The sequence below is a fragment of the Sarcophilus harrisii genome, chromosome 4 (assembly GCF_902635505.1).
Source record: "Sarcophilus harrisii chromosome 4, mSarHar1.11, whole genome shotgun sequence".
Classification (NCBI taxonomy): Eukaryota; Metazoa; Chordata; class Mammalia; order Dasyuromorphia; family Dasyuridae; genus Sarcophilus; species Sarcophilus harrisii.
Window position 1 is genome coordinate 290518300 of NC_045429.1, and position 70203 is coordinate 290588502.

Genomic DNA, 70203 nt, shown 5'->3' on the forward strand with positions numbered 1-70203 from the left:
AACATAAGCTCCCTGAAAGCAGAGCTTGGCTTTTTTTTTTTTGCAGATATTTGCATTCTCAGAGTTTGTTTGGCAGAATACTTAGCTCATAAACAATGTAATCAAGGATGGAGAATTATAATAGGCAATACTAATGAGAAGTAATGAGCGGTGGAGATTCATCCTCCCTAACTTAGGAAAAATCCAATTAATGGGGAGATAGGGCAGGCTCTGATGCTTTAGAATGGGAAGTAAAAGACTTCCCTTGCTGTGTCTACTAACCTAAGCACTCCTCTTGCAAGACTGTAAAATCAAATCTTTCCAGGATTCATCAATGAGTCAGTGAACTTCCTGTTAAGAGATTTTGGGTTTTTTACAACTAACTAGTTATCTGACCCCAGGCAAATCACTTAACCTCTGCTTGCCTCGGTTTCCCTCTCGATAAAATAGAGGATAAGAAATAACACCTTCAGAATGGCTGTGAGAATAAAAATGAGATATTCGCTCTTTGCAATCCCAAATCGCTGTATAAATGCTACACATGATTATGAAGCAGAGAAAAAGCATCCAGCGTAAGCAACAAGGGCCCAAAGCCTCCAGAGCTCCACGGGCAAGAGGGGAGAAGGGCGTGGGGGTAAGGGAGGGTTAGAGGGGGCGGGGTCAGGGGAACCTGTCGCGAGACACACAGGAAGATCGTTCCCGCCGTTCTTGAGTCCCGCCTCCCACCCAGAGTTTACGAGCAGCCGGCTTCTGCGTGGGCAAGCGCTGCCTCAACATTTGCCCAACTTCGTTCTGCGTGAGTAAAATTTCTTTGCCTTCCCCCTACCTCGCTTTACGCCTTTCCCCTCCTTCCCCCGCAGATCTCCGAGGCTTCCCCTGTCCGCGTTAAATTCTGGGTACTGGGCTTCGGACCCTCTTGCAAGGACGGAGAAGTCACGGGGAGCCGGTGCATTTGCGGTACCCCGCCGACTTTGCTTAGCCCCTCGGGCCCACGTACCGACCCGGATCGTTCCATTAAGTGCGCAGGCGCGGCAGGCCTTTGCCCCACGTGTTTGCCCTGCGGAATAGAAAGGGGCTGGCGAGCTGTTGCTGTCGGTCCAGATTTGAGCTCGGGGCCTGCTGACTTCACGGCTGCACCATTTAGCTGCCCCGGAGTGCTAGCTTTTAAAAGATAAGAAGGCATAAAGTTGGTGCTAAGAGATGATAAAATTATCTGCCTTCCTGGGATTGTTGGTGAAGTTACATGGGAGGTGGCATTCAGTAAAGCTTTTTGCAATACAAAAAACTTGTAAGTGCTAGCAATATATGTAGTAAAGAAACGCTGAAAACTTCTAAGTGGAAGAATGACGTGGTCTTTATAAAAGGGTCTTCTAGTGGACTCTGAAAAATAAGAAATGAACGTGTTGAAACAGCAAGATGATTCTTCTCAGGTACTCCCCAGCAGTGGATTGTATGTCCAATGTAGAGACAATAATCCCAGGACTAGTTTGATTGGAAGTTAGTTTCTCAGTAAATAAATTTTTTCAGGAGAGGAAGCATCTCTAATATAAGATAGATCTAGGTTAAAAGCATCTATTTTAGAGATTGTGGAGAGGGAGCATCTCTACTGTAAGATATAGGTTAAAAGCATCTTTTTTAGAGATTGTGGAATCCAATCCTTTCATTTTGCAGTGGACCACATTGATGGATTAAGTGTCTTGCCCAAGAAGACCCAGGTAAAAAACTATAGAACTAGGGATACAAATCCACATCTTCTCACTCCAGATCCAGTGTTATCACACTTCTTTCTATCTAGGATCTGTTATAGCGCTGAAGAAGCAATGGGTAATACAAAGTTAGAAGACAACGGTGTTTTTCTTTTTAAAATGTTGGTCTGTTGTTTAACATCACTGTCATTGTCATTACTTCCTTTCTTCTACCCTCTCCTCCCTCCATAACCAATTTTTATAAAAAGAGGAAAAACATGTTTGGAAAATTAACTGACTTGGCAGCCAGTTAAGCTGTCCCACACATCCACAGTCCCCTTGTTCTCTAAGAGCTTAGTTTCAAGTGAAGAAATGGAAAACTGAAAAATGATTACAGTGGAAAGAGCCCTTTCTGGTTTGGGATTTAAATCTTGACTTTGCCACTTTACTAGTAGGACTTAATGAAATTCTCATCATTAAAACAAGGGGGAATGGATCAGATAACCTCTAAAGTAGATCCTTTCTAGCCCAGAATCTGTGACTCTTATCATGTATAATTAGCCCCATAAGTGGTACAGGTATTTGGTATTATTTGAGTTCATAAAAGGAAGCTGCCACGATGACTGAGGTGATCAGCAGGTGGTGGTACTGAAACTGGGGCTTTGAAGGATGTGATAGGATTTGCTAGTTGGGGAGAAGGTAGCCTTCTAGGTGGGAGCAGCAATACAGAGGTATTAAAATCACAGCCTGATTGGAGCAGAGTGCTCACTTTGAAAAGGAGTGGGAAATAATAGGTAGAGGAGATTGGGAAGCTAGTGAAGAGGTCTTTTGAGTAAGAACTATTTCTGTGACAAGATATTAAGACTTAAAAACATAGAAGCATTACCCATGGAAGCTCTGTTTCTCAAATTTATTGTCTGTCCCTGACCTTTTTCCTTTCCCCCAAAGCATTTAATTCCATGTATTCAATTGGATGTGAGTGGACAAGGGACCCTTTCCCTCAAACCTTAAAATTCTGTCATGCCAGTACTGCTCATTCAATCTCTCTGCTTCTGAACCTTTTCCTTGAGGAACTTGAAGCCTAATTTTAAAAGAAGATATAACAAGGAGAAATCATCTTTATACAGTTCTTGCTTTGTTACAGATTTTCAAGTATATGTGTGCAGATGTCTCGGGTACTTCGCTTCTATGTCCGTTCTTCTGGTCATGAGGGAGCAGCTTCTGGGTACAACCAGAGGAAACTCAAGGGGAAGCTGACTGAGCTACTGGGAATAGAGACAGAACTGTGTTATAATGTGAACTGGACAGGTAATGGGTCTAGATACTTACATAGGTTGTCAGAGGAGAAAATCTGGGAAAATTCTAAAAGTCATTTAACTCTTTCGTGTTATGAATGAAGAAACTTCTGCTTGATCCCAGGGACTCAGATGGTTTAAAAAAAAGTTACCCTATGGGTGTCAGAAAGCATGCAATATATAAATTCTTGCTCAGTCAGAATTAAAAATAGATTCTAGGGCTTAAAAGAAATTTATTTTTACAAACTTTTATTATCTCTCCCTTCTTGTCCCTTCCTGTTGATCAACAATAGCAGCAACAATTCATTTGATAGAATAAAAGGTCAAATATCAAAGGAATTAATTTTAAAAAAATAGAAAGGGAGATTTCAAAGTACCAGATCTAAATTCTTTGGTAAAGCTTAGAAAAGTATTTCAGAGGACCATTAAACACAGTAGTAATACTAATTATAATAATCTTTCACAAATGTTAAAAATTTAAGCTTTTGAGATAAGAATTCACTATTTGGCAAAAATTGTTGGAAAGACTGAAAAGCAGCATGCACAAATGGTCTATAGGCCAATCTCTTACAACATTTACCAAATTAAAGTCAAAATATATACATGATCTGAATACAAATGGAGATATAAGTAAATTAGAAGAACATGGAATATATTGTCTATTAGATTTATGGATAGGCAAATAGTTTTTGAAGAAGTGAGGGTAGAGAGCATTGTCATATGTAAAATGGGTAATCTTGATTACATTAAACTAAAAAGATTTTGCACAAATAAAACCAAAGAAACAGGATTAGAAGCAAAGCAGAAAATTGTGGGGAGAGGGATTTCACAACTATCAGATTAGCTAAAAACGATAGAAGGAAAATGACAAATGTTGGAGGGGATGTGGTAAAGTTGAGACAATAACACATCGTTGATGGAACTGAATTTTTCCAATCATTTTGGAGAACAATCTGGAATCATGCCTGAAGAGTTATGAAACTGTATATTCTTTGACCTTGCAATACTACTATTAGATCTTTTCCCCAAGATAGGAAAATGGAAAAGAACCTATATGTTGTAATATATTTATAGGAGTTCACTTTGTTGAAGCAAAGAGGGGATGCCATCAGTTGGGAAATGCCCCAAAGGAAAACATGAAAATAATGAATGAGCAGTTTTTTTTTTTCCAAAAATGGCTACATCAATTATAGTTTCATCAGTTGAATCAATATACCTGATTTCTCATAGCTACACCATTTTTTTTTTCCTATTATCTTTGCTAGTCTGATGGCTTTTAGGTAGAATCTTAAAATATTTTAATTTGCATTTTTCTAATTATTAGTGATTTGGAGCATTGCTTCATACTGTTGTATATAGATTGGATTTCTTTCTTTGAAAATTGCCTGTTAAAAACATTAATGTTCATATTCATTTACCTATTGGGGAATGGTTCTTAGTCTTATAAATTTGAAGTATCTCCTGCATTTGAGATCTCTATTAGAGAAATTTGATGCCAAGATTTTTTTCCTTCTAATCTTGACTGCATTAGATTTGTTTGTGTAAAAACATTTTAATTTTAAATAATCAGAATTGGCTATTTAAACTTGAGATCCTCAGTCATTTGTTTAGTCATGAACTCTTGATAACCATATCATATTTCTATCCAAAGATCTGAAAGGTAATTAATTTATTGCTTGCTCTTTCGGTATGCTTATGACAAGACTTTTTATATCTAAGTCATTTATCCATGTGGAGATTATCTTTGTATATCATGTGAGATGTTGGTCTTTAACTAATTTCTGCCATGCTGCTCTTCAATTTTCCTAGCAGTTTTTGTTAGATAGTAAATATTTATCCCAGGTCAGTGACTTTATTTATTATTTTTTTTTTTTTTAGTTTTATTTGATTTTTCTGGCCAATTTCTACAAAAATGACATTCACTTTAAAAATATTTTCTGTAGAGCATTTTCATGAATTATTCACAATGTGAATTTCGTGTATTAACAGTTATTTCTAATAAATTAGTGGTATCATTTTGCAATACTAATTTGGTTTATGATTACAAATCCACATCATCTCCATTGTAACTGTCAGCTGTTTCCAGTGGTTTCTTAGAATGACAGACAATAAAAAAGCTATACAAACAAATATACAAAGCATGGAATTAATAGAATAAATAAAATGGGAACTGGACTTTCTTAGTCAAGTTATCCCAATTTCCATTTACAGTATGAATAGAAAGTTGGAATGGGGGATGACAGTTGAAAACTGTCTTTATAATTGTAGAATTGAGTAAACAAATATTTGACTTTGGCAATTGTCTCTCTTTGGGCCTGAGACTTATGGTCTAAAAGTGAGGCGCAGAGCTAACCTGTGTTGTTAGGTTTCTTCATTCTGGAGTTTCCTATGCCAATGAAATCATAAGTTTAATCCATTTTATTAATTTTAAAGGGCTATCTGAGAAGCTCATAAAAATGTTTTCCTAGTTTATATGGGAATAGGGGAGAGTTTATGTACTTAATTAAATCCATATATTTAATGACATTTCTTTCAACAACTTAAAACAAAGCTTGTTTTTAATATTTTATGTTTTAACATTTAACAACAAAATTCCAACTATTGAGATTTAATTAAACATAAAATTGGAAATTATAATCTTGCATGTATTAAGGCAGTACCAAGGACTAAGAGTCAGGATGCCTGCCTAAGGCCCTACCTTCTTTACTTTTTCCACAGCTGAGTCCCTTCCAAACTCCCAGGAGACAAAAAAGTTGGAATGGTTGTTTGGATGTCCTTTGGAGTCGGATGATGTGGCAAGAGAGTCCTGGCTTTTGCCAGGCCCCAATGACTTAATACTTGAGGTGGGACCCAGGTGAGTTTGATCCTTATATAAATGATCTCTTCTGCAAATTATTCTTCTACTAGCATTCACATTACCTTTGTTTCTGCTGTTTCTACTTCTTGGGATATTTTTTGGCTGTTTCTTTCTCCCCTTTTCTGCAGAGAATATATTCAAACATCCTATTCCTTTATGGTAGCATCAACAATTTCCTGGATTTTCAATAAAGAAACTGAGGAAGGAAGACTAATAAGAGCTCCATGAGCTCCCAGGGATGTTGGCTTCCATTGACTCTAGGCCAGAGGTCATCAATTTTCAGAAAAGGAGAGCCAGGAGCAGTTAGAGAATAATATTTTTAAAATGCTTGCTATATGCAAGTTATAGAAATAAACACAGAGTGTACAGATAAAAGTGAAACAAACTGCCTTCAAAAGGATGTTATTTTGCAGTTAAAATACTAACTTGTACCAAAATTGAAGGCTTCCATCAAGGTAATACTTCACATACATTTCCGATATTGACATCATCAGAAAATGTTTCCTGAAATTCAATATAACAAAATTGAACATAATAATAGCTGACATTTACATTGGTATTTTATGTTATATAAATTACTTTACCCTTATTAACTGACTCAGTTCTAATAAAAATGCCCACATTTTAGAGATGAGGAAATTGAGTCTCAGAGAAGTTAAATGACTGTTAACTAGTGTGTAGTGACTATAGGACTCAGGTTTATAATTGACATCTGATCAAAAGTCTCATTCTCAGAAATAACCCATCATCAGATATCAGTCAATGTGTTGCATCTCAGACTGAATGGCTTTTAAAGGGACTCCTGATGGGAATATTGATTTGTCAACAAGATCAAGTGTTTACTATTTACCAGAAACTGTGCTTAAGTTCTGGGGATATAATGACAAGAATAAAACAGCCTTCTATCCTTAAGAAATTTACATTTTATCTGGGGAAACGAGAGAGAAAGAGAGAGAGAGAGAGAGAGAGAGAGAGAGTGTGTGTGTGTGTGTGTGTGTGTGTGTGTGTGTGTGTGTGTGTCCGTCCCTATATATTTGTGTGGATAGTTATATACCAGACCCAGAGGCAAGAAGATCTGAGTTCAAATAGAGCCTCAGAGACTAGCTGTGTGACCCTGGGCAAGTCACTCAACTCAGTTTGCCTCAGTTTCCTATTTATAAAATGAGCTAGAAGGAAATCGCAAAGTTATTCAATTGTATACCTGTTCCAGGTAATGTTAAACAGAAGAGAAGTGGTCTATATGGAATCTAGAGTAGGGAAAGCCAAAGTAAGATATTAGCAGTAACCTTATAATCTGGTTATTCTAGTTCTAATGATGACTGAAGTTCTCAACAGAAACATTTTTAAGATTCCAGCATTGCTTGGTAGTCTTAGCTGTTAATAATATCCAACTCCCTTTGCTGTGAATTTTTGTTTACCGAACAGCCCTGTGATCTATGATTCTGAGTGACTTCTATCTGGAAGGAATATTTTGTACCATTATAATGAATGAATTAGCATTCCTGTTTATGTGAAGTTTTCTTATGACTTTGGTTAGTATGGGATTGGGTTAGTAAGGGATCATATGATCACTTCTTGTGGGCTAACAAAGTGTCTTACCTGAGAGGTTCAGACTAAACTAAAAGAATAATTTCTGTCAGTGAATTTTAGTTGGACAAAGGGGTGCAAAGTGAAATGTATGTGTTAAGTGGTAAGGACAAAGGCCAGAAAATTGTCATATTGAATTCCAGAGGCAATATCTTTCCTGGAAAGGTCCTAAATTCTTGGGAACCTAGAGATAACTTGCCCTCAGTAGTCCTTCATTGTCTTTTTTCAACTTCTCCCAGATTGAACTTTTCTAGCCCAACATCTACCAACATTGTGTCAGTGTGCTGGGCAGCTGGACTGGAAGCTGTGGATCGTGTGGAGATAACCCGGCGCTATCGACTTACTGTAAGAAAGTAAAGGCTTTGAACAGAGAATTAGTGGCAGGAAGTTTGGGGGAGGAAAATTATGAGGATAAGATAAAATTATCAAAATAATTTGGTGTAGTAGGAAGAGAGCCTGGGCTAAAGTAAGAGGGTGCAAATTGTACTATTTATTTCTATCTCAGTGTCTTGCTGTGTGTCTCTTTCTCTTGTGTGTGTGTGTGTGTGTGTGTGTGTGTGTGTGTGTTTTATTAGACTTAATTTTGGGGGCGTTACACTTTAAATTTTGAGCTGCCTCTCCACTCTTCGTTAACACATACATGTGTATGTATGTATATGTGTAAAACCATTCTATGCATACTTATATTTATCAATTTTTCTCTGGAAGTGGATAGATCTTACATGATAGATCCTTTATAGTTAATTGAAGCATTTATAATACTCAGAATAACTTATCTATTCATAGTTCATTGTTTGAACAATATTTCTGTTGTATCCAGTATTCTATAGGTTCTGCTCATTTCTTTTTTCATTATTTCATGCAAATATTTCCATGTTTTTATAAAATGTTCCTCATTTCTTATAGTACAGCTGTATTCTATCATATTCATATACCCAACTTATTTAGCCATTTCCCAATTAATAGGCATCCCCTCACTTTCTAGTTTTTTGCCACCACAAAGAGAGTACTCTAAATATTTTAGAACATACAGATTCATTTCCTTTTTCTCTGATCACTTATACAGACCTGTAGTGGTATTGCTGAGGCAAAAGCATAGACCTAGTTTTAAAACTCTTTGGGCATAATTCCCAATTGCTTTACAAAATAGTTGGATCACTTCAGTTCTACTAACATCCCTTCCATCATTTTAGTCAGTCTGATATATTTATGAAATGATACCTCAAAGTAGTTTTAATTTGCGTTTTTCTAATCGATAATATTTAGAGCTTTTTTCTACATATAACCTTGATTTCCTCATCGAAAAACTGTCTCTTCATATTCTTTAGCCACTTTTAAATTGAGGAATATTTATATTTTTATAAGTTTGACAAAGTTGTCTTATTTTTGAAACATGAGACCTTCATCTGAGAAACTGTCTATAAAATTTTTTCCCCAATTATCTATTTTGCTTCTATTTTTACAACATTGGTTTTATTTGTGTAATCAATCCAATTTACATCTCACAATGATTTATATTTTTTGTTTCTTCATAAATTCTTTTTCTAATCATGAATCTTATATGTTCCATAAAGTAATATGTTCCATATTCTTACTCTCATTGTTTATCTTGTTCTCTCCTTGGTTCTCCTTTTAGTTTACCTCTGCCCCATCAGCTGAGGAGAAAGCTATTGCTTTAGCAACTATCCATGATCAGATGACAGAGCAATGCTTCCCCAGACCTATTCAGAGCTTCTTTACAGAGAATCCCCCTGCCTCCTGCAATGGGCTCATTGACATCCTGGCTGAGGGAAGAATTGCTCTGGAGAAGGCCAATACAGAGCTAGGTTTGTATCCTGGGTGAGACCTAGGCATTAGGGAAACCCAAGGAGACCTGAGGAGAATCAGGGAGAGAGAGAAGGGAAATGAAGGTGGGCAGGAAGTTTTGGCCTCTAGGGGTTACAGCAGTCTGTGATCTGATCCTTAGGTTTGGCCATGGACTCCTGGGACCTGGACTTTTATACCCATTGCTTTCAGGAACTGAAACGTAATCCCAGCATAGTGGAGGCCTTTGACCTGGCTCAGTCTAATAGGTAAAATTAATCGGGACTCTTGTAGTTTGTAAGGGAAAGGTGAGGTTTGGTTTTTCACTTGCTTGGTTTTCCTCTTTGAGCTTTTGTGTCTAGCACTGCTGTTTCACTTCTGAGTTCTTGATGTTAAGAGGTTGGGCTCTAAGAGAGAAGCCTTCCTTTAAGAAAACCCCTCTTTGTACTAATGGTGTATCTGGGTGATAAGCCATTCAAGAATGGCATCCTCTAAAAAGGTGTGGATGAGCAGCTCTCTTCACAGTGAAGGGACAGCATTATAAAAATATATATTCTTCTATAATAAGCATTGAAGAAGTGTTAAATTGAGGTTGGGGGTGAGGTGGAAGAGATGATACGTATAATTGAAAATTAACAAAAAAACAAAACTAAAAAAACCATGTTTAGTGTTTTAACCCCTTTCTAAGTTGATTGGCTGATGGGATGTGTCAGATTTTATATTACAAAATAAGACCTTATCAAGGACTTGAATTGAAAAGGGTTGGAAAATTGTTCAGATTCCTCATTGTGTTGCCCACCTTCCTGACATAATTTCCTCTGTGTTATCTCCTGTAGTGAACATAGTCGTCACTGGTTCTTCAAGGGTCGACTTTGGGTTGATGGGCAAGAACTGGAGCACTCGTTGTTCGATGCCATAATGAGTACCCAGGCAACCTCTAACCCCAACAATGTCATTAAATTTTGTGACAACAGCAGGTAAGGGCTAAGACTAGGGCAAACCAGATGTTCCAACTTCAGTTCTTGAGACTGAAGTTTAGAGCAGGGGACCAAAAAGCAGGTAGTTTTTAACCATCAAATAAGAATAGTGCCTGATGCTTCCTATGTTGTCAGTGGTATCCAGGGGCGAGAAGTACAGTCCCTATGCCCTGAGGACCCTTCCAAGCCTAGCCGTTTTCAGGAGCAGATGGGGATAAGACATGTCATCTTCACAGCAGAGACTCACAATTTCCCCACTGGTGAGCCAAGAGTTGGGGGCAGAAAGTCTTGGGGACTTGGAGTTCTGAATCCTTGAGACAGAAGTAGAAGTTAGGGGAGAATTGTGGTTTGGGAGTAGATTATTTCCTAAAGGAAGTGAAAACTATAAGGAGAAGAGGAAACTGGATTCAGAATTCCTTAAAAGACTTTGGAAAGGTTTGTTTATTTCTGTCTTAGTCCTTGTGTCTCCCCTTTGTCTCTTCTATGCTCTAGGTGTTGCTCCTTTCAGTGGCGCTACTACAGGAACCGGTGGCCGTATCCGAGATGTACAGTGTACAGGCCGAGGGGCCCATGTCGTGGCTGGCACTGCTGGTTATTGCTTTGGCAATCTGCATGTCCCAGGTCTCTTCCAGATAAAAATCGTATTGTACTTAATAGATCCTCTGTTGTGGTAGAGACTGTTTCCTTTAGCTAAGGAAATGATTTGTCCCCTACCAGGCTACATGGAAAGTTCTTGAGCTGGTAGTCTTGATACTGGTGCTTATTCTGTAGTATCTTGTAGTTTGGTAATACAGGATATCCCAGAAGTCTAAGCTATCAAAGCTAATATGAAACTAATGTTTTATTATTAAAGTTTTAATTGCTTAAGATTGCACTAAGACTTTAGAAACACCCTGTATTACACTGATAGCCTGTGGCTCAAATCCATATTCTATTTGAAATAGGGAGTTTTTCATAATGAGAAAATCATGATTTCCTTTCCAATTGTACATTCTTAGTAAACAGTGCTCTGGAAAGATTGGGGTGAGGCATAGGGGTCAGCACTGTAGTTGCTATCCTTAAACCTCTCCTATTTTCTTCAGTCAGCCAGGCTCTCAAGATAGTTCATAGTGCCTACAAATGGTCTGAGTAATCTTGTTGAATCTTGCTGATCAAGCTGATTCTCATCCTGTTTCCATGTGCCAGGTAACCTCTGCCTAAGTCTCACAAGTATCCTTTCTTCCCTGTAAATTCCCAGGTTATAGTTTACCCTGGGAAGATCCAAACTTCCGTTATCCAAGGAATTTTGCTCATCCTCTTGAAGTTGCAATTGAAGCAAGCAATGGGGCCTCTGATTATGGAAACAAGTTTGGAGAACCAGTTCTGGCAGGTGAGGCTGATGGGCAGGGTCTTATCATCTGAGCCCTTCAGAAAAGTACAGGGTGAGATGAGAGATTTCTAGGTTCTGGAGGGGAAGAGACAAGAGTTGAGGACTGAATGCTCGATGTGGTCATAGCTAGAATTTATATGGCACTTTTAAGTTCACAGTATATATATATATATATATATATTTTTTTTTTTTTTTGCAGCCACCCCATAGCACAGATGCTACATGAATTATTATCCCCATTTTACAAATAAGTTAAGAGCCTTAGCAAGGCTGGTCCTTAAGCACATAGCTAATAAGTAGTTGGAGAAAGATATGAAGTCCCAGTCTTACTGTCTTGATGTACTAGTGTTGCTTCCATTGTACTGTGAACCATGTTATCTCCCTCAGAAGATTTAGGAGAGTTATCTTAGGAATGCTGAGGAGTAAAAGTCTTCATTCTCCTTTGCATGTCTCTTCCATCTAGGCTTTGCCCGATCTTTGGGGCTCTGTCTCCCAAATGGGCAGCGGCGGGAATGGATCAAGCCAATCATGTTTACTGGTGGTATTGGATCCATAAATGCTGAGCATGTGAATAAGGAAGTCCCAGAACAAGGTGAGGTCCTTCCATCCCACTAGTCAGTTTCCTATATCCTAACTGAACTCTGGTTTTTTTCAAAGTCTAAGAAACGGGGGATTATCTTCCCTTACCCATTGCTGTTCTATTCTTGTGGCAAGATACCACTTTGATTACATATTTCCTTCCTTCTTTGTAGTGGATAAGAGAACCAGTTGTGGAGGTAGAAAGAACTAGGTCCAAGAAGTATGACCATAGATCAGAGAAGGTCTTTGTGACCATAAATTGAAGAGATAATGCTAATCTGCATTGGTGGTGGAAGTGTCTTACTGGGAATTCCTTATGCTGATAAAATCACAGGCGTAGATACCCACCACCACAAAAAGAAAAAGTTAAAGTTTTTTAAAAATATAATATCTTTTTTCCAATTTAACCTCTTAATTATTATTATTTTTTTTTTTTACAATTTTGAGTTCTAAACTCCTACCCTCCTTGCCCTTCCCCCTTATTGAGAAGGCAAGCAGTTTGATGAAGGTTATACATAACCAGTCATACAAAACATGAAAAATTAATTTTTTAATAAACACTATTACTTGCTTGGTTCTTTCCTAGAATATAATCTTAATTTTCTTTTCTTGTGTTCTTGGGCTGGAGGAAGGACTTAATTTGGAGGACTCATCTTGATGGGCTCTTGTTCTATCTTTCCAATCTCTAACTCATCTTACTTTATTCTTCACAGGCATGGAGGTTGTGAAAGTTGGGGGCCCTGTCTATAGGATTGGGCTTGGGGGCGGAGCTGCTTCATCCATCCAAGTGAGTAGAAGAAAGAGAAAGCTGTGGGCTGGATACCAGAGTGCATAAGGAGTAAGATCTCTGACCTTGTTGGCCCCAAACAGGTTCAAGGAGACAATGCTAGTGAACTAGATTTTGGGGCAGTGCAACGAGGGGACCCTGAGATGGAACAGAAGATGAACCGGGTGATCCGAGCCTGTGTGGAGGCACCTGGAGGGAATCCTATCTGCAGCCTTCATGATCAAGGAGCTGGTGGTAATGGTGAGGAACTGAGATGGGATTTGGAACCCAGAACCATTTTTTCCCAACATGACCCCACTAGACAGGGTTAAGGAGGTATTTTTATGACCAGCCAACCATCTTCTCTCCACTGTCACACAACACTGGCTTTCCTCCTTTCCAGATAAAAATCCTAATTCACTAAAGGGAGTGGGAACTATGGTAGTTAGTGGAAAGGTAGGGAGAATGGAAATAAAATTGAAATTAAAGACTTCCTGTCCAGGCATTTCCCACCCCCAGAATAAGATTAGGTAAGTAAAATTAGATCTCATATTGTCACCCCTCAGTCTGAGTGGTCTGGCTCACCCCCATTTCACCCATTCTAGGGAATGTCCTGAAGGAACTAAGTGATCCAGCTGGAGCCAGGATCTACACCAGCTGCTTTCAAGTATGTCATTCCACACCCTGAAGTTCTATTGTGCCTTGAAGAAGTCCATGCCATACATATACTCCCTATAGTATATATGTATATAAGATATATATATATATATATATATATCTTATATACATATATATATATAAATATATATTTATATATATAAAAGGTATATATATATATATATATATCTATCTACCTCCAGGAATTGCAAGAAGTATGAGGGAGTCAAGAGAAGAAACAATGCTTATCTTTCTGACTTGAGATCATTCTGCTTTAGCTATCAAGAGCCATCTGACCATCTTTTATTTTTCTTCTGACCTTCTCCAATGTGTTTTTTCAGTTGGGAGACCCAACACTGAATGCCCTGGAAATTTGGGGAGCTGAGTACCAGGAATCAAATGCCCTGCTTACAAGATCTTCTCATAAGGATTTCATGAAACAAGTTTGCTCTCGAGAACGATGTCCAGTCTGCTTTGTTGGAACCATCACAGGAGATGGACGGGTGAGAAGTCCAGAAAACCAGGAATGGTGATGAACAGGAAGGAAGAATGGATCAGTCTTTTGATGGACAGGATGGACAGGACATTAGCAAGAGCAGCTAAGTAGTGCAGTGGACTTTGGACCTGAAGTCAGGAAGACTCATCTCCCTTAGTTCAAAGGAGGCCTCAGATAGCTGCTTACTAGCTGTGTTAAGTCCCATTTAACTCTATCTGCCTTAGTTTCCTCATCAGTAAAATGAGCTGGAGAAAGAAATGGTAAATCACTCCAGTATCTTTGCTAAGAAAACCACCAAAGGGATCACAAAGAATAGGACATGACTGAACAATAAGATGTAAAAGAAGCATAGTGACAATTGCAGAAGTTGGGGGTAGAGTAGATGTTGGACCTGAAATCATGAACACTCAAGTTCAGATCTTGTCTCAAGACACTAAATTAGCTGTGAGCCCCTAGGCAAGACACTTCACTTCTTAGCTTCAGTTTTCTTTCAGTAAAATACATACATGTATGTAATAATACATGTATGACTCTTTGCAAAACTTAAAGTGCTACATAAATATATGAGCATGTGAATAAGGAAATTCTTGATGGGAATGTGTTTGGGGAAACAGGTGAAATGTAGAGTTGTATGTAAGTATGTGGGTAGCAAAGAGTAAGAAGAGAGAATAGAATGGGTAATGGGAATAGAATATGGATTTAGTGAGTAGAAATCTGATCTCTTTGTGGAGTTTACTTATCTTCGTCTTTGTCTCTGTTTAGATTGTATTAGTAGAAGACCGGAAATGTTTTGTGGGCAAACAGGATCATGGGGACAGGTCTTCTGTTCTTCCCTCAACTCCTGTGGACTTGAAATTGGACTGGGTACTCGGGAAGATGCCTAGAAAGGTGCTGACAATGGAATGATTGAGGACTTATTCCCATGCCTCCCAACCTTTGTAACCTCAGATGCCTTTTCACCCTAAACTGATCCCACCTTGTGTCTTGAATCCATGCTTGGTTTCCTGACCTCAATCTTCACTATTCTGTATTTCTCTTTTAGGATTTCTTTCTTGAGAGAGTTCCCTGTGTCCTGCAGCCCCTGGTTCTGCCCCCTGCATTAAGTGTCCTTCAGGCTCTGGATCGGGTCCTGCGGCTGCCTGCTGTGGCCAGCAAGCGCTACTTAACTAACAAGGTACTCCTTCCTCCCCACCCCATTTCAAGGCCATCTTTGATACAGTTACAAGATAACTGAGCTTTGTCCAATTCTTCAAACTTGGTTACTTTCTCCAGCATAGGGGGAAGGAAAGGGACAGGATGAAGAAAGTTTAGGAGTTAGTGGTGGTATTTTATCAGAGGGACAGTCTTCACCATAGGTCCCAGATGCTAAGCATTATCTGAGGCTTCCAGCTCCAGGGACTTAGTTCTATCTGCCTGCTCCCTTTGAAGATGTCTCATATTCTTACTTTCTTAAGGACCACATAATTTTTCTTTATACTCCTCATGAATCACAACTCTCTCTTCCTAGATATGTCTGAACTGTTGTGTCTCAGTATCTGAACACTCATTTCACAGGTGGACCGGTCAGTGGGTGGACTGGTGGCTCAGCAGCAGTGTGTGGGGCCACTCCACACGCCTCTTGCTGATGTAGCAGTGGTGGCATTGAGTCACAGGGAACTAGTGGGAGCAGCCACAGCTCTAGGAGAACAGCCGATCAAAAGCCTGCTGGACCCAGGAGTGGCTGCTCGCCTGGCTGTGGCTGAAGCCCTCACCAACCTAGTGTTTGCACAGATCACTGATCTACGGGTGAGATTCTAGCTCTCTTCGCAATTCCCAAACTTTCCTGACTATCTCAGTCCCATTACCTTTCACTGCTGGATCCTCACCATGCCCTTTATTCCACTTTCCTTTTTCCCTCATCTGTTTACTCACTCTTCTATCCCCTTATTTCTCTGGCACTTTTAGCCATCTACTTGGTGCTTCTCTACAAATACCACCCTGGACCTTATATCCCTGTTTCACCTTACCTCCTTTTCACTCTTCTCTCATATATCAGGTTTCTCTGACCTTCATATGTCATTTCTTGTCTCACTCAGGATGTGAAGTGCAGTGGAAATTGGATGTGGCCAGCTAAGCTCCCTGGGGACGGAGTGACTCTAGTGGATGCCTGTGTGGCCATGGTAGATGTCATGCGTGCCCTGGGAGTGGCAGTGGATGGTGGCAAGGACTCACTCAGCATGGCTGCTCGTGTTGGAAATGAAACCGTGAGGGCTCCTGGTAAGAAGGGACTGCTTTAATGGGATAATAGAGGGATAGGAAAAGCTGGAAAGGCCAGCAAAGTCAAAGAAGGGGATATTATAATGAATGCCAGCTGAAAGACTGGGTTTGTGTGAGAAGTTGAACTCATCCATGTCTTTTCTTATACTAGGATCTCTAGTTATTTCAGCCTATGCTGTTTGCCCAGACATAATGGCCACTGTGACCCCAGACCTCAAGAACCCTGGAGGGCAAGGTATCACTCCCTTTCCTGGAAGATCAGAGATTAGGCAGGTCATCCTTCTTTAAGTGACCCTTGACTTACACATCTGGAAAATGGGGAAGGAAAACTGGTACATGCTGAGAGTTATGGTCTTTGAAGGATCTTCACGCGTGTCGGCAATATTTCATTAAAGATATACTATGTACAGGACATCATAACTCAGTAGATAGAGAGCTGACTTTGAAGCCATGAAGACCTGACATGTGGCTGTGAGACCCCGCTTCTCTGTTTTGGCAGTACTTTGCATGTTGCAGAAAAGATGTCAGTAAGAAAGGAAACATCCTTATTTAGGAGTTCTTTACACAAACGAAATCCCAAGTTTAGCTTCATGTCCCATTCCCTGTTTGGTTTTCTTTTGTTCCTTGCCGTCAAACTTCCTTAATTTTCCAGGACGTCTTTTATATGTGCCTCTGAGCCCCGGGCAACACCGACTGGGGGGCACAGCCCTGGCTCAGTGCTTCTCCCAACTTGGGACGGAGCCTCCCGACTTGGATGTTCCTGAGAATCTTGTTTGGGCCTTCAATGTTACCCAGGGGCTGCTGAAAGGTGAGCCATAGGGACCATAAGAATCAAGGATGTAGAAGTATGTATGGGCCTGGCCTATAGTATAATGAGGATGGACGCTTTTCTCTCCGGGGTCTGTTACCACTTTCTCACTCTCTCATTTAGATTGTTTTTTTGCCTGACTTTCATTGTGAAGGTGAAATGTAGAAAGAAACCAAAGGAGTCAGACTGATGAACTCTTACTCTTTCTTCCTTAGATCATCTCCTAAGTTCTGGCCATGATGTGAGTGATGGAGGTCTCATTACTTGCATCCTGGAGATGGCATTTGCTGGGAACTGTGGGATAGAAGTGGATTTGCCTTTTTCTGGGACTGATGGTGAGAGATGAATCTCAAATGTCTCAAAGTTTAGCCTCTAACTTTTCTCTTCCTATTTTTCTTTTCCATCACCTAAGACTGATTTTTCTCTCATTTCATAGAATTTGAGCATATAGATAGCCCAACCCCTGTTCCTTTTAGTTCTACTGATCCTCTGTTCCCTATTTCATGCCATTTCTCTTGACCCTCTCCCCCATTATGCTCTTGCTTCTTCCAGTGCTACCAGTGTTGTTTGCAGAAGAACTGGGCCTGGTACTTGAGGTGCAAGAGTTGGATGAGGCTCAGGTGCAGAAGTGCTATCAGGATGCTGGCCTAACCTGCCTTTCCATAGGCCGCACAACTGAGTATGGTCCTCATTCCAGGGTAAGAATTTGGGAAGGAACTGGGCAAGCTCGAATTCTCAGGATTTATAGCCAGGATGACTCTTATCCTTTCTATCTCTCTCATTCATTCTTCCTAGGTTCAGGTGGCAGTGAATGGAACAATTGTTTTAGAGGAGACAGTGGGGCAGTTACGAGCATTATGGGAGGAGACAAGTTTCCAGTTGGAGCGGTTGCAGGCTGAACCAAACTGTGTGAATGAGGAGGAAACTGGATTGAGAGAACGGAAAGGACCTTGCTACCGCTTACCACCTTTTCCTATTGAAACCTCTGTGCCCCATGAACCTGGTGAGATTAAGACCTGAATGCCCAGCTTCTTGGGGGAAGAAGAAAGATCAAAGAAATTTGGGAGATAAGGATTAGATGGTTGGCCTGCTAAATTCAGGGAGTTGGGGTGACGGTGGTGGAGGTGATAGTGGATAATCAGATTCCTTAATAACTCTTTGAGATTTTCTGCCTTTCTACTCAGGAGGCCCTGCCCCTCGAGTTGCCATACTGCGTGAGGAAGGAAGCAATGGAGATCGAGAGATGGCAGATGCTTTTCACATGGCTGGGTTTGAAGTAAGCAGAGAAACAAAAATACTTTGTTCTCATAGAATGAAACAGTTGAAAACTAGAGGTGCCAGTCCTAGGAGTGCAATTTTTAATGACTCTTACACTCACAACTTTAGGTTTGGGATGTGACAATGCAGGATCTTTGCTCTCAGGCCATTGGACTGGACACTTTTCAAGGTGTGGCCTTTGTTGGTGGCTTCAGCTATGCAGATGTTCTTGGCTCTGCAAAAGGTTGGTTTTTTTTATTCTAGCTTCCTTCTGCTAGGGACCACAGATTCCTCCTTGTCCTCATTTGAAGTTCCTTTAGCATAAAAGATCCTTTTTTTCTAGCCCTCGTCAGTTCTTAAAGGATCCAGTCTTCTTTGGAGTCAACTTTTCATTTGAGTAAAAGTGAAGTATAGTATATATTATATATTGGGCAGATAAACTCATGTCTTCTGCCTGCTTTCAGTAAGTTTTTTTATGTGAATTAAGGAATTAAATTATTATTTATAATATATATGTAAATTATACATTTACATATATAAATAAATTAAGGAATTTTTTTGGATAATATTTTTCCCCAAATACATATAAAAACCATTTTAAACATTTTAAAAACATTCCTTTTAAAATTTTGAGTTCCAAATTTTTCTCTCTCCTTTACCTCCCTTCCCTAAGATGCTAAGCAGTTTGGCCATTCATTTTCAGTCATATGTTAATCTTAGTTATGTTGTGAAAGAAGACAAATATCCACAGGGGGGAAAAATCCCATGGGAAGTGAAAAATAATAGGCTTCAATATACATTCAGATTCCACCAGTTCTTTTCCTGGAGGTGTGGAGTAGCATTGGAATTGTCTTTGATTACTGTATTGTGAAGAGTAGCTTAGTTAATTATTGTACAATATACATTATTGCTGTTACTGTGTACATTGTTTCCCTGGTTCAGCTAACTTCACTTTGCATCAGTTTGGGTAAGTCTTTCCAAGTTTTTCCAAAATCAGCTTGCTCATCATTTATTATAGAACAATACAGCAAGCATGAATATTTTCTTATACAAAGCTTTCATCTCCTTTCCCTAATGCTTCACTTTCTCAAACTCCATCTCCAGGCTGGGCAGCAGCTGTGACATTCAATGTCCATGCCAGTATGGAGTTGCAACGCTTTCGGAGGCGAACAGATACCTTCAGCCTGGGGGTGTGTAATGGCTGTCAGCTGTTAGCTCTCCTTGGCTGGGTTGGGAGAGACCCTAATGAAGATGAGAAAGACCCTACTCCAAATACTTCCCCCACCCAGCCTGGTCTTCTCCTCCGATCTAACATTTCTGGCCGATTTGAGTCAAGATGGGCTACAGTTCGTATAGGGTCTGGGCCAGCCCTGATGCTTCAAGGAATGGAAGGTGCAGTGCTACCAGTATGGAGTGCCCATGGAGAAGGTAAAAGTGATTATAGGATGGGTATATAAGAGACAATGAAGAATATGTGGAGAATGAAGATGTTAGGATAGATAAGATCCCAGGAAATAAGAATTGGGGCTGTTAGAAGAAATCTAGATAGATGGTAGGGAGGGAATATCGTCAAAGAAAAAAGACTTGGATAAAGAAATTGAAGTGTTTGTAGAAAGATGAGAACCATGGTAGAAGAGCTTATTAATATTAAGAAAGGGAGAGGGGGAGGTGGGAAGGGAGGCAGAGAAAAACTTGGAACACAAGTTTTTGCAAGGGTAAATGTTGAAAAGTATTTTTGCATATATTTTGTTTTTTGTTTTTTTAAATTTAATAGCCTTTTATTTACAGGTTATATGGTTATATGCATAGGTACTTTACAGCATTAACAATTTTTTGCATATATTTTGAAAAGAAAGCTATTTAAAAAATTATTACAAGTAAAAAAAAAACTTAATTAGAACTATACAAAAATGTGCTGCCTCATGAAGTGACACATTTCCCATCATTCCAATGATATTAGAATAAGCAAATTAAAACATGGAGGTGATTATTTGTGTAAGGAGCTGAACTAGGTGACTTTCTGGCTATAAGATTTCATGATTTTATATATATATACACACACACACACACACACACACACACACACACACACTTTGTTTACCTTAGAATCAGTAAAGAAATATCTGTATGTTCTCTTTAAAAAGGGGGGGGCAGGGAGGAGGCAGACTGGGGAAAGAATAGTGAGATCTAAGTCAGAATCAGTAGAATTGGGAAGGCAAATAACCAAGCATGGAGAAGTTCCAAAGGTGGAGCAGTGATGGATTGGACTCCTAGAATAACAATAAGCTTTTTGGAGCACAGAAGCATGCAACTTCCAAAATACGGAAGTTGATTTTAGTGCAGGGGAATCAGTGGATAGTAGTGCTCTATATTGATGCTTGTGCTCTGGTTTCTACAGGTTATATGGCTTTCTCATCCTCTGAACTCCAGGCTCAGTTGGAAGCAAAGGGCTTGATCCCACTCCATTGGGTAGATGATGATGGGAACCCTACTGATCACTACCCTTTGAATCCTAATGGATCTCCAGGTGGTGTGGCTGGTGTCTGCTCCCAGGATGGCCGTCATCTGGCACTCATGCCCCATCCTGAGAGAGCTGTGAGGCCCTGGCAGTGGGCATGGCGACCTCCCCCATTTGACAGTCTGTCTACTTCACCTTGGCTCCAACTTTTCACTAATGCTCGACGCTGGTGCCAAGAAGGCTGTTGAAGATCAAAGAAAGTTATTGTGTATTTCAAAAATGGAAGAACAAGAGATGGTCTTATCTCTCACATCTATGGAAAAAGAATTTATTGTTGAACTAGAGAACATGAATTACAAAATGGATAATTTTAATTGTTAAATTATGAAAATGAAACCATTGCAGCCAAGATTTGAACAGTTTTCAAATGAAGAAATCAAAGTCATTGGGGCAGCTAGATGGCTGAGAATAGAGTATCAGCCCTGAAGTCAGGAGGACCTGAATTCAAATCCAACCTCAGATACTTAATACTTACTAGCTATGTGAAGCTGAACAAGTTGCCTCAAAAAAAACCTAATAAAGCCATTTCTATCTAGCCATATGAAAAATGCTCTAGATCACTATTAGAAAAATGCAAATTAACACAACTCTGAGGTACCACTACACACCTGTCAGATTGGCTAAGATGACAGGAAAAGATAATGATGAATGTTGGAGGGGATGTGGGAAAACTGGGACACAAATTCATTGTTGGTAGAGTTGTGAATTGATCCAACCATTCTGGAGAGCAATTTGGAATTATGCTTGAAAAGTTGTCCATATTCTTTGATCTAGCAGTATCTCTACTGGGCCTATATCCCAAAGAGATAATGAATCAAAGAAGAATTCACAAGTGCAAAAATGTTTGTAGCAGTGCTTTTTGTAGTGGCAAGGAATTGGAAATCTAGTGGATGCCCATCAACTGGGGAATGGCTGAATATAGCATATAAATGTTATGGGACGATATTGTTCTATAAGAAATGATCATCAAGATGATTTCAGAAAGTTCTGGAGAGACGTATGTGAATTGATGCTAAGTGTACTAAATAGAACTAAGAGAACATTGTACATAAGATGTGATGATCCACTGTAATGGATGTAGCTTTTTTAACAATGAGGTGATTCAGGCCAATTCCAATAGACTTGTGATGGAGAGAACCAGCTACATCAAGAGAGGACTATGGGGACTGAAAGTAGAGCATAACATATTTTCACCTTTTTTATTATTTGCTTGATTTTTTTTTTCTTTGATCTGATTTTTCTTTTGCAGCATAGTAAATGCATATGTTTAACTCATATTGGATTACTTGCTATTTAGGTGAGGGAGAGGAGGAAGAAAAATTTGGAACACAAGATTTTACAAGGGTGAATGAAAAGCTATTAGAAAAGCAGACTGACATCAGTTCTCTCTGGAATTTTCAAAGATAGTTTTTAACATTCAGCCTTGGAAATTCTTGTGTTCCAAATTTTTCTCCCTTCTTACCACTTCCCCTAGATAGTAAGTAATCCAATATATATTAAACATGTGCAAATCTTCTATACATATTTCCACATTTATATGGATTACATTTTCCTAAGTCTTTTGGAATATACATGAATCATTGTATTGCTTGGGATAGCCAAGTCATTCCCACTTAAACATTGTAAATGTTACTGTTAAAATATGTTATAATGCATAGTGTTCTGGTCCTGCTCATTTCACTTTGCGTCAGTTATGAAATCATTCCCCTTGTTATTGTATAATATTCCAAAACTTGTTCAGTTATTCCCCAATTGATAGGCATCCTCGCCAATTTCCAATTCTTTGCTACTATAAAAAGAGCTGCTATATTTTGTCCAAATAGAGCCTTTTCCTTTTTTTTTTTTTAATCTCCATAGATCATCCTTGTAATGGTATTGTACAATTTTATAGCCCTTTTGGCTTAATTCTCAATTCTTTTCCAAAGTGGTCAGATCAGTTTACAATTCCATCAATAATGCATTAGAGCTGAATATCATGAATTTTGAGTTTCTTTCATCTGGGGGATCTTTGGCCTCAGAAACCACTTGTTCTCATTAGGATCCCTTCTCTTCCCTGAATTGTAACAGATTTAGATGCTTCAGAAGTCATTTAGTCCAATAATCCCCTCATTTTTCTAGCTTGGTGACTTGGCAATAGTCATCATTGTGCCAGATTTTTTTTTTTTTCTTTTCACTTCCTAGGAGAATCTGAGAATTCACAACTGAAAGTGGCTAGATTTTAGTTCAGAGAATGCATGTCATTATGAACATGGTGTGGATTTTTTTTTTCTGTATGATGTAACTCCTTCACAATAGGGACTTTCATGTTTTTGAATAACATTATGCTAGGGCAGCTAGGTAACAACATTAGGATTCTAAGGCCTTGAATCGGGAAGATCCGAGTTCAAATCCACCTCTAACACTAATCCAAGTGACACTTGTCTCAGTTTCTTCATCTGTAAAGTAGCAAACTTCTCCAGAATTGCCAAGAAAATTTCAAATGAGGTCATGAAGACACAATGAATAATACAGTAGTTGGCTAGTCAAGATTTTTATTGACATTATTTTTATATCATCTTCGTTCCTATATATCCTTTTGCGTCCCCTAGGCATCAACTATTCCTTGAAACGGGGACAAAAAACAGTTCAGCAAAACTAAGCAATACATCAAAATTGCATGTACAATGGCCTACACTTGGTCTCAAGCCTTTTTTTAAAGGTCCGTTTTCTTCTCTCTTCTATAAGACCATGGTGCCTTTAAGCAACAGAATTTTGTCTAACCTAGGCTGGTCTGGGTATGCTGCTGTAAGTTGGAGGCCTACCACAAGGGAAGAGGTATATTATCTTTGGTTTCTAGCCCATTGCTTCTCTTTCCTTCTCATTCTGCTGTATTCTTTTCTGCACTGAGGGTGAAGATCCCAGTTTAGTCAAAGTATGGGTACCATGAACTATGATGAAAGGACTTCCCTTTATTCTCTTGACTCTAGAAATGGTTCTGGAAATACTTGTATTCCTTGTATCTCCTTAGTTTCAGTTGCTGGAAGTGCTCTCCACTGGATTTAAATGGCCTTGTGACCAGGATTGCAAACTGGATAGTATAGCCAGCCAGACCAAAATGGGAATCCAGAGAAGCCAGGGTATCCAGGAGGGCTGGGGGCTGGGGCAAGGACTGTATTATATAGCAGGACTTCTTAAACTTTTTCCACTCACCCCTTTTTGGCCAAGAAATTTTACACATCTCAAACCCAGGCTGAGATGTTTCTGATAACATTTGTGCATGCACAGTGCAAAGTGCCTGTATTATGTGTTCAAAACTAAGGCTGCAGTGAAGTTGCTCCATGCAACATGGTCAAGTCCTGCCAGAAACACCTTGGTTTCATTATGAGTTTAATTTTGATTTTTGATTACTGTGTTCAAAAATCTTACTATTGCCCACTTTTTTTGCAATCCCCACATTGTTACCCCCACACAAGATGACTCAATTTAAGAAGCTTTGCTTTCTTAAGAACAGCACTGAGCTAAGCCATGAACTTTAAAACTCTTTCCCTTCCTCAGAGACTGAGGTTGATATAAGGGTGCCCCATAAGCTGGGAGGGTAAATTTGTATGTGATTATACTTCAAAATTTGAATTAAAATATTTTGTCAAAGCTAATGTGGCCATCATGAGTTAAACAGAGGTAGAGTACAAGGAAGTCCTTTTACACTTGAAGGTAACACCACTAATGGATGCTGGAGCCAGAGGCAGAGAATGTACTCTCCCCAAATTCCCTTAATAAGAGAGACCCCTGGAGGAAAAGTAAAATCTCACTGATCTGGACTTCAGGCAACGGGAGCCCACTAAGTCAATGTTACATCTGTATTTACTATAACATTGGTTGAAATGATTACTCATGCTTTAGGTAGCTGAAGCATAATGGATTTTGCTTCATCTTATTTTACCTGTAAACCTTTGTTTTAAACACATGGCCCATATTCCACAGGATCTCAATATATTGTAGGATTCCTATTCTTCTAATCCATTCTTTTAACTTTATAGACATTTTCTTCCCATTCGTAGTAAAGATTAAGATGAAGCTCTGTTCTGTCCTCTTCCTCTTTCATTTTATAAACAAGAAAATGTTTTCTACCTACATGCTTCAGAATGAAATTGGAGAAAATCTCAAACCTGCTGCCTGAGTGTTACAAATTTGTTACATAACACTTCACCTAGGCCCTGGCTACTGCTAAATAATCCTAATTAACTAATGTCCTCACCATTAATAGCTCTTCGAAATCTTTTTATCCTTCCTCACCCTTTCAACTGAGAACCCTACCTCAATATTACATTGAAAAAATTTGAGGCCATTTGCCAAGAGTAGTTCTCCCTTTCCCTCAGTCTTCTACCACTCATATGTCCTCACACATCATTCCTGGCCCTCATGAGGAGAAAGGCTTTCACCTTTCCCCTTGCCAAATCACAGTCACACTATCTTTATGACAGCTCTTGTATATGCTTTCTTTTAACACTATCGCCACCCTGGCAAAATTGGCCCTCATCACTTCACAGCTGGACTACTCTAATATTGTCTGCCGATTTAGTTTCCCTATCTCCAGCCTATCTTCCACTGAGCTGTCAAGTGATTTTCCTAAAGCATGTCTGACCATGTCAAACAAAATCCTATCTGATTTTTAAGTTGCTTCATAACCTGTTCTATACTCATTTCACATACTCTCATATCTCCTATTTATCATGTGTCACATATTGTGTGGGTGTATATATGTGTGTATTGTCTCCTCCACTAGATTGTAAATTGAGAGAAAGAATTGGGTTGAGATTGTGGTGGTTTTTTTTGTTTTTTGTTTTTTTTTACTTTTGTATTCCTATTCCTTAGTATGTTAGCATACAGTACTAGTGTGTTAACATACAGTAGTAGCTGCTTACAAAATGTTGGGGACAAACCTGATCATTATGATCACACAGTTCTGAGTTTCTATTTTTAATTAATATTGGATTGTCCACCATCATCTGACTGCTGTGACTTTCTCTTCTGTTAGCATCTAGGAACTGACTATGGGGAAGGAAGTGTGACATTCTTCAGTTGGAGAATAATTCTTCTCCAGTAGTAATTGCTCCAATGGCCTTGCCCAACAAGCTTGAGTGGGACAAAACTTCTTTAGTATGGCTATATATATATATAGCCATATATAAGGATTTACCATCATCCAAAGCAGGAACAATTCAGAGGCACAAAGTACGATTAGGAAACTGTTTCCTTCTGTGGACCTCTCAAGGTAAAAGAGTTTCCTTTGTTCCCCAGTTCACCAAGTAGGGAAACTTCTAGCTCAATCTTCCTCACCTAACAAGCCGAGTTTGTCATCTTTGTCCTACGTCCTATTTCCTAACATAGTCTAAACTAGTGTGATAACATTACTACAAGATACATACTTGCAAACTGTAGACATGCAAATGACCTGGCCACAATCACATATCATTCCCAATATGTCGGGACATATTACATTATTACATACTGATTTTCTATTCATTATAGTCTGTATCCCACTGATATGGGACCCAGTGGAGGGCATTACCCAGGTATGCATTGTATTTGTTTTGTCACTTTAAGTCTTTTGGTTTTTTGTTACTAAAAACAAACATATCAATGAGAACTATCACAGACCTGAGGTAGGCCTTAGTGCTACTACACTGAACTGAAATGAATTTCTCACTAGGTAGACTGGCTGTTTCTTTGAAGCATAAGGACTAGTTTTATAAACTGGTTTTGTATTCTCTATAGCACCTAGCATAGTAATACTGAACACTGTAGACTTAAAAGGTATTTTTTACACTTGATTTGATACAACACACTGAATACTTTCAGATTGAAATACATGAAGCTGATTCCTATTCCTCTTTCCTTTTCATTCAGGTGCTAGGCTGACAGATTGAAGAGGTGAAGAGGGGAGAAAGAGGGAAAGGGAGAGTCGGGAGGGAGCTGAGAAGAAGAATGACTTGTCTTCTTCCTTCCTCATCCTCTCTTTTTACAGCTTTGACTGTTTATCTAGATCCTTTGTCCTCTCCCTGCTATAAAGTTTAGATTCCCGAAATTAGGAGCTGAAGAGGATATGAGACTTGAACCATAAACAGACTCTCCATCCCTCAGGCTCTTAAGTCAAATAATCATCAAAATTTGCTTTGCAGCTCTAAATTTTATCTCCAAAGAGCTCCAGCTAGAACTAGTATGGTCTGGAGCATGGCACAGATACTTGGAGGCCTCAGTTCCTCAATGCTAAGAAACTGAGCTGGAAGTCAAGGTGGAGAAAAGGTTTTTACTTCTTTGGTATAGACAGCTCTCAAGGTCACCTCAACATCATGATTTTAGCTGATTTCCATCTAATAATAAAATATATCATTATTTTATAACTATGTGGATTATATTTAAACCTCACAATCTCAGAAGATAGGGGTGGACTAGAGGTATGAGATCCTGGGAGAAGGAGAATAGTACAATTTTCAAACTTGGTCTCTAGTTAAGTACACAAATATTTTAGTCCAATTCTGACTCCAAAGCAGAACATTTCAGGGCCTCAAGGAGAAATGAGAAACTAGGGAAGTCACTAAGATAAGGACTTGTAGAGCTACAAAAGTCTGGGAGAAGGAAGAATAAGTCATCTCTTGGGCAGTGGAAGATTAAATCTCATAGATTTCCCTAGAAATAAGTATAGGATAGGATAGGAGTGGGGAGGTGAGAAGGGAAGAGGTTATATAATTCCTGTCTCAACTCAAAACCCCCATAAACAGGGAAGAAATAGGATTTAGTAATGTAGGAGCAATATACAGAAGTTTCAGAGTGGCAGATTTTTAGCTTCATGTAATCCTAGAGTCTAGGACTTTTTGCGTGGAGTGGATAAAGTGCTGAACTCAATGTCAAATCTTTCACTAGCTATGTAAACGTGGGAAAGTAATTTAATTATTTTAATCTGTAAAATGAGGGCGTTGAAATAATAAAAAAAAACTTTTGAGAAGCCTCATACAAATGGTAAATGGCAGAGATGGGGTTTGACCCATGTCCTATCCAAAGTGTACAAAAATGGAATAAGAATCATTTTAGTGTAAGGGAATCCTAGAAACTTACCCACGAAAAAAAATCTTCAATCCTAGGGAAATTAACTTGTCCACGGTTAGTATAGTATAAATACAGGTAGGTAGGTAGATACATACATACTATATATAGTATAGAAAGGATTGGATTCTTCATAGTATGATCACAGATTTGGAGCTATGATATTTGAGTTCAGCCCCATCCAAGTGGCAGACCCAGAATTCAAACCCAAGTCTTTAACTTCAAGTTCAGCATCCCGTTGACTGTATCAAGCTGGAAAAGAATCTTTTGACGTGCTGGAAGATATTTCCTTTCGGTTGTGGATGGAACTGGCTGACCTTGAAAGTCTATTCCATCTCTTTGGATCCTGACTGTTTCTAGCGCCCAAGTCCCAGGAATCCCGCCCTGCACAGACACCCACATCCCTCCAGCAGCGTTTTCCGGAAAAGAGCTAGGGGGCATGATTTAGTTATCCTAGCAATCACGGGCTCGAGGTCTCAGATTCCACGAAGGAGGAAGAGGTGTGTATGTTTGGAGTGCGGGGGAGGGAGAGGCACCTGGTCCCATAGTTTCCCTAATCTCACAGCTAGCCCCCGGAGATTAATTGATAAAACTAGATACTATTCCCACCCCCGAGGAAAGGATAGAGGGAGGGGGCACCGGGGTCCAGTCCTGAACCACTGGAGAACAAAGACTATCCAATCCGAGACTAGGTCCGTCCTTCCATCCGCTTCCGACTTTCCACAGCCTTTTTTATCTCACTGTGAGCCTCTTTGAGACAAGGGCCGGGCCGTGAGTGGCTAGCCCAGGCAACCTGCCGCATACGTCACAGAACCAGAGACCCCGCTCTTCCCTCCTATTGGTCGTTGGGCAAGATATTTGACCCCACCACCTCCTCGACATCTTTTAGGCAGAGTTTAGCCCCGCAGAACAGGGAGGGGGACTCCCCCAAAGAGGCACCGGCACCCATTGGGTGGCGCGGTGGGGGGGCGGGGCCAGACCTTAAAGGGCCCAAGAACTAAAGAAGAACCAAGAACCAGGTAAGGAATGAATGAGATGCCTCAGAGCACGAGCGAACACGTGCCCAGCCACCCCCTTCCCCACCCCTCTTTCACCCCGTCTTTCTGACCAAAGGCGTAGGCGAGATAAGGGAAGATTAAATGCATTACTCCTTAACAAACCTTTCCCCTTCTCTCGCCGCTCGGTTACAGACCCGTCTATGGAGCCCAAACGAAACCATCCGCTGTTCGGGGGAGCTTTCTCCATCACCCTTCCCCCAGGGGCTCTGGACGTGAGGTTAGAGGGTCACTGCGGGATATGGCGGGGACGGGAATCTGGGGGAGAGGGAGGGAGGTGGGGAGTTACAGTGCTCTGCCTCTGTCCCTCAGTGATTTCCGGCCGGTACCGGACAACCAGGAAGTTTTCTGCCACCGCGGGACGGAGCAGAGTCTCATCGTGGAACTCCTGGAGCTGCAGGCGCACGTGCAAGGAGAAGCGGCCGCGCGGTGAGCAGAGAACCTTCGGCAAGGGCGGGGGCGGGGGCAATCTTCCTGGCCAATGGGAAGCTGATACGAGCCCCAGTTGGAGGAGGCGTGGCCAACGGGCATCCTTAGTGTGGGTGTGTCTGAAACTGCAGTACCCTTCCCCCCCTTTTCCCCCCCTTCCTATTTAGGTACCACTTCGAGGCTCTGGGAGGGGTGCAAGTGTCGGGGGGCGAGCAAATAGAGGCTGTGCAGCCCCTTGCCCCCAACACTCTTTCCCTTGGGGGTTGCCGTGATGCCTGGGTCCTCTGCGGTCGGCAGCGTATGGCCAAGGAGAATGAGGAGGTGAGGGCATTGGGGTAGTGGAGTAGCCTGCGGGAGAAGGGGGATGGCGAAAGACTGTGGGAAGCGCCGAGGGCGGGTGGGGGGAGGAGATGGTGAAAGGAAAAGCCGGAGTGGAGTTCAGAAAAAAGGGCTTGGAAATCCCACTTAGACAAAGGACTAATTGGGCGAAGCCGAGGAAGTTTACGTTTTCACGTGGGAGTGATCTTCGGGGTCCAGGGCAGCTCTGACATTTTGCTACCCTCCTCAGAATGAAAAGGATGTGGTCTTACACCTGGCCTTATTCCGACTGCCCCAGTACGGGACTGACCTCCTGCTGACCTTCAACGAGCCTATGTAAATTCGGTGTGGGTGGAGTGTTTGGGCTAGATGGATGATTGGGTACCTGAAGGAGGATTGGGAAGGAAGGGGGAGAGCTGGGAGAATTCTTGCTGGAGGATCTGAAAGGAGGGAGGAGGTGTGGGGGTGTGGGAGTAGCAGGTAAAAATGCCTGTTTTCCCTCTGTAATCACCACTCTCTTCTGCAGCACTGGGAGTAGGCCAGCCCAGGGCAATGAAGCTCAATGTCTACCGCCCTGGACACTGGTTGACTTTGAGAGGCTAGTGACTTCCCTGACTCTCCTGGACCCCAGCATCTTTGGCCCCCGGGAAAGATCCTGAACTGCCCCTCTGCTGTTGGTGTCTGGATGTCTGGATTCCCCAACAGAAGCATGGGATTGATGTTTGGGGTTTCCCCCATATTCCTGCTCCACATACAGACATAAGGCACCACCTTTGCAGAAATAAACTTGCTTTATACCAATGCAATCTCTGTGGCTTTGGTGTAGGGGAAAGAGAGGAGAAGAAGAGTTTATACAATTTGAATCTGGAGGCAGGGATGAAGAATAGTCCTTCCAATTCCCTTTGGTTTTTAGAGGACGACATTTAAAGCTGTGCACGGGAACTGGAAACTAGCAGTCCAGGGAAGGAGAAAGTATCCCTTTGATTCAACCCTGAGAGTAAGGGTGAGAGGTTTTAAGCAAGCTGCACATTATGGCATGAATGATGGCAGGATGGGAGTACCCCACATAGTGATTGAACCCTGAGAAAAAAGGGGGGAGTGACTTAAAAGATTATCAATCATTATGACCTAAAAGTATGAAAGGGTCCGGGAAATATCAGATCAAGGGGGAGAGTGATTATCAATCATTAAGACCTAAAAACATGAAAAGGTCCGGGAAATATCAGATGGAGGGGGGGAGAAGGGCAACTTCCCAAATGGGAGTGTGTTGTGGGAAAATTTGGAGTTGTGGAAAGGGTCATTGATTGTGTTTCTGGTAAAGAATTCGAAGCTGGTCCCAGAAGAAGAGTGAGAGGATGGTATGGGGGCCAAGGCGGAAGTAGGAAGCGCCCATGCCTTTGTACATGCCCCAAATGCCCTCTGTCCGAATTGTTTGCATCACTGCATCTGGTAGTCCCCGGTACATCAGTCCCTGGGTAGGGTGGACATGGGAAAGGGGATTACATAATGGACTAATGTCATCCCACTTTTGCCTCCCCATGACCTCCCCAGCTGGCTCACCTTCTTGACTACTCCCACCCTTATCAGGTTCTTACTGTATGATACTCTTAATCTTTTTCTTACTCTAACCCCTTCTCACCTTGCCATGGGCATCTGTGGGTTGGTTGTAGAGCCTGGTGCTGACTACATCGAAGGGTGTCATGGCAGCAACAACAGCCAGGCTACTCACCATAGCTGCAGTCAGAGCCAGCTTCCAGCTCTGTGGTGGAAACACCTGGTACAGTGGGAGATAGGAGTGGGGGAAAATAGATTAAAAAACAGAGTACAAGAGCAACCCAAGCCCTCCCATTTCCTTATGGCCCAACCAGTTTCCTCATATTTGGGAGGTACTATCTTCCCGATACCAGGGCCAAATTGGTGGTGTCTTTCAGCAGTTAAGGATGAATTGGTAGTGGCCCCCTTCCTCCCAGTCCCAAATGACTCTGCCTACTCCCCACCAAGTGGTACCTCCCACTGGGTCACAAGATCTTTGATGGATGAGAAGGTGCAGAGCTGTGTGGAGGAGCCAACCATAACTCGAGGGAGTCCTCCCAGTGCTCCTCTCCATAAGCCCACCAGACCCTGCTTTCTTCCAATCACACATAATGCTTGATACATACTCTGGTGGGAAAAGGAAGCAGAGCTCAGTTACCAGAACAATTTCCAAAGGCCTAACACAGTTCTGCCTTAAGGGTTTACAAAGACCTTACAACAAAAGTGACCATGGGCTCTTTAAGTTCATCCTTTCCCTTACTCTGAAAGGTTAGTTGCCAAGGTCCCAAGCCCCAGAGAGATCCAGAGCCAGAATGAGGCCCTTCAATTTTCATGGTGACTATTAACTCAATTCTCAAGGGAGAAGAAAGAGGACTGGAGTCAGGGAGCATGGTGGGAGTCAAGAAAGAGAGGATGAACAGGGTATGTGTGTAAAACATATCAATGGAAAGCAAGATGAATTGCTCATATAATGAGATTCAGTGGCTGGACTTAAAAAGGGGGTCAGGAGTGGATTTTGGGGTGTTTTCAAGAGAGAGGCAATCAGAAGGGGAAAGAAGAAAGTCTGGTGACAGAATGGACCGGGGCACTGGGGGTGGGTGGATGGTGAATCCCTCACCTGGTGCTTATATTGATGCCCGACTGCAATCTCAGAGGCTGATTGCGCCTGCAGATGTGTCTTCACCTGGGAGAAGGGGATGGTGTCACTTGTCCAAGACCCAGGTACCCTTCCCCCCACTTTCTTCAGGAACCCAGGTGCTTGGCCCCTACTCTCTCTTATGAGAGTATCTAAGGAAGCAAATCCTTTAATCTGATAATTATTGTTGTTCCCACAAAATAAATTGGTCATGGGACTCTGTGTTCCTTGGCTTCAGTCCCAGAAGATTTAGCACTAAATAGATACCTCATTACTTCTACACCTCCCTGGTCCCTTTGGAATGGGAAATATAATCACCACCACCAGCATTTTCTAAGGTCTATGGAAGACATAAAGATAGGTGAAACCCAAGTATTCAGACCTTAGCACACGATCTAAAGGGACCTAGGTGTCCAGCTTCTCTAGCAGACTATGGGGGCAAGTTTGTAAACTACTTGTGATAATGTTTATAGTTTGCCCCAGGATGCTATGCTCAGTACTGTAGAGATGCCCTCACAAACTCAGGAATCAAATGCTAACTTTGTCTTTCCTTTTACTGAACTATGAACCAGATTTACCTCCTTAGAAGGTCTTTGATTTTCTCCAACCTCTTTTTAATGTACTTGTTCCCAACTCTGAGGCCTTGGAGACCTTTTGGGACTTCATACCCCCTAAATTATTCTAGTTCTTTCTTGATGTATCCTTATTCCATCTAAAGCCATTCCAAGCAGTCAACATTTTTAAGGCTCCCACAGTGATAGCTACATTCCTCTTCCATTATCTTTTCTTGATACTTTTTCTACACCCTCTCCTGGGAACTTCTATGCTCTTTTCTGTGACTTCCCATTGTAAGGGTTCGGCTTTAGATAAAATTTCTTAATCTAAACTACATTTTGATCATTTTCATGATCTTCCTCACTCTTACAAAGCCTCCCAAGGCCTTTTTGTACACAACCTAGTAGACAAGACTTCCCTCAGCTGGTCAGTCCTTACCATGTAGATGGGGCTCCCTATGTAGGCACCCATAACTCCAGCAAGGGCCCCAGCAGCAGCACTACGACCGGGGCTGTGGTTCCCATTGGAATCAAGTAGATAACCCCCAGCCTCTGCCAGTCCATAGGTCCCCAGCCTTATCCCATTCATTAAGAACTGGTATACTAAGGCAGGGACGAGGCCCTTCTGCAGGGCAGCCAACCCATCCACTTGCCCAATGGTGAAGAAGGCATGGAAGACATTTCGGTAGTGTCGCTGGTAAGAGCCTGGTGCCTGGAGCTCGCCCTGCAATTGCATTCGGGTTTTCACCACTTCCAACGGGTTGGTGAACACACAGGCTCCACAGGCGGCCAGGCCACTCAGCAGGAAGTCCATGGCTCCGGGCAGGCTGCAGAAGCTGGACCAGAAGTCAAGAAGTCGACAAAAGGGTAGATGCTGGGTAGTGTGGAGGGCTTAGTGTGGGGGTGTGGAGTGTGGAGGAAGGAGGGAGGTGGATGTTAGGAAAGGCTCAAGTTCTGAGGAACGGAAGGAAGTATTATTAGAGGATTAGAAGTCAAGGGGTCAGGAAGTTCTGGAGTTTGGAGATCAGCGAGGCACGATCGCACCCGGTTCAGACGCGTCGGGGAAACAGAAATAGGAAGACTTTAGGGTACAGGAAGCTTAAAGGGAGGAGTGATGGATAAGCCACTAAAGTCTGAAAAAGCATGCAGAAATTGAGAGGGGGTGGTAGTGGAGGAAGGGTTATTGCTGCAGGTCTAGGGCTCAAAGAAGGGAGGATACAGGGAGCCCAAAGCCGGGGAGGAGGGTGAGTGACAGGCGGAGACAGAGAGAGCCTAGGGAGACTGTGACGCTCCGAAGGGGATCACGAAGGGAAAGGGGAAGCGGACCGGACGGGGACCTCGGCAATTGGCCCGGGGCGCGGAGGAGATGGACCCGCTCGAACATCAGGTGGAACCCCCAGGATCCGGAATTGAGTCTGCAGGCTCGCGTCCCAACTCAGAGGCTGCCGGCGAGTGCAGCTCGGCCTGACCGGGGAGCCCTGGGGAGGCCCGGAGCTGCCACTCCAAGATAAACGGAGAAGCTCTGGGCGAGATCCAGGCCAATCAGTGCGGTGCCGGCTCCGCGACCAATGGGAGCGGCCGGCCGGGGCCCAGCCCCCAGTAACCTGGGCGGGAGCTGGGCCGGGAAATGGCAGGGAGTTAACTCCCTCGGCGCCGCCGCCGCCGCTTCTCCGGAGGCGCTCGGGTCGCGGGGGGGGCCGGCGGGCGTCTGCTTATTCGCCCCCGCGCGGAAGCTGAGCCCCTCCTTTCTGCGAGGCTGTGGGCGATGCTAAACGCCCCGGCGCAGTCGGCCTACGAGGCTGCCGCATCTCCAGAGGCACGCAGTCGTTAAGGCCCCTGGAAGAAGAGGAAGCAGGGACAGGCGTTCTGGATGCGCGGGTTCCGAGCCGAGCTCGGAGCGCGGAGGCTCGAGCTGCTTTCCCTCTCTTTAGCCGGCTCCGATTTAGGAAACTTCACTTGCGGTCCGCGGCGCGGGCTACGTAACCCTCCACCCTCGTTAGCTGAAAGGAAGCGGCGCAGCTCTGGGAAAGAGAAGAGCGACTGGTTCCTTCACTCTTTCACGCTCGCGTTTAGGCATTCATTCGCGCATTCGTTTATGCATTTACTCGCGCATTCGTTTGCGAAATCTTTTCGCGCCTCCGTTTATACTTTAATTCATGCATTCATCCATTATTTTATCGGCTACTTGCTAAACGATGCTAGCTGGAGATAATTGGGTGATGCAGCCCCTCCCTAAGGTCGGGAAGACGTCCTAGCATCACGCAGTTCCAAGCTGTGGGGTCTTGGGCAAGTCAGTTACTCAATAAATATTTATTAAGGGCCTACTATGCGTCAGGCAACTGCGGGAAGTGCTGGGGGGAGAGATACGAAAAAAAGGCGGGCCTTGTCCTCAAAGGAAGTTGAAAAGGGGTGAGAGTGAGAGGGGAGTCTGAGAACTCCCAAAGAAGTGCAGCTAGATCCCAAGTGAGGAGAGGAATTGAGTTCTATTAAATGGAGATGTGGAGTTGGGGACCCAGTCTTCCAGTCGGTGACAGATGATGAGCGATTAAACGGAGAAACAAGGCTAATGAGATCTATTGTTATGCCAGTCCCAATAATGACCTCCCTAGGTCAAGATGAAATCCATAATGGTAGGTGAGAAATGAATTGCTTAATTTCTGTCTATTTCCTCTACTGTAAAACAGGAAAAATAATAGCACTTACTAGGATCTCTATGTTCAAAGGGCCTAAATTCTATTGAGAGGCTAAGACCATATACACAAATGCATAACTGCAAATTTCAGGGATGAGAGAAGAAAACAGCAATGATTAGGAAAGACTTTCCAGTAGGAGATGGCACCTAAGCTGGGATGTATCTTGAAGGGAAGTTAGGCATTCCAATTGGCAGAGATGTCCCAGACCTGAGACAACCAGTGCAAAAAAAATGTGTATAGGCATGAAAGCAGATGGGGAAACGTTGATAACAGATGAGTTATCAATCACTCAGTGAGAGAGCAGACTTACTAAGCATGCCCTTAAAACTTGCTTCCCTACCTATGGTGCTTCTCTGGAAACTCTCCTCCAGCAGTGTGTTTTCCCCCTTCTAAGTAACCTATTCTCCCAAGAGAAAATCAAAAGTAAAAATGCTCATAGTTTGCTTCCATTGCTGCTTGCTGTCCTCACTATCTCACCATCTAGAAATATTTGAATAATAAATGCATGGTTAATAACCGCAAATTATCTCACTGTATCAATAAGACCTTTATCAGCTTCCTCTGATAAAGTTTTTCATATCCCTAGAATAGGGATAGCATTCTTGCTATCTCCTTTTACAAATATGTAAACACTAAATAGAATGTATACAGTTTAGCAATTTTGTAGATCAACAGCTTATTATTTTCTGGCTTAAGACACATAGTAAGCTTTTAAAAATAAAGTGAAATCCTCCCAATCCAGAAGGAAATAAAGTTAACATGAGGGAATGACTAGCATGGTGTATAATTTTGAGTCTCTCCAGAGATGGGAAAGGAAGTAGTCAAATCATTCATTCTAAAAGTTAAATTGTATTTTTCAACTGAAAATCTCCTCTCCTTCTTACCTTTCCTCACTCTCTTACCCTATAATGAAAAAGCAAGAAAAACAAAACCTCTGTTATGAATCTCTATATTCAAGCAAAACAAATACTAGTGACGTAGTATAGCCCTTGGAAATGATGTAATAGAAACCCCAATAGTAGTAGAGAAACACCCAGGCTACTCAACCTTGGGAATGAGGTAGTCGCCTTAGAAATGTAGCTATTGTGAGTGATGTGACATAACTTTAGATAATGTGTATGAAAGAAAGGAAGATGGGCCTCATAGCTTTATTCTAGCAAATTATCCTTCAAGGATGTCTAATTTGTCATCCAAAAGTCTGGGCTGCTGTCACCTGGACAATGAGCACTTCTTAGTTTCATGAAAGACGAAAAGAAGTTGTTAGCTCCCATTACCAAACTTTCTACTAATCATGTGAACCCTACCCTCGATTTCCTTTTCTTCCCAAGTTCCAATTTATAAATAATATCTCTCAACCACCCTTGGATAATAGACCCACTTTGATTGCCCCATATGCTTTCATGAAATTAAGCTCCTTCTGACTACAAGGACACCTTTGTGAGTTGTTCACATCATCTATGTTTTTGCCATTTTTCTCCTGCTACTCTCCCTATGTGTCTCAATCTGTATTGAGACATTTACCTTTCTATCAGAAGGAGAGTAGCATATTCCATTGAGTCTTCTAAAATCATGGCTAGCCACTGTGTTGATCAGAGTTCTTAAATCTTTCAGAGTCTTTACAATGTTTCGAGAATATTTATTCAACATGTCCTATTTATCAGGTACTGTGCCAAGTGCTGGGGAATACAAAGCCTGGCAAATACAGTCCCTGCCATCGAGATTGTAATCAGATGGGGGAAGACAACATGCAAACAGTCATATTACAAACACTATGTATACAGAATATGTTGAAAACACAGAAGGAAGGCACCAAAATTACAGATTCCTTGTAATAATGTGGGGATTTTAGCTGGAATTTGAAGAAGGTTGGGGAGCAGAAGATAAAGAGGGAAAGAATTCCAGGCATGAGGAGAAAAGCACAAGAATTCTAGAGATGAAATGTCTTGTTAAAATGAACAGCAGGAAAGCTAGTGTTAGACTGTATGTAGGAACAAGGTTTATCAAAGATGACTGGAAAGTTAGGAAGGGGTCAAGTTATGAAAGCGTTTGAATATCAAACAGGTATTTGATCCTAAAGGTAACAGGAGAGGCTCTAGTCCAGTCCAGGCTTGGAAAGTAGGGAGAAATTTGTCCAGAATGTAGATTATGCTTGTCTTCACTAGATGTTTATTTTGTACTTGTTTCCCTGTGTTTAAGTTTACTTTCTCATCTCAAAAGCCCCTTCCCAATGTTTATGTCAGGAATCCTATGGGTAGTGTGTTCTCAGGTCAAGTACGAAATCCAGCAGAATTTATAGAATGCCAGAGAAAGGATTGCTCACCCTCAGACAGCCCGGCCTTCTTGTACCATGTGCAGGACTTTTGGCAAAACTCCAAAATATGGAGTTTTACATATGTGTGAGGAATAGCCAGTAGGTCAGTTTCTAGCGAACATAGAGTACAAAAGGGGGAATAATGTGCAACAAATTTGGTAGATAAGCTAGAGCTAGTTTTCAAAGGCTTCTATTTTAGAGGCAATAAGGAGCCATTAATATTTCTTGGGCAGGGAAATGGCAGTGATTAAGCCTGTGCTTTGGGAATATCATTTTGGCAACTGTGTGAAGGATGAAAAAGAGAGATGAGAGTTGGGACATAAAACTGACAGAAACTCAGAGAAAGAAACATATGAGAAGTAACTATCTTATGTTCTGTTTAAAAAAGGAAAAAAGTAATAAAAACAAGTCTCAACTTCCTTGAGCCTCCATTGTTTTTCCCTCCAACAAAATGTCAGCTAATTGGAGAAGAAAGGGTTTTTAGGGGAGAGAACAGTCAAATAACATGGTGAGGGTTAATAAAACAGGGTTATTAAACTGGCAGTTCAGGGAAATACTACAGATAGAATTTAGGGTCTCCCTACCCAGTTTGTTAAAAATTTAAAAAGATACATTTTATTACTATCTTTTGTAATAGTCATTTTCTACCCACTCACTCCAGAGTGAGATCTTTCTTACAAGGAGGGAAAACAATTAATCACAAGATCCAATACAGAGACAAAACTTGACAATGTATATGTGGTTTACCGTTTGGACTTGGACTGGAGCTAGAGGAGATAGGCTCAGTCATCGTCAGCACAGTCTCAGTGCTCTCTGAGTATCTGGAGATTTACTCTACCCAAGGGCAAATTACCTAAAGGTCCTGGGATCTGAACTTTGGCCTGGTGCCTACCTTGAAAAGGGTTCTAGGGAACAGCTAGGTGGCACAGTGGATAGAGCACCAGCCCTGAAATCAGAAGGACCTGAGTTCAAATCTGACCTCAGACACTTAACGCATCCTTAGCTGTGTAACCCTGGGCAAGTCACTTGATCCCAGTTGCCTCAGCCAAAAAAAAAAGAAAAGAAAAGGACTCACAAAAGGAGGATGAAAACCAAGATAAAAGAGCACCAAGACAGGCAATAACTTAAGGAGAATCTTGTAAAATGATGTTTGTTAAAATTTATGTAACTATTGTTATTTAGGGAATGAGTGTAACCTTCAGACCATCAATATGGCAAGAAGAATGTTAATTTCTGTATCATATAAAAATTGTACCCCATGGGTACAAAAATTTTTCATCAAGGCAAATGTATTCACATAGTGTCTATGTCCAAAAATGTATGTCTCTACCTTGTGTCCATCAATTCTCTGTCAAGAAATGGTAATATTACTGTTAAGATTGATCTATTTCTTTTTAAAACAATTTTTAAAAATTAAATATTTTATTTGTTCCATTTACATGTAAAAACAAATTTTAATATTTATTTTTAAAATTTTTGAATTCCAAATTCTCTCTGTCCTCCCCACTGTCCCTCATTGATAAGACAAGCAATTTGATACAGGTTATATATGCACAATAATGCAAAACATATTTCTAAGTTAGTGATGTAAAAGAAAACAGACAAAAAAATCAAGAAAAATAAAGAAACTAAAGAAAAAGTATGCTTCATTCTTCATTTAGACACCATCAATTTTTTCTTTGGAAATGGATAGCATTTTTCATCATAAGGAAATGTCTTGAATCACTGTATTATTGAGAGTAGCTTAGTCATTCACAATTGATCATACAATATTTGCTGTTACCGTATACAAGGTTCTTCTAGTTCTGCTAACTTCACTTTGTCTTAATTAATGTAAGTCTTTGCAGATTTTTCTGAAACCATCCTACTTATCATTCTTATTATACAATATCATATACAACAACTTGTTTAGCCATTCCCCAACTAATGAATATCCTCTCAATTTCCAATTCTTTGCTACCACCAAAAGAGCTGCTACAAATAATTTTATACATATAGGTTTCTTTTTCTTTTATCACTTTGGGATACAGACCTGGTAGTAGTATTGCTGGGTCAAAGCATATGCACAGTTTTATAGATCTTTGGACATAGTTCCAAATTGCTCTACAGAATAGTTGAATCATTATACAACTTCATTAACAATGCTTTAGAGGCTCAGCTTTTCTGTTAGGTGTGAGGTGGTAGTTCAGAGTTGTATTAATCTGCATTTCTCTAATCAATAGTGATTTGGAGCATTTTTTTTTTTAATATGACTCTTAGATAGCTTTGATTGCTTCATCTGAAAACTGTTTAAATGTTTTGACTGTTTATTAATTGAAGAATGGCTCTTACTTTTGTAAATTTAACTGTTCTCTATATATATGAAAAATAAAGTCTTTATCAGAGAAACTTCCTGTAAAAATTTTTAGAAGTTATGATTATTATATTTTCCTCCATTCTATTTTTCCTCTGTTTATCCTTTTCTCTTGTTTTCATCTTATTTTCAAAAGTGTTTTACTCCTGACTTTTACCTCCCCCAATCTTTCCTCCCCTCTCTCAGTACCCCCCTTCCCTCTATTTTTCCTTCTATTTTCCTGTATAGTAACATAGATTTTTATACCCAGTTTAGCGTGTATGTTATTCTCTCTTTTAGTTTATTCCAATGAGAGTAAAGTTCAGGCAATCCTCATGCCTCTGTTATCTTCCCCTCCTTTGTAAGAATGTGTAGCTAATATCCTAGTCACTCGCTAAAGATTATGGCAAACACCCATGGCAAAGAGGATCAATAGTAGCTGAACTTAGTGCTACCCCTTTGAGATGGAAATTTGAAGATAAAACAGGAGTTTTTACTCCTTTTGTATTTAAAAAAAAATCCCCATCAATCTATGGGGAAGAGGCATTTTACAACAGTTAGGATTACAATTAAGTACTTTGGCTTTTTAGGCAGGGCTGCTATTTTTAGGCAAGGCAGCACTTTTACCTGTTCCCATTCAATGGAAAACTGATACACTAGGGTGGGTGAAACAATGGCCCTTAAGCAATGAAAAAATTCAGGTCTTATTAGATATAGTACAAGAGCAACTTGACCAAGGACACTTACAACCTTTTCTAAGTCCTTGGAATTCCCCTGCATTTGCTATAAAAAAAAAAAAAGAAATCTGTAAAATGGAGGATGATAATTGACTTAAGAAAAGTAAATGAACAGATAGAAGCTATGGGAACTCTTCACTCTGGGCTTCCACCTCCTTCCACTCAATTGCCTAGAGAATGGCCCCTTTGGGTTATAGATTTTAAGGATTGTTTCTATTCTATCCCTCAGGATAAGGAAGATATGAAAAGATTTGCCTTTTCAGTGCCCAGCATTACTTTAGCTGAACATTATAAAAGAATTGAATGGACAGTTTTGCCACAGGGGATAAAAAATAGCTCTACCATGTGTCAAATGTATGTGGTGGCTGCTCTTACTCCTGAAAGCATTTCCAAAAGTTGTCATTACATTACATGGATGATATCTTGGGGTGTGCATCGGAAGAGCAAATGTTAAAAGCATGTTACAAAAGACATAGAAACACTAAGAAACTACCAATTGCATATAGCCCCAGAAAAAATTCAAGGGCATGCTCCTTTTCAATATTTAGGATATGAAGTGTGTCCCAAGGTACTCACAGTACAAAAACTCTCTTTAAGAACAGAGAAGTTGAACACCTTAAGTGACTTTCAGAAATTGATAGGAGATATCCAATGAATGAGTCCAGTGTTAGGCTTAACTACCTATCAATTACAACCATTATATGACATTTTAAGGGGAGACAATGCTTTAAACTCACTACATCAGCTTACAAAAGAAGCTCAAGAGGCTTTGAGAGAAGTTGAACTGGCTTTATCCAATGTGGTTGAAAGAGTCACTCAAAAACCCTTGCAAATATCAGTTTTTGCTACAAAAGAGGCATCCACAGCAGTCCTTCATTAAGGATATAGTGTGATAGAGTGGGTGAACCTCCCAGCACAATCAGAACAAAGCCTTACTCCTTACTCAGTTCTTGTGGCTAGAATTTTATTAAACGCCATTAAGTGAGCAGTACAATTATCTGGAATAAGACCTGACAAGATATACACCTTTTATACAAATGCACAAATTAATGTATGCTGTGAAACCATCCTAGAGTGGCAAATTTTATTGACCACAGTTCCAAATTTTACACACGGGTCTCCATTAAAGATAACCAGACTGTTACATAATTGGCAATGGATGGAAGAAAAGGTTTCTAAAGTTCCTCTTAAAGAACCAACTATCTTTACAGATGCATCCAAACATAACATTTGTGCTGTATGTTCTCCTGATATAGCTATAAAAAAGTAGTCAGAACTTCCTTTCAGTTCACTCAGCAGAATGAATTGTACGCGATCATTCTAGCTCTTACTTATTATCCAGGAGATGTAAATATATTATCTGATTTGGCCTATTCAGTAGGTGTGGTACAAAGAATTGCCACAGCCCAAATAAAATTTGTAGCCTCTAACATATATCAGCTCTTTAAGGAACTGCAAGAGCAAGTGAGAAAACATCCAGGTAAGTATTATATCTTGCATATCTTCCAGGTCCTTTTTCTTTTCTTTTCTTTTTTTATTATAGCTTTTTCTTTACAAGTTTATATGCATGGGTAATTTTACAGCATTGACAATTGCCAAACCTTTTGTTCCAATTTTTCCCCTCCTTCTCCTACTCCCTCTCCCAGATGGCAGGTTGTCCAATATATGTTAAATATGTTAAAGTATAAATTAAATACAAAATAAATATATATATTCAAATAGTTATTTTGCTGTACAAAAAGAATCAACAGGTTCTGTTTTTTATGGAAATTCAAAGATAGATTGCCTTCTCACCATGTTAGCCAATATGCATTTATTTCAGGCAGCCCACGAATCTCATTCTAAATATCATTAGGCTGCACAAGCTTTAAGTCTGCAGTTTGGGATAACAAAAGAGCAAGCTAAGAGTATAGTAAAAGCTTGTAAAGCTTGCCTTCCTTTCCACGCTCCTACACTCCTTTCAGAGAAGAACCCTCGTGGTTTGAGATCCAGTGAAATTTGGCAGATGGATGTGATCCATTATAAATCTTTTGGTCATCTGTTTTTTATCCATGTTGCAGTAGACACCTTTTCAGGGTTTACTTTTGCAATATCAGCAGCAAAAGAGATGGCCTGAGTGGTCACTGAATTCCTTATACAAGCATTTGCAGTTATGGGTGTGCCACAAGCAAAAAAAAAGATAATGGACCTGCATACACTTCTAAAAACTTTGCACACTTTTATGCACAGTATCAGATTTCACACACCACTGACTTACCTTTTAATCTTCAAGGACAGGCAAGAGTAGAGAGGAGAAACAGACATCAAGATGCTCCTCCAAAAACAAATGAAAGGGGGAGCCACAGGTAACCCTAGAGAACTCCTAAACAGCCCTCTATACCATTAATTTTTTTATTTTTTGATGGAGATGCACTGGCTCCGGGAGACAAATTTCATAACCTGCTGGAAGGGCAATATCCAATGTGAGCAGCTCCAATATCTTTAGATAATCACCAGGTGATGTGGAGAGATCCAGAAAGTGGTGAATGGAAGGGAACAGACAGGTTAACTGCTTAGGGGAGAGTATTTGCTTGTATCTCTACAGATGGAGAAGGAATCCAATGGATGCCAACGAGCTGTATCCACTTTGTCCATCAGAGAGAGATGGAAAAAGAGAAGACCCTCAAAATGAAGAATAAGACCCAAGAAACATTGGATAGTTCCATCGCTGATTATGCCCACCATTGAAAGAGCCTGGCAGTTAACCCTATTTGTATGGCAATTAATTCATGAGCATCAAAAATAATTGTCAATGACACTGATGCAGAACTTCAAAACCTCCAGGAATCATTGGATTCCCTGACATATGAAATGATGGACAATAGATTGGCTTTGGACTGTCTCTTGGCTGCTGAAGGAAGTGTATGTATGGTTCCTTCTGGGACTCATGGAAATCTTTTATAGTATCTTGTTTATTTATCTTGTTTATTGTATTATTACTTGTTTGTATGATATTACAACTTCCCTGTATGATTCCTCCCATGGTGATAGATTTAACAACTGATATATACCTGCTTCAATTAAAACAAAAAGAAAGGGAGAGATGTAGAGGGTCACAGATAGTGGGGGAATTCTGGGTGAGATATAAGACCCTTCAGCCAGAGGGAATCTGCTAAACAATATCTGGTTCGGCTCCCCATCTCCCCTAAGGGCTCTCTCTTCTGAGAAGTCAGGAGGTGGTGGTAACCTGTGTTGTGATTGAAGAAGAGTGATATTAAGTGGCAAACTATACAAAAGCAAGTTTCATGTGGTCCCATGTGAACAATATATACTTAGTGCATGTGTATTATGGTATATAAAGGGGGAAGACCTTGGAATAAATGGACTCCATATTTTAACCATCCTCAGGAGTCTCACCTCATCACTCCTCCACTAAGATGTTTTTTCACTCCTGGTGTGGGGGCTCTAGAAAGCACAGTATGTTTTGTCACCCCAACTTGAGGGTGCTAGAAGGCACAGTATATTTTGCACCCCAACTTGGGGATGCAAAACATAGAAAGCAGGACACAATAAATTTCTGTTCAGCTCTAGTCTTTTCATTTGGAATTCTTGAAAGCCTGCTAATTCATTAAATATCCATTTTTTCCTTAAAGCAAAACATTCAATTTTGCTGGGTAGATGATTCTTGGTTGTAATCCTAGCTCTTTTGTCCTCTGAAATATGATAATATTTCAAGCCCTGAAGTCTTTGTGAAGCTGCTAAATCTTGAATTTTGTGTTATTTTGACTGTGGCTTCATGATATTTGAATTTTTTTCTGGCTCTTACAATATTTTCTCCTTGACTGGGAGCTCTAGAATTAGACCAAACTATTCCTGGGAGTTTTAGTCTTGGGATTTCTTTCAGGGAGTGATCAGAGGATTTTTTTTCAACTTTTATTTTGTCAGCCAGTTCTAGGCAATTTTCTTTGATAATTTCTTTTTTTCCCCCTAATTTTTTTTAAATAAAACTTTTTTTATTTTCAAAACACATGCATGGATAACAGTGGCCCTTGCATAGCCTTGTGTTTCAGATTTTCTCCTCTTTCCCCCTCTCTTCTCCTAGATGGCAAGCAATTCAATATATTTAAATCCAATATCTATAAACATTTATATAATTCTCTTGCTATACAAGAGAAATCATTTCAAAAAAAGAAAGTAAATGAGTAAGAAAACAAAATGGAAGCAAACAACAACAAAAAGAGTGAGGATTTTATGTTGTGATCCATACTCAGTTCCAATAGGCTTCTCTACAATGTAGATGGCTCTCTTCATTGCAAGATCATTGGAACTGACACCAACCATTTCATTGTTTTTTGTTTTTTTTTTTGTAGCTTTTTATTTACAAGATATATGCATGGATAATTTTTCAGCATTGACAATTGCAAAACTTTTTGTTTCAATTTTTTCCCTCCTTCCCCCTACCCCCTCTCCCCAGATGGCAGGTAGACCAATACAGTTAAATATGTTAAAGTAGAAAGGCCTGGAGAGACTTACACGAACTGATGCTGAGTGAAATGAGCAGGACCAGGAGATCATTATATACTTCAACAACAATACTAGATGATGACCAGTTCTGATGGATCAGGCCATCCTCAGCAACAAGATCAACCAAATCATTTTTAATGGAGCAGTAATGAACTGAACTAGCTATACCCAGAAAAAGAACTCTGGGAGATGACTAAAAACCATTACATTGAATTCCCAATCCCTATATTTATGCACACATGCATTTTTGATTTCCTTCACAAGCTAATTGTACAATAATTCAGAGTCTGATTCTTTTTGTACAGCAAAATAATGTTTTGGTCATGTATACTTATTGTGTATCTAAGTTATATTTTAATATATTTAACATCTACTGGTCATCCTGCCATTTAGGGGAGGGGGTGGGGGGGGTAAGAGGTGAAAAATTGGAACAAGAGGTTTGGCAATTGTTAATGCTGTAAAGTTACCCATGTATATATCCTGTAAATAAAAGGCTATTAAATAAAAAAAAAAAAAAGAAAAGAAGTAGAACATAAAAAAAAAAATATGTTAAAGTATATGTTAAATACATGTATACATGTCCATACAATTATTTTGCTGCACAAGAAGAATCGGACTTTGAAATAGTGTACAATTAACCTGTGAAGGAAATAAAAAAATACAGGCAGACAAAAATAGAGGGATTGGGAATTCTATGTTGTGGTCCACACTCATTTCCCTGAGTTCTTTCACTTGGGTATAGCTGGTTCAATTCATTACTGTTCTTTTGGAACTGATTTGTTTCATCTCATTGTTGAAGAGAGCCACATCCATCAGAATTGATCATCATATAGTACTGTTGTTGAAGTATATAATGATCTCCTGGTCCTGCTCATTTCACTCAGCATCAGTTCATGCACGTCTGTCCAGGTTTTTCTGAAATCATCCTGTTGGTCATTTCTTACAGAACAATACTATTCCATAACATTCATATACCACAATTTATTCAGCCATTCTCCAATTGAGGGGCATCCACTCAGTTTCCAGTTTCTGGCCACTACAAAGAGGGCTGCCACAAACATTCTTGCATATACAAGTCCTTTAATCATTTCCTTGTTGGAAAGAGTCACATTCGTCAAAATTGATTATCATATAATAGTAATGTTGCCGTATACAATAATCTCCTACTTCTGCTCATTTCCCTTAGCATGAGTTCATGTAAGTCTCTCTAGGCCTCTCTGAAATCATCCAATTGATTATCATATAATAGTAATGTTGCCGTATACAATAACCTCCTACTTCTGCTCATTTCCCTTAGCATGAGTTCATGTAAGTCTCTCTAGGCCTCTCTGAAATCATCCTGCTGATTGTTTCTTGTAGAACAATAATATTCCATAACATTCATATACTATGGTATACTTATTCAGCCATTTTCCAATTAATGGACATCCACTCAGTTTCCAATTTCTTGTCACTACAAAAAGGCCTGCCACAAACATTTTTGCACATGTGGGTCCCTTTCCTTCCTTTAAGAGCTCTGGGATGTTATGTACTAAGACCCAGTAGAAACACTGCTGGGTCAAAGGGTATGCACAGTTTGATAACTTTTTGAACATAGCTCCAAATTGCTCTCTGGAATGACTGGATCCCTTCACAATTCCACCAACAATGTATTAGTGTCCCAGTTTTCCCATATCCCCTCCAACATTAGTCCTTGTTTTTTTCCTGTCATCTTAGCCAACCTGAGAGATGTCTAGTGGTATTTCAGAGTTGTCTTAATTTGCATTTCTCTGATTAATAGTGATTTAGAGCACCTTCTCATATGATTAGAAATAGTTTCAATTTCTTCATCTGAGAATTATCTGTTTCACCATTTATCAATTGGAGGATGGCTTGGATTCTTCTAAATTTGAGTCAATTCTCTATATATTTTAGAAATAAGGCCTTTATCTTTGATAATTTCTTAAGAGATGATGTCTATGTTGTTGTTGTTGTTGTTTTTGGTGATATGGTTTTCAGATAGTCCAATAATTTTCACATTTTCTCTCCATCTGTTTTTCAAGTCAGTTATTTTTTCCGTGAAATATTTCACATTTTCTTCTATTTTAAAAATTCTTTTCATTTTGTTTTATTTCTTGATATCTTATGGAGCCATTAGCTTCCACTTGCCCAATTCTAACTTTTAAGGAATTATTTTCTTCAGTGAGCTTTTGTATCTCCTTTTCTACTTGGCCAATTCTACTTTTTAAAAAGCTCTTTTCTTTTTTTTTTTTTAAGAGTTGTTATAAATATTTTGAACATATGAATATGGATACTTCCCTATCCTTTTTATTTGATCTCTGAAATACAAACCTAGGAAATGTATTGCTGGGTCAAAAGCATGCATAGTTTCACAGTTCTTTGAACTTAATTCCAAATTGTTCTTCACAATAGTTAGACCAGTTTACTATTATATCAATAATTCATATGAGTACCTATTTTTCTTCAGTTTTTCTAGTAGTTGTCATTTCTGAAGTGTAAGGTGGTACCTAAGTGCTTTAATTTGTTTTTCTCTAATTATTTATGATTTTGAGCATTTTTTCAAGTGACTATATAAATAACTGATTTCTTCTAGAAACTACTTGTTTCCTTTGACCATTTCTCAATTGGGAAATTGTTCTTATTTTTATAAATGTGATTGTTAGACTCAATATATATAGGAGAAAAGAGGAGAAACTTGCTATAATTTTTTTTGATATTACTTCATTTTCTTTGATACCTTTTAGTAAAATGTAGTTTTCCTGAATATCCATTTTAATTAGATTTTTTAAAATTTGAGGTCATAATTGCTATCTGATTTATTTTTTGTTCAGTTAGCTGCCCCAAATCTTTATTTTGACCCTCTGTGTGTTTCTGTTTAAGATAGGCTGGAGCAGAATCTGATAATCAGGGAAGCTACATATTTGCTATTCCTCTCTGAATATCCCATGTATAATATGACAGTTCTATAAGCAACTAACTGTGTATATTCTTTGAATCAATTGTGATGAATGAAGTTCAAACATTGCCTTTTTTTTTTCTTTCTCTCTTTTTTTTTTTTCAATTTTTTAAAATTTAATAGCCTTTTATTTACAGGTTATATGTATGGGTAACTTAAAAAGCTCTTTTCTTTAGTGAATTTTTAAAGCAACTTTTTTCATTTAGCCAATTCTACTTTTCAAGGCATTTTTCTCTTCATTGGATTTTTGTGTCTCTTTTACTATTTGGCCTATTCTGTTTTTAAGATGTTATTCTTTTCAGTATGTTGTTATGTCCCTTTTACCAAGTTTTGGACTTGTTTTTCATAATTTTCTTACATCATTCTTTCTTTTCCCAATTTTTCCTCTACTTCTTTTACTTAGGTTTCAGAATCCTTTTCAAACTTTTCCTGGAACTAAATCTAAATTATATTTTTCTTTATGCTTTGTATATAGCAGTTTTGATTTTGTGGTTTAGAGTTTGTGTTTTCATCTTCTCTGTCATCATAGTCACTTTCTATAGTCAATATCTTTTTCTATTGTTTTTTCATTTTTCCAGGCTAGTTCCTGAATTTTAACTCTATGCTAAAGTGGAGCTCTGTTTCCAAAGGGGAGGGGGCGTACTTCAGTTGAAAACACTGCCACTTGAAAAAAGGAGGAAGAGGAAATTATATAACAAGAGAGAAGAAGTTTCCACTTTTTTTTTTTGTTATACAAATTTACTAATGATAAGAATGGAATTCTTTGAAGGTATGACATTTTGCTTAATTAGGGTTCAAAGTTGATGTTCCTCATCATCAAAATTGATTGTAAATGTTCATTTGTTAATGTTGATGTATAGGGAAAATTTTACATATTTCATCTCTGAAAACATTTTTTACAGAAGTAGAGCCAAGATGGTGGAGTAAAAGCAAATACTCCCCTGAGCTCTCCTCCAAACCCCTCCAAATACCTTTAAATAATGATTCTAAAATTCTAGAACATCAGAACCCACAAAAAGACAGTGTGAAGCAAAGACAACTTCAAAAGTCAGCAGGAAAGGTTTGTCATATTAGAGTGTGTGAAGCACAGTCCAATGCAAGCTTTTCCAGCCCACCCCCTGTCCTAGCAAACCACAAGCAGGCCTTGAAAGCCTCTGAATTAGTAGCAGCATCTCCTAGAGTAGGTAAGGGGGTAGAATAGTAATCTCAGAAGGAGATTACAGGGTCTTTTTTATAGCACTCTGTTGCTTTTTAAATACTCAAGTCTGGGGAGGAGGAGGAGTATACTTGGAAATTGAATCCTATTTTAACAAAAATTTAAAAGTCAAGTAATAAGGCTGAGGAAATGAGCAAACAACAGAAAAAAAGTCTGATCATAGAAAGTTACTATGGGGACAAGAAAGATCAAAATTCATTCTGAAGAAGATGACAAAGTCAAAGCTCCTATATATAAAACTTCCAAGAAAAATAAGAATTAATATCAGGCCATGGAAGAGCTCAAAAGGGCTTAAGAAAATCAAGTAAAGGGGGTAAAGGAAAAATTAGGAAGAGAAATGAGAGTGATGGAAAAGGAAGTACAAAAAGTCAATGAGGAGAAGAATGTCTTAAAAAGCAAAATTGGGCAAATAGAAAAGGAGATACAAAAGCTCACTGAGAAAAATAATTTCTTAAAAATTAAAATTGAGTAAATAGAAGCTAATGACTTTATAAGAAATCAAGAAACAATAAAACAAAATCAAAACAATTTAAAAAATTAGAAAATCATGTATAATATCTCATTGGGGAAAAAACAACTGACTTGGAAAATAGATCCAGGAAAGAATTTTAAAATTATTTGAAAATCATGACCAGGAAAAAAATATCATTTCAAAAAATTATCAAGGAAAACCATCTTGATATTCTAGAACCAGAGGGTAAAATAGAAATTGAAAGAATTTGCCAAGTGCTTCCTGAAAGAGATCCCAAAATGAAAACTCCCAAGAATATTATATTTCAATTCCAGAACTCCCAGGTTAAGGAAAAAATATTGTAAACATCTAGAAAGAAACAATTAAATTATGACAGGGCCACAGAAAGGATAACATAAAGTTTAGCAACTCCTTTATTAAAGGACTGGAGGGCCTGGAAGTATGATATTCCAGAGGGCAAAAGAGTTTAGGATTACAACCAAGAATCTAATAAAATTGAGTTATAATCTTTCACGGGGAAAAATGGATATTCAATGAAATAGAGGACTTTCAAGCATTAAGATGCTTGATCCGATGAAAAAAGCCAGACCTGAAAAACCAGATAAAAAGACTAGAGTTGAATAGGAAATTTGGCTTTCAAATGCAAGACTCAAGAGAAGCATAAAAAGGTAATCAGGAAAGGGGAATCATAAAGGACTTTAAAAAGTTAGTTTGTTTAATTACTACATGAAAAGATGATACTTGTAACTCATAAGAACTTTCCCATTATTAGGGTAGTTAGAAGTATATATAGACAGAAGACACAGATGTGAGTTGAATATGAAGGTATAATATCTTTAAAAATTTAAAAATAAAAGTAAATTTAAGGAGTAAGAGAGAAATATACTGGGAGAGGGAAAGAGAGAGGTATATTGGCATAAATTATCTGCAAGAAAAAACTTTTACAGTGGAGAAGAAGGGGAGGTGAGAGGGAATGAGTGAACTTTACTTTCATTAGAATTGGCTCAAAGAGAAAATAATATCTACACACAACTGGGTATAGAAATCTATCCTACCCTGCAGTGAAGTAAGAGGGTAGGGGAGATGAGAAGAGCGGATAGTAATAGAAGGGGGATCATAGTGGAGAAAGGAGTAGTCAGAAGTAATGAGGTGAGGGACAAAGTGAAAGAAGAGAAAAAATAGAATAAATGAAGAAAATACAATTAGCAATAGTAATTGTGAAAATAATTTCTAAACATGATTCGCTAATAAAAGCCCCATTTCTCAAATATAGGGGAAATTGAGTCAAATTTCTAAAAATAGGAAAAACTAAAAGCCATTCATCAGTTGATAAGTGATCAAACGATATGAACAGTTTTCAAATCAAGTAATCAAAGGTATTTATAGTCATATTTAAAAAATAAACTTTCACTATTGATTGAAGAAATGCAAATTAAGACAATTCTAAGGTCATCCCTATTAGATTGGCTAATAGTTCAGAAAAGGAAATGATAAATATTGGAGAGAATGTGGGAAAAATGAGATATTAATGCATTATCTGTGAAATTGTGAACTGATTCAACAACTATGTAGAACAATTTGAACTATGCCAAAAAGGCTATAGAAACATTCATACTTTAACAATACTAGGCATGTATCTCAAAAAAGAATAAGAAAAAAAGGAAAATGACTTTTTTTTTTTTTTTTTACTAAAATATTTATAGCAACTCTTTCTTCGGGGCAAAGAATTGAAAATTGAGAGGATGTCCATCAGTTGAGGAATGATTGAACAAATTGTGTTATATAATTATAATGAAACACTATTGCGCTATAAGAAATAATGAGCAGGGGCAGCTAGTTGGTGCAGTGGATAGAGCACCAGCCCTGACATCAGGAGGACCCGAGTTCAAATGTGGCCTCAGACACTCAACACTTCTTAGCTGTGTGACCTTGGGCAAGTCACTTAACCCCAATTGCCTCAGGGAATTTTTTTTAAAAGATTAAAAAAAAAGAAATCATGAGCAGAATGCTCTTAGAAAAACATGGAAAGATTTATATGAGCTAATGCAAAGTGAAATGTACTGTGTACAAAGTAATAGCAATGTTGTAAGATGATCAGTTGTGAATGACTTTGCTATTTGTAGCTAAACAAAGATCAAAGACAACTCGGAAGGAATTATGATGAAAAATTCTATCCATATCCAGAAAAAAAAACTGAATACAGTTTGAATATTACAAACTAATTAAAGCATACTTTAAAAAATATATTTTTCTTGAAGTTTTTTTTTTTGGAGGGGAAATCTATAGGTTTTTTTCATAATATGACTTTTATGGAAATGTTTTGCATAACTTCACATGTGTCTTCTCAATTCAAGGTGGTGGTGGGGAGGGAGAAAAGGAGACAATCTGAAACTCAGAGTTTTAAAAACAAGTATTAAAAGTTGTTTTACATGTAACTGGAGGAAAAATAAAATATTAAATGATGAAAAAAAAGAAAACATCTTTTCACACAGATTGATACAATATTAATACATGAGCATGTAGTTTTAATTGAGTCTAAAGGCTAATAGTCTTAAATTTATTTTCTCTGGGCACATTTCTTCTGCTGCTATAACAAAACACAATTTAATTAAGTCATCATCAGTAAATTGCCCTCGTTGTTTGGCTAACAAAATAAAAATTTGGAAATTAACTTTGATTTCAGCCTCATTTTCATTTTTGCCAAAAAATTCTGTTATGATAAGAGATTTCATTTTACATGTTCTAATGTTTCTGACCTTTGCTTTCCTGTGTGCTGGGAATATTGTGATAAATGCTTATTCTGGTAATGTCTAATCATAGGTGTCCCACAGGGTTCTGCATTAGACCCTCTTTTCTTTTTCCCTCTATACTACTTCATTTGGTTATCTCAACATCTTCCAAGGATTTAATTATCATCTCTATGTTGATAGAGGCAGCTAGGTAGTGCAGTGGATAGGGTACTAAGTCTGGAGTTAGGAAGAGGTGAATTCAAATCTGACCTCAGAAACTTAGTAGCTCATTTACTTTCCTTTTTGATCTGATTTTTCTTGTGCAGCAAGAGGATTATACAAATATGTTTACACATATTGGATTTAATATATTATTTTTAACATGTATAACATATATGGAATTGCTTGCCATCCAGGGGAGGGGTTGGGGGAAGGAGAAAATCTGAAACATAAGGCTATGCAAGGCTCAATGTTGAAAAATTATCCGTGCTTATGTTTTGAAAATAAAAAACTTTAAAAAGAAAAAAGAAACTTAATAGCTGTGTGACCTGGGTACACATAACCCTGTTTGCCTCAGTTTGCTCATTTGTAAAGTAAGCTGGAAAAGGAAATGGCAAACTACTGCAGTTTCTTTGTAAAGAAAACCCCAAATGGAGTCATGAAGATTCAGATGCCTTTGAACAATAATAAATGCTGAGGGTTGTCAAATATATCTATCCTGCCCCATACTCTCTGCTGATCTCCAATTTTGCATCCCCAAATGATTTCGAGACATCTTGGACTGCGTGTCCAGTAGACATCTTGAACTCAACAATTCATAACAAAATTCATTTTTGTTCTCCTGAGCCCTCATTGTCTCTTACCTTCCCTATTTCTGTAGAGGGTATGACTATCTTCCCAGTCCCTTGGGCTTGTCACCCATATCTCATATCTAATATGATGGAAAGATCTGTCAATTTCACCTTTGCAACATCTTTTGAATTTGTTCCCTTTTTTCTACTGACAATGCCATCACTTTAGTGCAGACCCTCATCACCTCATGCCTTGATTATTTTAATATTTTGCTATGGATCTCTCTGCCTCAACTCTCTCCCCACTCCAATCCATCCTTCATTAAACCACTGAGGGGATTTTTATAAAGTATAAGGATGACTGTGTCACTCTCCTGGACTTAACAAATTCCATTGATTCCCCATCACCTCCAGGATCAAATACAAAAGCCTATATTTGGCATTCAAAGCCTTTTTATAAGCTAGACTCCTACCTTTCCAGCTTTCTTATATCTTACTTCCCAATACATAATTTTTGATCTAGTAACATTGTCCTCCCAGCTATTCCATGGACAAAACACTTCATGTTCATCTTTCTCATCTCTGCGTACTGTCTTCCCTGGCTTCCTTTAATGCTTTTTATTCTTAATTCCAGCATCTTCCTTTATTATTTCTTATTTGTCTTATATATAGTTTATTTGTAAACATTTGTTTATGTGTTTCTCCCATTAGATTGTGACCTTCCTAAGGGCAGGAACTATTTTTTGGCTTCTTTTTGTATCCTCAGCACTTAGCACAGAGAATGGCATATAATAGAGGCTTAATATATGCTTGCTGAATGATTGATATCTATATGTATTATATTCTTTTAGAACTATCATAGTGTCACTACATAACAAACATAAATTTTTCCCATTTAATTTGATAACAGAGCAATCCATACTTCATTGTGACTTAAAAGCATGGCATTTGAAGTCTATTTTTCTCTTCTTTTCTAGTTTTGACAGAATGGGTATACATTGGTAATTAAAAAAAAAAAAAGATGTCACAACAGGGTCATAGGATGATACTCTAAATAATGTCCAATTATAACTGTCTCACAGCATTTCATAGTGCTCTAAGTACCATGCTGCCTATAGTCTCTAGTGTAGCATGAAAGCTGACATAGATATTATATAATTGAACAAGCACAACTGTGTTCCAATAAAATTTTATTTTTGTACATTGAAATTTTAATTTTATGTAATTTTCACTTGTCACAAAATGTTAATATTAAAAAAATTTTTCAGCCACTTAAATATGTAAAAGTTAATTTATTTTTACATGTAACTAGGAAAAAACAAAATACTAAATAAAAGAAAAACACAAAATGAGAAAAAAATGTAAAATCCTTCTTTAGTTTGTGGGCCATACAAAAACAGGTGGTAGAACATCTTGAACATGGTCATAATGCTGCACATGTAAAATCTATGTCCAATTGTTTATCTTCTCAAAGAGGGGGAGCTGAAGGAGGGAGGGAGAGAATTTGGAACTCAAAATTTTAAAAAATGAATGTTAAATACCTGTTCAAAATGCATCTTACCCTTCAGGAAAATAGGAGAGGAATAGGATATGGGAAGTGGGGAAGATAATAAAAGAGAAGGCATATTGGGAAAAGGAGTGGTCAGTAGCAAAACACTTTTGAAGATGGGGAGGGTAAAAGGAGAGAGAAAATAGAATAAATGGGGGAAATACAGTTAGCAATAGTAAATGTAAAAAGAATTTTGAAGCAAGTTTCTATGATAAGGCCTTATTTCTAAAATATAGAGGGAACTGAGTTAAATTTATAAAAAATAAGAGCCATGCCCCAATTGATAAATGATCAAAAGATATGATCTATGCCAAAAGGTCTATAAATTCATTTATATCCTTTGGCCTAACAATACCACTATTAGGCATGAATACCAAAAGAGATTTCAAAAAGGGAGGGGGGAAGACCTATATGTACAAAAATGTTTGCAGCAGCTTTCTTCTCAGGGCAAAGAATTGGAAATTGAGGGAATGTTCATTGATTAGGGAATGACTGAATAAATTGTGATGTATGACTGTCATAAAATATTATTGTTCCATGGGAAGTGGTGAGCAGAATGGTCTTGGAAAAAAAATCTGCAAACTCAAGCAAAGTATACTGTATACATAGTAATAGCAATATTGTGGGATAACCAGCTGTAAATGACTTTGCTATTGTCAGCAGTACAATGATCCATGACTGATCTGAAGGACTTATGATGAAAAATCCTATCCATACCCAGAGAAGAAACTGACTGTGTCTGATTGCAGATTTAATCATACTCTTTCTCTTTCCCTCTGTCTTTCCTCTTTCCTCCCTCTCTCCCCCTCCCTCCCTTTCTTTCCCTTCTCCTTCCTTTCCTTCCCCGCCCCCCCTTTTTCTCTCTCTGCCTCCGTCTCTCTTTTAACTTTATTTTTTAAGGTTTTTTTTTTATTAGGGTAGGAGATTTATGTTTTCTTTCATGATTTTTATGGCAATGTATTGCATAACTTCACATGTAGTTTCTTAATGAGAGTTAGAGGTGGAGATAAGGGAGAGAATCTGGAACTCAAAAGTTAAAAAAAAAATGAAAAAATTGTTTTACATATACTTGGGGGAAATATTAAATAAGATTAAAAATAAAAACTTAAAAATGAATGTTAAAAGATTTCTGTTTACATTTTATTGAGAAAAAATTAAATGTTAAAAAATTGGTCATAGTAATGTCAGAATGCTTGATATATGGTGTGTAATATATTATATGACATAAAAACAATAAAAGAAAAGGGCAAAATTGCATCAGTTTTTTATGATTTGCAAATAGGAATAAGAAATAAAAGTGTAAGTGATAGAAAATATGCATCTTTTAGCTGTGTGCATTGAAGATTATAATGAAAAATGCCTTCTTCTTAGCAGAGCAGCCATTAGAACAAAAACTTACAGTTTATAGTTACAGAAAAAAATGGAAATGAGTGCATAATGAAGAGACTACTACTTCAAGCTTTGATTGGTTAGGTCATCTTGAACTAATTGCATAATTTTAATTTTGTTGGGGAGGCAGCCATTATAGATTAGAACACAGGAGTCAAGAAAATAATCAAACTGAAAAATGCTATCTACATCAAGAGAAAAAACTATGGAGACTGAATGCTGATCAAGCATTATCATCTTTTTTTTTTTTTCCTGTTCTTTTTTTTTCTTTTTTCATGTTTTTTTTCCCTTTTGTTCTGACTTTTCTTTTCTTTTCCAACATGACTAATGTGAAAATATGTGAAGAATGAATGTACATGTATAATCTATAACCTAAAAAATAAAATAAAAGTGAAAAAATTTTAAAAAGAGACAGTAATCAAATAAGGTGGATATACTGATCAATAATTTTTTACTGTGAATGAACAGGTGTATTCTGGAAAAGGATGCCTTCCAGAACTTTCAGATATTTCATCTCAATCTGAATTTAGAGAATCTAAGAATTTTCTAACACTTTTTTAGGAAGTTAATGCAGATTTTAAACGAAAACCAATGCTCACTTATTGGTCTCATAGTCTAAAAAGGCTATAACTAAAATCTGTTGGGGCAATCCAGAAAAAGTTATAGTGAGTCATTTGTCCAGCCCAAATACGTTCAGGGACGAAAAGAGTTTTCTAGCTGGCTGATAAGAGCTACATCAAGTTGCATTCTACTGTTGCTCAAACCCAAACTCAGGTCAGACCAGGGAAATAGCAATCAGTTGTTGCTCTGAATCAGACCAGTATGAGAGCACTGAATATTTTCAGGTCTTCAGTCTGATATAATAGGATAATACTCAATACTTCCTTACTCCCAAAGTAGCAACAGGATCAGTTCAGATCTTTCTTCCCTAAGCATGGCAAGGTCCAAGCCTAACCTCAAATCAGTTAGGAAACACTGATAGAATAAGCAAACAACACAAAGAGCTTTTAAAGTGGCAAGTTCAAAAGACAAATTCAGAAAAAGATAATGACTACAAAACATCTACAAGCAATACCTCAGAAAAAAGCACAACATCCAGAAAGAGATGAAGGAAGAGTTTTTTAAGAGTTAGGAAGAGATTTCTGGAAAGGTGACAATAGGTTAGAAGATTCCAAGTTCTCAAAATTTCCCCCCAAAATAAGACAAAATTTCACTTCAGAACAAATGTAGAATGAAATAGGAGTTGGGACAGAACCGTGGTGTTTCTAGGACAATCTGAAAAGATTCCAAGAAAGATACCAGACAGGTTTGGCTCCTGTGAAGTGTAAATACCTCCAGGCTAGTTCCTCTGGTTCCAGAGTTGGCCTGAAAAGTTATAAAAGACCAAGAAATAATAAAGCAAAATACAAAGAATGAAAAAGTAGAAGAGAATGTGAAATATCTTGTAAGAAAAACGACAGATCTGGAGAACAGATCAAAGATAACTGAGTTACCTGAAAGCTCCTACCAAAAATAAATCTTGATATGTTAATATAAGAAATAATTAAAGAAAATTGTCCCAAAGTGTTAGAACAGGAAGAGGAAGGAAGGAAAAATAGAAAAGTAATCCACCAATCATTACCTGAAAGAGATCCTATGAGGAAATCCTACAGGTACATCATAGCTAAATTCCAAAACCCTCAGATCATCAAGAAAATATTATAAGCAACAAGAAAATAAACAATTCAACTATGATGGAGCCACAATCAGAATCACACAAGACAGGTTTTGGAACAATATATGTAGAAGAATAAAAGAAATGGGGTTGCAGTCTAAAATATCATACCCATAATCCTGAATGGAAAAAAAAAGTTTATTCAATGAATTGTCAGACTTTCAGGATTTTCTTACAAAAAGACTTGAACTTAATAGAACATTTGACATATTTGGTCCAAAAGAAATATCAGAAAATTAATTTCAAGGGAATCAATAAGGAAATACTATTTATGCTTTCTACATGGAAATGTAAACCATATGTCTAAGATTATCATTGGTGAGTGCATAGTCTGAAAGAAAAAGCAAAATCATTTAGGAAAAGGTAAAAAGAATAATTAGGTTATACAAATGAGGTGCTAGAAGAACTAAAATAGAGAAATTAAATGGAGGAGGAGGGCTGGTTGTTCTGGACTCTTATTCACATTGGATATGAATTAAAGAGGGAACTACACACACACATATATGAGCATAAAACTCTTCTAAATTTAAAGGGAATAGAATAAGAAAAATGTGTAGATTAATGGGAACAGAATAAAGAGGAAGGGAAAGGGTGGAAGGAAATAGGGGGGAAAGGATAAGGGAGGGAGTCTTAGGAAGGGAGGTAGGTTAAGTAATAGCAAGTCAATAATAAGTTAGCAGGTAAAGTAAAGTAGAGGAGTCAGCAGGGATAGGATAAAAGAAATACACTTAAACACAATGATCAGGAGTAGAATTTATTAGGAAAAAATGGGTATTCATTAATGTCAGACAAAGTTAAAGTTAAAATAGATTCAATCAAGAAAGAAAACTAGAGAAATTACACTGTCAGCCATATTAACCAATATTGTTTTAGACTATTTAAAATAAATAGTATAAAATTGGAATATTGCTGTTGTGTAGGAAATGATGAGTTGGTGGATTCAGAGAAATATGGAAAGACTTAGCCTTAAAAAGGATGATGCTAGCACCTTCAGAGAAACAGAGGACAAACAAGCATAGTACAACCTTACATATATACATATTCAATGTGTACGATTATAGATATCTATGTAAATGTATTTGTATGTATGTATATATATATATATGTGTGTGTGTGTGTGTGTGTGTGTGTGTATGTATCCCCAATTAACTAAAAGTTGGTTGACTGAAAGGAAAAGGAGAAAAAAGAATAAAACAAAAAATGCACAGCAGAAAATAAAAGAAAACCTATAAGGAAGCAGGATGGACAGTTCTGAACACAATGTGTAGTATTTATTATATGGACTTTCTTGAAATGGAAATTTATTGGGTCATATTTTGAATCTTCTCTTCTGTCTCATATGACATTTTTTCCTATTTTTTATAAATTAAAAAAAAACTTAAAATGTTTTTATAAATAAAATGAAAGTGCTCGTGGGAAAAAATTAGAAAAGAAATGAGAGCAATGGGAAGAAAGACTTGGAAAGGTTATTAACAACTTGATATATAAAAGGTATAAAACCCTGTTCAAGAAACAAAATCCCTGAAAATTAGCATGGTCCAAATAGAAGACAATGACTATATGAGGCAACAAGAAACATTAAAACAAAGTCAAAAGACTAAAACAAATGGAGAAAATGTATGGTATCTCAGAGCAAAAATCGATTGAACTGGAAAATAGATCAAGAAGGAAAATATTTTAGAATCATTAGGCTATCTAAACACCATGACCAAAAAAAAAAGCCTTTTTAGGATTTTAAGAGAAGAATGGAAAGAGAGAAGAAAAGGAACATTAGAGGAAAAGGAGAAAGAAGATTAGGGTAAATCATCTTACATAATTAGGGTACACAGATAAACATTTATATAAACAAGAAGGAGGGAGTGTGGGGGAAAGCAACTGACACCTGAATATCACTTTCATATGAAGTGAACAAAAGCAGAAAAATATACACAAAAAAACACAGGATTAGGTACAGAAATAAATTTTATTCACTGGAGAAATAGGAGGGAAAGTAGAGAAGTGGGGAGGAGGAATTAGTGAAGAGTAGATTAAAGAAGGGATTAATCCTAACTAAAATAAGCTCTTGGGGTGGACAAAAATATTTTTAGCTCTTTCTGAGATATTGAAGAATGGGAATCTGAAGGGAGGCTCATATATTGAGGGATGGATGAACAAGTCATAGTATATAAATGTGATGGAATGCTATTGTTCTTTAACCTGGAAAACTTGTGTGAAGTGATTCAGAGTAAGGTAAACATAACAAGGAGAATAATTTGTACAATATCAACATTAGAGTAAAGGAAAATAACTTTGAAGAAATTAGAAACTCTCCTCAATGTAATGACCAATCACAATTACAAAGAACTAATGATGAAATACCCTACTCACCGCTGGTTAGAGAGATGAAGGACTCAGAGTACAGAATGAGAAATATTTTTTGGACATGGACAATGTGGAAATTTGTTTTGATTGACACAAATTTTGAAACAGATGTTGCTTATCTTTTGTTTGTAACTGCAGGTGGGGGGGGGGGGGGGGGGGGGGGAGAGGTTCCATAGGTGAGAAGGCAGATTTTTGCCCATTAGAAAGACATTTTCTTTTCAAAGAAATGCCTGCTTAATAATCAATAAACTTGTTTTCATCTTAAACTTTTCCCTTTTCATTTCTTCCATTTTCTATTAATCAATGAAAGCTGTCTCTTTCCTGATGCTACTCTTTTCAGTTCTGGTTGTACTTTAAGTCATATCCTTCTAGTCACTGATCATGGTGGGGGACTCAGAATACTTCTTACTTCACATTGCCACTTCTCAGGTCTCCCTCTACCTCCTATCTTCCAGATTTTTGTGAAGATCAAATGAAGTAATAATTATAAAGCACTTATCGCAGTGCCTGACACATATAAGTGTTACATAAATATTAGTTATTGTTCATATATTAGCTATGTTACCCTGGGCAAGTATTTATTTTCTCTCTAACTCAGTTTCCACATCTGTAAAATGGGTAAAATGGTAGCATCTACTTGTCAAGCTGTAAGGATCAAATGAGTAAATTTTTGGAAAGTCCATAGTATAATATCTGTCACATAATAGGTGCTGAATAAATGCTTTTTCCCTCCTTTCTATCGTCAATTCTTGCATTCAGTGCCTAGCTCATAGTCTTTTTCTCTTCATCAATTCCTTCCCTCATACTAGTACATTTCAACATAACATTAATGCTCCCTCAAAACCCTAAACTCCCACTTCCTCAATTTCCCAATTTCCCATAGCCTATTCCTCTACCCTACCTCAGCTACACAGAGATATAGCTTGATTTTTCCATTACCCACAACTATTCCCATTCCATTTTCATGAACTCTGAAATTCCTTTATCTGATCACAATCTGTTGTCCTTTCACATCTCCCTCAGCTCTAATCCTCTAATCCTGCTCTTCACTATAACGTGAAATCCCTCCACATCTCAGTTCTTTCACAAGCCATCACCTTTACACTACTTTACACTCTCCTCCTTTACCCATCTTGACCCTTTGTTAGGTAAATTAGCCTCTATCCAATCTCTTGACTCATTGTCCTATCATTGATTTTGCTCTGGTAAACTATTATCCTCTGCCTTCACTCCTATTCAGAGGTTGCTGGATATAGTTGGATAAAACCATGCTGGTTTGGTCCACTACATATTTATGTTATATATTATCAACTTGGCCCTCATCACGGCAAAGCAATCCTATCTTCTCTTCACAGTTACCTTTTCAAATCCTTTCATCCTTCCTCAAACTTCCTATGGTTTTCTTTTCCTACCTTCTCTGCTGAGAACCTTACTTGATATTTCACTACCAAATAGAGGCTATTTTCAGAGAACCCCCTATTTTCCTTTCCTCTTGATTTAAAATAATTTCATTATATTCTCTATCATCTTCGGTTCATGAAAAGGGGAAGCCTTTCTTGTCAAGAAAACTCCCTCTAGGAGACAGCTAGGTGGCACAGTGGATAGAGCACCAGCCTTGAAATCTGGAGAACCTGAGTTCAAATCTAACCTCAGACACTTAAGGTCTAGCTGTGTGACCCTAGGCAAGTCACTTAGCCCCAAATGCCTAAAGAAAAAAGAAATCCCCCTTTACATACATAAATGATCCTATTTCTCCTTGTATTCCCCAGCAAATTGTTCCTTCTATCATTTCTTTGCTCTCAATAATTTTTAATATCTCCTTTTTACTGATTGTTTCCCTGGTGCTTTTAAATATGCCCATGTTTCTCCATCCTCAAAAAAAACTCTAAGGTAATTTATCTAACCCCAGTCATTATCACCTTTTATTTTTTTTTCCCTTTCATGAGTAAAATCCTTGAAAATAGATACTTGAACTTCTTTTCCTTTCACTCTTATAAATTCTTTACAATCTGACTTCCTACTTCACCATTCAACTAATTAAACTCTTTCTCCAAAGTTACCAGTGATCTCCTAATGGCCAAATCCCAATGGCCTTTTTTTATTTCTCATCATTCTTGATCTCTCCACAGTCTTTGACACCATTCTACCCATTTCTTCTTGATGCTCACGCCTTATGGTTTTCTCATCACTATTCTATCCTAGTTCCTCTTTTCCCTGTCTTACCACTCCTTCTCAATTTCCTTTGCGGAATCTTCATCCAGGTCATTATCACTAATGATGAATGTTCTCTTATTTAATCTTCTGTCCTGGCCCCTCTTCTCTTCTCCATTTATATTATTTGTTTGCTGATCTCATCAAATCCTATGGATTTAATTATCAACCCTATACAGATGATGCTCAGCTCGATCCATCTAGCTCTAAGCTCGCTGCTAATGTCCAGTCTCCAAAATGCCTGTTCAACTTGTACATCCCTAGAATTCTTAAAGTCAGGATGTCTAAAATGGAACTCGTCTTTCCCGGAGATCCTTCCTAAGGAATCTCGGTTAGGAATAAGCTAACTTCCTTATTAGTGCTGGGGCCACCACCACCTTCCCAGTTACCCAGTTTTGCCTTCTTCTCTCTTCTGACACTTCCATAATCTTAATACAAGCCCTCTTCACTTTATATATTGGACTCCTTCACTAGCATTCTGGTTAGTCTCTCTGCCTCAAGTTTCTCCCCACTTTGGCATATCTTTCACTCAACTGTCAAAGTCATCTTCCTAAAGCATAGGTATAATCATGTCATTTCTCTATTCAATAAACTCCAGTGGCTTTCCATCACCTTCAGGATCAAATGCAAAATATTCTGTGTGGCTGCTTTGTTTTCCCCCGCCCCCCATTTCTGCTTCTTTCAAAGAGTCTTATAAAATGAGGATTGGATAACAGAAGCTGCCCTATCCTCAAATCTCCTTCCCCCCCCCCTACCCCCACAACAGGAGGGCTATAGAATTAGACTCAGAAGTAGAAACTTCAATGTCTGAATTATGACACAGAGACCTTGGAAGGATTAAAGAACCCTGTGTCAGTCACAGACATTGTCCCTCTATTTACTGCCCACTGCCTTGCCGCCTTCTGTAGCTACACAAACATCCACAGCCCAGCCCCTGACACAATGGTCTGGGAGGGGCAAGGGAATTGGCTTCCTCTTTAGAGATCCCTATCTGTGTCCTTACCTCTGGCCTCCGAGTTACAGCCAGAAGCAAGAAGAGAAGGAGATTCAGGGGCAGTGGGTACTAGAGGAAACTAACAAAAATATAAGTGTTCAAGTAGGAAGTAGCAGAGTTAGAATTTGTACCCCCAAAGCAAGTATTTGTTCAGAAGTTGAACCTAGCATGTTTCACAATCAAGAATCTTATCCTTACATTAATACAAGAAAGGAGAGACACAATCTTGGGAAACATAGACCCATAGGAAAGACACACCCATTGTCCCTTGAGATACACCCTCAGTTGGCCCATCTTCCCATAAAGCTACCACAATCTGACATGAACATACAAGATTACAAGTCCAAAGAAGGCACAATCTGCCTTCTCTTTGTCCTCCACTTAGACCTGCTCCCTAAAAGATCCCTGTACTCAATTTCACTGCCACAGGGATCCAAGCATCCTGATTTTCAGCATCCAGTAAAAAGCCCTGTTCAGTACCCCTTGGGGGGGGGAGGGGAAATGAGGGGGGGTGAGCTGGGAAGGAGAGGAGTGTCCGGTTGGAGGAGGGACTTGAATCCTGTTTCCTGCCCCAACTCATAGGGCAACGGGAGGTGATCAAGAGCGGAGGGGACTACTGGTAAGTAAGGTGTCCTGGAACCCTGGGAGGGACAGAAATTGGGGGAGGAGGAAGAGAGCTAGGTACTAGGATAAGATACTTGGAACCCTAACGGAAATGGAAGATGGAGGAAAGGGAAGAACTGGAGGCTGCAATGCCTGAGTCCTAAAAGAGAATGGACAGGTGGGATTAGGAACTGGATACTTGGTTCCTGAGCAGACAAGACAATCCCTGGGATGGGGGGGGAGGAGTTCATCTGCTTGAGTCCATCCTCCAGATCATCAGTGTCTGGGGCTCTGGGAGAGGGAGATGGTGGCTCTCTCCTTTCAGATCTCTAGGAAGGTTTGGGAAGTCTTCGGATATTCCACAGACCTGGCACTGTCTCTGGGGATTTATCCTATTTCAGCATTTTCTTCCTCACATTAAGGATAGGCTCCATCACAGAGACCACCCACTTAGTCCTATCCATATTCTCCTATCTTCACAAAAAGACCAACTTCAGTTCCTTTCCTCGGTTCATTTTCTCTCTCTGGGCAAGTATGGAGCTGTGAGGATTTAGGATATGATAGGAAGAGGCTGCAGTGGAAAGAGCTAGTCTTCCCTTTGGATCTGCCTGGGTCAGAAGCTCCAGGACTCTCCATGCAGGAAAAAGCTAAAAATAATCCGGAAAGGGAGAGTCCAGGAGAAAGAGGAACTTGGAAATGGGGGTGGGAACTAGGAAAACAGTGATATATATTCCCTGCCTCTCCTCACTCTCTCTTTCTTGCTTCCTGTCTTCCTACCTCACATTGATTCTGCATCTCTCTCACTTTTAAGTTCCCTTTACTAATTTATTGACAGCTCCTATTTCCTCACCCTGCCACTATAAAGCATCCAATTTCCCTTCCTCTCTCCTGCCCCTTTCTCACCCACCCTTCTTTAGCTCTGAGTCATTTCCCCAGTTTCCTGAAGTCAGGAGATATAGACAGAAACTGAGGAACCAAATCTGAGATGTCACTTTTGACAGACCTCTCACTGGGATTGAAATGAGAAGTAGGAAAGAAAAGAAATGGAAGAAGAGAAAAAGAGAAGGATGAGAAGAACAAGATGGAGAATGAGAGAGATGAGAAGATAAAAAATGGAGGGAGAGAGAACAGATGTAGAATTCTATTTTTAAGGGACTACCACTTGGACTTCCAAATAATGTATTTTCCAATTTTCACAACATCGCTTATACATTCAAGTGCTTATATTCTTCTAACCTCAGTTACTAAAATTATCTCTTTCCTTTTCCTCAATCAAGGTGATGACTTCAGGACCAGGTCCTCCTAGCCTCATTAAACCCAGACAAAGATGTCAGCCCAATCTCTTCCCCCAGCAATATCTCCATCTCAGAAACCTCCTCGAGTCACTCGTTCCCACCTTTCTTCTAGACTCCAGACCAATCCATCCCCACTCTTCAATGGGGCCTCTCACCAGGCAGAAGCCATCCCACCAACCTCTTATGATCCTGCTGACTCCCTCCTGACCTCTACCAAGCCCCTAGTTCTTCCATCCATACCATCTCTCAAATCTAGTGCCTTTTCCTTGGTTCCACCAGACTCTTCTTCCAGGTCTCCAAGTCCTCAGGCCCTGAGAGCTGGTCTCCCTAAGCTCCTTCCTCCATTCCCAGCTCCCCAGATCAATGCTCCTGAACCTACCAATCCCTCTCAGTCCTCATCTCCTAAATTCCTGTCCCTGTCCCATCATCCCTCAGTATCAGGCACTGTCCGGAGACTAGCTGGGAAGTTTGAGGCAGGGTCCCTCATTGGGGGGCAAATTGGAGAAACCCCACTTCCCAGTCTTCAAGGTGGACTGGATGAGAATGGAGAGAAAGAAGATCCCCTGGCAGGGGGTGGACCTCAGAAGAATGGATGTCTGGGTAAGCAGTGGAACTATGGCTTGAGGTCATGGAGTGGTTTATAAGGCCTGGAAAAGACCAAGATCTAGAAAAGACCAAGAAGGTTGAACATATGGAGTGTCAGAAGCTTAGAGGTAGAAAAGGAGAGTTGGTGATGGTATCATATGTAGTACAAAGTAGTACAAAGAAGTAAGAACATTGGTTCAAAACCAGCTGATACCAACTAGTTGTATCATCTTAATCAAGTCTTCTTTGGGAGCTAAGTTATTTCCTTTGTATAATGGGAGAATTGGATTTTATGACCAGTAAATTACTTTCTAGTATTGACAAATTTAAATAAATGAATTAAATGCCTGGGCTCTTGAAGGATATAGGGCTGGAGGCCTTTCTACTCAACTATCTTTTGTCTCTTCCCAGATATACCCTTGTCCTGTCCACCTCGTTGTCCCTGTCTCTGCCATTTGACACATCCTGGCCTGGAACTTAAGTGGGTATCTGTAGGAGACAGTAAGGAAGTCCCCCGTGCTCCTCAATGCCCCATCCGTTCTCTCCCCAGCCCCCCAAGTAACAAGAGCACCTCTGTTGTTCTCACATCATACCGATCCATGGTGGAGAACAAACTCCTTCCTCCTCTCACACCTCCCAAACCAACTTGGGTCAGGAAGGAGGTCACCTACCCTGAACATCCTCCACAGACAGACCTCAGCCTACCCTCCAAAGACGGCACTCACCCAGGTATTGGGACCCCGGAATGGGTATGGATGCTTAGATTCCAGAAGGAAGTAGAGTCTGGAAATAGGTAGAGAGAAGAAGGAAAAGTGAGTATACCTCTATGAAAGGAAGGAAACTATAATTTCTAACAAACCAAAAGGCAGCAGTTCAGGCTGGGAATCAGTACAAGTTCTGCTCTGGAAATCTTGCTATGTGACATATGTCCAAAGATGAAGTTAGCCAAAATTTGTTTAAGGTGAAGACTGTTTGGGTGGGGACTGTTTCATTTTTGTCTTATGTCTCTAGCACCTAGTACAGTATCTTTCTCATAGAAGGAATACATCTTAAAAAAAAATTCATTTGAATTCCAGGCCCTTTCATCCTTGACAATCTCTGGTTCCCAGAGTTGCTGCCTCCTTCATTAGCTTCTCCTTTTTAATTCGGTATCTCATAGGTGGTATAGTTTGTCGGTGGTTCTCTGATGGGAGCTGGGGTATCTTTGGTTTGGGAGTTAGATGCCTGGATCTCTGATGGAAATGGGATCTCTTGCTCCTTACTGTGGTTTCTTTCTCTAGGAGACAATCTGGAAGAAAGTCCAAAGAACACTGTGGACAGGTACCAGATACCCTCCAGTAAGGTCCAATACTATAACTATCATCAAATCCATGGTTTAAGGCCAAAGGAAAAACCCATATTCTTCATGAACCCTGTTCACTTAACCTGAGAGGTTCTCTCACTTTTGTGAATTGCCAGTACTTGAATGGTATTTGCTATTCAATTGACATTTAATCATGTACTGTTTTATGACAATTCATCCTATGTGATTATTTAACTCTTCAGTGTTTATGTCTTGCCTCTCCCAACTCCCCACAATTTACCTGTAAGCTCCTTGAGGGAGAAGGTTATATTTATGCATCCTCCCAGCACAGCACACAGAATATGGCCTCAATGAAACTTCCAGGAAGTTTTTATTTCTTTTTCTCTCTACAGGGACCAAGAGCTGGAGGTTCTGAATGAGCAGAATTGGAGCCTGCCTCTGCAGGATGGTGAGGGACTCTGGATTATGGGGTCTTTAAAGACAGAAAGGTCTTTGAAGGAACAGCAAAGGACTCGGGTCATTGCCCAGAAGCACACTGAACTTCTACTGTCTTTTCCTCAGAACCCCTGTACCAGACTGCTGTGCTAGCTGAAGAGCTATGGGGAGTTGGCAAGGATGGGAAGTTCCTCCCAACAAACCTTAGAGAGCCCTCTGAACCTCGAAATACACTGTGGCAGGAGCTCCCTACAGTTCGGGAGAGTGGTCTCTTAAAAACCCTGAGCCCTCAGGAGAGGAGGATGCAGGAGGTTAGACACCTGGTCAGGAAGGAACTAGGAATTGAAGGGAAAGGAATGGGAAGGCAGAAGAACTTGGAGGTCTGGTTCTGGGATATGAGTGGGATTGGGAGCCGGCAGGGATTGGGGAGACAAGCTAGGGGCAAGAAACTTGGATTCTCATAGCAATGAAGCTGGAAGGATCTCTTAAGTCTCTTAGCATCTCTTTTCTAGAGTCTATTTGAGGTGGTGACATCAGAAGCCTCCTACCTCCGTTCACTTCAATTACTCATGGACACCTTTGTGCTAAGTGCTTCCCTTCGAGATACATTGACCCCCCGAGACCACCATACTCTTTTCTCTAACGTACATCGTGTACAGAGTGTCAGCGAACGGTTAGTCTGTCTTCCCAGGTTTCTGTCCCCTTAGTGTCCGTGTCCCTTCAGGCTTCTAATCCCTCAGTTCTAAGTTTTTTGTTCCTCTATCCCAGGTTCTCTCTAGATCCCCAAATTCAGTTCTGTGGGGTGCTCCCTTTGTCTCCTGGCTCTTCCCAGGGACCCAGGATGTCTCCTAATCTCTGGATCTTCCCCCCTCCCCCCGCCCAGGTTTCTGGGAGTATTGCTCTCCCGGGTAAGGAGTTCCCCTCACATCAGTGACTTGTGTGATGTGGTGCACATCCATGCTGAAGGTCCCTTCTCCGTGTATGTGGATTATGTGAGGAATCAGCAATATCAGGAGGAGACCTACAGACGTTTGATGTGAGAGTGGCCCTGACTCCTGACACATGGGGGTTGGAAGGGAGAAGTTAGGGGAAGATTTGAGGGTTGGAAGCCCTGAGGTGAATGGGAGGCAGGCCATTAGTAAGATCAAGGAAAAGGCAGCTGGGCTCGGCTCCTAGATCTTTGTCCTCCTTCTTCAGGGAGACGAACATGCGTTTCTCAGCAGAACTGCATCGGCTGCAGAGTCTGCCTCAATGCCAGAGGCTTCCACTGCCTTCTTTCCTGCTGCTTCCCTTCCAGCGAATCACCCGACTCAGAATGCTGCTTCAGGTATTGGGGCCAGGGCCCCATGCCAGTTCCAACCGGGGACTGCTTGCTCTGGGGTGGGAGTCAACCCTACTCTGGGCTTGTTCATACAAATGCAAGTCAGATTTCCTTCAAGCCAGAGAACCTCCCATTGTGGATTTCTCAATCCAGAAACACACTGACTTTCATGCTGCAATTTGACCAAAATCCCTATGGCACCCCAGCTTTAGAGCCTCTAAACCTAGGTGGGATTGGAAATCTCTGGGCTTTTTTGCTTTGATTATTCCTTAGAAATCCATGATTCTCCCAAGAAATGGCACCTTATTCCTGTCCTACCCCATTTTTATTCTTCTAGATTTATCAATTACAAACTTAAACAGTGGGTGCAGTGGAAAGGGGGCGGGGCACTTATATTCAAACCTTAGTTCTGCCACCTTTGTGAACACTGGCAAGTCAACTACACATCTTAGTTTCTTCATCTGTAAAATAAGTGTATTGGACTAATCTATCTTTAAGTTTCCTTCCAACCCTAAATCAGTGACCCTATGATCCTGGAGCTCTGGGGTCACCCTTCCTTTTCTGCTCCCAGAACATCCTTCGTCAGACTGAAGAGGGCTCTGGTCGACGAGAGAATGCCCAGAGAGCCTTGGGGGCCATAAGCAAGGTATGGGGGAGCTGAGACCTGGGAGTCAGACACAGAGGCAGGAGGAGGGAAGAGGCTGACAAAA

At 39.4% G+C, this 70203-nt stretch overlaps 4 protein-coding genes across 8 annotated transcripts in view; 3 read left to right on the top strand and 1 right to left on the bottom strand.

The window, feature by feature from the left end:
- The first annotated feature begins 318 nt into the window (after positions 1-318).
- On the top strand, positions 319-21270 carry PFAS (phosphoribosylformylglycinamidine synthase). Of its 2 annotated transcripts, none has more exons than XM_003768724.4 (28): positions 319-775; positions 2809-2972; positions 5678-5813; positions 7643-7748; positions 9040-9229; positions 9370-9475; positions 10043-10183; positions 10319-10443; positions 10676-10804; positions 11421-11552; positions 12016-12144; positions 12845-12918; positions 13002-13158; positions 13503-13564; positions 13896-14057; positions 14813-14938; positions 15093-15224; positions 15605-15835; positions 16126-16306; positions 16458-16541; positions 16959-17114; positions 17330-17449; positions 17667-17812; positions 17910-18117; positions 18299-18390; positions 18501-18615; positions 19476-19799; positions 20770-21270. In XM_003768724.4, the coding sequence occupies exons 2-28, from the start codon at positions 2831-2833 to the stop codon at positions 21075-21077; spliced, it is 4014 nt and encodes a 1337-aa protein (XP_003768772.1). In that variant the 5' UTR covers positions 319-775; positions 2809-2830; the 3' UTR covers positions 21078-21270. The 2 variants fall into 2 exon arrangements, with proteins under 2 accessions (XP_003768772.1, XP_031821337.1); XM_031965477.1 differs by lacking the exon at positions 319-775 and adding an exon at positions 1088-1409.
- A 7564-nt stretch (positions 21271-28834) lies between these two features.
- On the top strand, positions 28835-30572 carry RANGRF (RAN guanine nucleotide release factor). Its single transcript, XM_003768723.4, has 6 exons — positions 28835-28988; positions 29160-29244; positions 29337-29453; positions 29621-29774; positions 30022-30107; positions 30298-30572. Exons 2-6 carry the CDS (start codon positions 29168-29170, stop codon positions 30428-30430), a joined length of 567 nt encoding a protein of 188 aa, XP_003768771.1. The 5' UTR covers positions 28835-28988; positions 29160-29167; the 3' UTR covers positions 30431-30572.
- Positions 30573-30597: 25 nt separating this feature from the next.
- Positions 30598-34412, bottom strand: SLC25A35 (solute carrier family 25 member 35). 3 transcript variants are annotated; one of them, XM_031965486.1, is made up of 5 exons: positions 33433-34412; positions 32422-32487; positions 31779-31931; positions 31411-31545; positions 30598-30762 (listed from the first exon to the last, which is right to left on the bottom strand). In XM_031965486.1, the coding sequence occupies exons 1-5, from the start codon at positions 33805-33807 to the stop codon at positions 30757-30759; spliced, it is 735 nt and encodes a 244-aa protein (XP_031821346.1). In that variant the 5' UTR covers positions 33808-34412; the 3' UTR covers positions 30598-30756. The 3 variants fall into 3 exon arrangements, with proteins under 3 accessions (XP_031821346.1, XP_031821345.1, XP_031821343.1); XM_031965485.1 differs by having other exon boundaries at positions 30739-30851; XM_031965483.1 differs by having other exon boundaries at positions 30739-31242.
- A 30062-nt stretch (positions 34413-64474) lies between these two features.
- ARHGEF15 (Rho guanine nucleotide exchange factor 15) overlaps positions 64475-70203 on the top strand; it is an 8971-nt gene continuing 3242 nt past the window's right edge. For both annotated transcript variants that reach the window (XM_023502741.2, XM_003768749.3), the window contains exons 1-10: positions 64475-64570; positions 65832-66449; positions 66846-67163; positions 67715-67754; positions 68130-68185; positions 68299-68483; positions 68685-68845; positions 69056-69208; positions 69370-69499; positions 70065-70139. In XM_023502741.2, the coding sequence (XP_023358509.1) occupies positions 65882-66449; positions 66846-67163; positions 67715-67754; positions 68130-68185; positions 68299-68483; positions 68685-68845; positions 69056-69208; positions 69370-69499; positions 70065-70139 (1686 nt within the window). In that variant the 5' untranslated portion in view covers positions 64475-64570; positions 65832-65881. The remainder of the gene's footprint in view (positions 64571-65831; positions 66450-66845; positions 67164-67714; positions 67755-68129; positions 68186-68298; positions 68484-68684; positions 68846-69055; positions 69209-69369; positions 69500-70064; positions 70140-70203) is intronic.

Excerpts from the sequence above, each read along its gene's own strand:
- PFAS (XM_031965477.1), top strand. Across the intron at positions 9,476-10,042 it reads GACCTGGCTCAGTCTAATAG|TGAACATAGTCGTCACTGGT; the intron begins GTAAAATTAATC and ends TATCTCCTGTAG. Across the intron at positions 11,553-12,015 it reads TGGAGAACCAGTTCTGGCAG|GCTTTGCCCGATCTTTGGGG; the intron begins GTGAGGCTGATG and ends TCTTCCATCTAG.
- RANGRF (XM_003768723.4), top strand. The coding sequence starts at position 29,168 with ATGGAGCCCAAACGAAACCATCCGCTGTTCGGGGGAGCTTTCTCCATC. Across the intron at positions 29,775-30,021 it reads TGGCCAAGGAGAATGAGGAG|AATGAAAAGGATGTGGTCTT; the intron begins GTGAGGGCATTG and ends TACCCTCCTCAG. Across the intron at positions 30,108-30,297 it reads CTGACCTTCAACGAGCCTAT|CACTGGGAGTAGGCCAGCCC; the intron begins GTAAATTCGGTG and ends TCTCTTCTGCAG.
- SLC25A35 (XM_031965483.1), bottom strand. The coding sequence starts at position 33,807 with ATGGACTTCCTGCTGAGTGGCCTGGCCGCCTGTGGAGCCTGTGTGTTC. Across the intron at positions 32,488-33,432 it reads TAGGGAGCCCCATCTACATG|GTGAAGACACATCTGCAGGC; the intron begins GTAAGGACTGAC and ends CCCTTCTCCCAG. Across the intron at positions 31,243-31,410 it reads CCACAGATGCCCATGGCAAG|GGACTGATGTACCGGGGACT; the intron begins GTGAGAAGGGGT and ends CACCCTACCCAG.